Source organism: Chironomus tepperi, unplaced genomic scaffold (assembly GCF_022539635.2).
Source record: "Chironomus tepperi strain 1889 unplaced genomic scaffold, CSIRO-AGI_Ctep_v1 contig_349, whole genome shotgun sequence".
In the NCBI taxonomy this organism is placed as follows: Eukaryota; Metazoa; Arthropoda; class Insecta; order Diptera; family Chironomidae; genus Chironomus; species Chironomus tepperi.
In genome coordinates, this window is record NW_027226471.1 from 1,091,772 (window position 1) to 1,158,332 (window position 66,561).

General features: G+C 31.9%; 16 protein-coding genes and 2 long non-coding RNA genes across 22 annotated transcripts; 8 read left to right on the forward strand and 10 right to left on the reverse strand.

Annotated features, from left to right (window-relative positions):
* Nucleotides 1–772: 772 nt before the first annotated feature.
* LOC139094128 (tRNA modification GTPase MnmE) lies at nt 773–2,493 on the reverse strand. Its single transcript, XM_070645059.1, has 2 exons — nt 2,317–2,493; nt 773–2,243 (listed from the first exon to the last, which is right to left on the reverse strand). The coding sequence occupies exons 1-2, from the start codon at nt 2,378–2,380 to the stop codon at nt 862–864; spliced, it is 1,446 nt and encodes a 481-aa protein (XP_070501160.1). The 5' UTR covers nt 2,381–2,493; the 3' UTR covers nt 773–861.
* A 362-nt stretch (nt 2,494–2,855) lies between these two features.
* On the reverse strand, nt 2,856–4,162 carry NiPp1 (nuclear inhibitor of protein phosphatase 1). Its single transcript, XM_070645060.1, has 3 exons — nt 3,982–4,162; nt 3,471–3,926; nt 2,856–3,416 (listed from the first exon to the last, which is right to left on the reverse strand). The coding sequence occupies exons 1-3, from the start codon at nt 4,093–4,095 to the stop codon at nt 2,976–2,978; spliced, it is 1,011 nt and encodes a 336-aa protein (XP_070501161.1). The 5' UTR covers nt 4,096–4,162; the 3' UTR covers nt 2,856–2,975.
* Nucleotides 4,163–4,306: 144 nt separating this feature from the next.
* LOC139094076 (dihydrolipoyl dehydrogenase, mitochondrial) lies at nt 4,307–6,494 on the reverse strand. Its single transcript, XM_070644989.1, has 5 exons — nt 6,335–6,494; nt 6,105–6,201; nt 4,803–6,019; nt 4,643–4,732; nt 4,307–4,532 (listed from the first exon to the last, which is right to left on the reverse strand). The coding sequence occupies exons 1-5, from the start codon at nt 6,374–6,376 to the stop codon at nt 4,467–4,469; spliced, it is 1,512 nt and encodes a 503-aa protein (XP_070501090.1). The 5' UTR covers nt 6,377–6,494; the 3' UTR covers nt 4,307–4,466.
* Nucleotides 6,495–6,912: 418 nt separating this feature from the next.
* LOC139094061 (probable peptidoglycan muropeptide transporter SLC46) lies at nt 6,913–9,132 on the forward strand. Its single transcript, XM_070644964.1, has one exon. The coding sequence runs from the start codon at nt 7,418–7,420 to the stop codon at nt 8,876–8,878; it is 1,461 nt and encodes a 486-aa protein (XP_070501065.1). The 5' UTR covers nt 6,913–7,417; the 3' UTR covers nt 8,879–9,132.
* A 26-nt stretch (nt 9,133–9,158) lies between these two features.
* Nucleotides 9,159–10,292, reverse strand: mRpL15 (mitochondrial ribosomal protein L15). Its single transcript, XM_070644965.1, has 3 exons — nt 10,237–10,292; nt 9,995–10,172; nt 9,159–9,931 (listed from the first exon to the last, which is right to left on the reverse strand). Exons 2-3 carry the CDS (start codon nt 10,122–10,124, stop codon nt 9,213–9,215), a joined length of 849 nt encoding a protein of 282 aa, XP_070501066.1. The 5' UTR covers nt 10,125–10,172; nt 10,237–10,292; the 3' UTR covers nt 9,159–9,212.
* mRpL17 (mitochondrial ribosomal protein L17) lies at nt 10,259–11,110 on the forward strand. The gene is made up of 2 exons (XM_070644966.1): nt 10,259–10,590; nt 10,657–11,110. The coding sequence occupies exons 1-2, from the start codon at nt 10,393–10,395 to the stop codon at nt 11,047–11,049; spliced, it is 591 nt and encodes a 196-aa protein (XP_070501067.1). The 5' UTR covers nt 10,259–10,392; the 3' UTR covers nt 11,050–11,110.
* A 373-nt stretch (nt 11,111–11,483) lies between these two features.
* Nucleotides 11,484–12,283, forward strand: LOC139094116 (mitochondrial import inner membrane translocase subunit Tim22). The gene is made up of 2 exons (XM_070645044.1): nt 11,484–11,675; nt 11,732–12,283. The coding sequence occupies exons 1-2, from the start codon at nt 11,539–11,541 to the stop codon at nt 12,216–12,218; spliced, it is 624 nt and encodes a 207-aa protein (XP_070501145.1). The 5' UTR covers nt 11,484–11,538; the 3' UTR covers nt 12,219–12,283.
* Nucleotides 12,284–13,858: 1,575 nt separating this feature from the next.
* Nucleotides 13,859–16,205, reverse strand: SrpRalpha (signal recognition particle receptor alpha). The gene is made up of 3 exons (XM_070645037.1): nt 15,990–16,205; nt 14,274–15,902; nt 13,859–14,115 (listed from the first exon to the last, which is right to left on the reverse strand). The coding sequence occupies exons 1-3, from the start codon at nt 16,104–16,106 to the stop codon at nt 13,990–13,992; spliced, it is 1,872 nt and encodes a 623-aa protein (XP_070501138.1). The 5' UTR covers nt 16,107–16,205; the 3' UTR covers nt 13,859–13,989.
* Nucleotides 16,206–16,595: 390 nt separating this feature from the next.
* On the forward strand, nt 16,596–17,836 carry LOC139094083 (zinc finger protein 429-like). Its single transcript, XM_070644998.1, has 3 exons — nt 16,596–17,016; nt 17,075–17,338; nt 17,404–17,836. Exons 1-3 carry the CDS (start codon nt 16,660–16,662, stop codon nt 17,542–17,544), a joined length of 762 nt encoding a protein of 253 aa, XP_070501099.1. The 5' UTR covers nt 16,596–16,659; the 3' UTR covers nt 17,545–17,836.
* A 374-nt stretch (nt 17,837–18,210) lies between these two features.
* Nucleotides 18,211–18,629, reverse strand: LOC139094085 (uncharacterized). The gene is made up of 2 exons (XR_011544749.1): nt 18,489–18,629; nt 18,211–18,393 (listed from the first exon to the last, which is right to left on the reverse strand). It is a non-coding gene; the product is annotated as an uncharacterized lncRNA (long non-coding RNA).
* Nucleotides 18,630–18,882: 253 nt separating this feature from the next.
* On the reverse strand, nt 18,883–19,494 carry LOC139094142 (uncharacterized). Its single transcript, XR_011544753.1, has 2 exons — nt 19,135–19,494; nt 18,883–19,063 (listed from the first exon to the last, which is right to left on the reverse strand). It is a non-coding gene; the product is annotated as an uncharacterized lncRNA (long non-coding RNA).
* Nucleotides 19,495–19,750: 256 nt separating this feature from the next.
* On the forward strand, nt 19,751–21,142 carry CycC (cyclin C). The gene is made up of 3 exons (XM_070645020.1): nt 19,751–19,852; nt 19,949–20,590; nt 20,847–21,142. Exons 2-3 carry the CDS (start codon nt 20,003–20,005, stop codon nt 21,069–21,071), a joined length of 813 nt encoding a protein of 270 aa, XP_070501121.1. The 5' UTR covers nt 19,751–19,852; nt 19,949–20,002; the 3' UTR covers nt 21,072–21,142.
* Nucleotides 21,143–21,353: 211 nt separating this feature from the next.
* LOC139094059 (trypsin-2-like) lies at nt 21,354–23,115 on the forward strand. The gene is made up of 5 exons (XM_070644962.1): nt 21,354–21,581; nt 21,807–22,275; nt 22,332–22,744; nt 22,914–22,939; nt 23,000–23,115. The coding sequence occupies exons 1-3, from the start codon at nt 21,363–21,365 to the stop codon at nt 22,523–22,525; spliced, it is 882 nt and encodes a 293-aa protein (XP_070501063.1). The 5' UTR covers nt 21,354–21,362; the 3' UTR covers nt 22,526–22,744; nt 22,914–22,939; nt 23,000–23,115.
* A 1,303-nt stretch (nt 23,116–24,418) lies between these two features.
* LOC139094139 (NADPH oxidase 4-like) lies at nt 24,419–33,418 on the reverse strand. 5 transcript variants are annotated; one of them, XM_070645077.1, is made up of 11 exons: nt 33,310–33,418; nt 29,668–29,761; nt 28,737–28,844; nt 28,350–28,548; nt 28,122–28,219; nt 27,847–28,028; nt 26,717–26,861; nt 25,835–26,361; nt 25,345–25,456; nt 24,762–24,985; nt 24,419–24,631 (listed from the first exon to the last, which is right to left on the reverse strand). In XM_070645077.1, the coding sequence occupies exons 2-11, from the start codon at nt 29,752–29,754 to the stop codon at nt 24,511–24,513; spliced, it is 1,803 nt and encodes a 600-aa protein (XP_070501178.1). In that variant the 5' UTR covers nt 29,755–29,761; nt 33,310–33,418; the 3' UTR covers nt 24,419–24,510. The 5 variants fall into 5 exon arrangements, with proteins under 5 accessions (XP_070501178.1, XP_070501176.1, XP_070501175.1 ...); XM_070645075.1 differs by having other exon boundaries at nt 33,277–33,408; XM_070645074.1 differs by lacking the exon at nt 33,310–33,418 and adding an exon at nt 29,834–30,434.
* Nucleotides 33,419–33,606: 188 nt separating this feature from the next.
* Nucleotides 33,607–35,345, reverse strand: LOC139094140 (apyrase-like). Its single transcript, XM_070645080.1, has one exon. It carries the CDS (start codon nt 35,297–35,299, stop codon nt 33,617–33,619), a length of 1,683 nt encoding a protein of 560 aa, XP_070501181.1. The 5' UTR covers nt 35,300–35,345; the 3' UTR covers nt 33,607–33,616.
* Nucleotides 35,346–37,054: 1,709 nt separating this feature from the next.
* On the reverse strand, nt 37,055–38,511 carry LOC139094144 (dynein light chain Tctex-type 5-like). Its single transcript, XM_070645085.1, has 3 exons — nt 38,342–38,511; nt 37,341–37,391; nt 37,055–37,244 (listed from the first exon to the last, which is right to left on the reverse strand). The coding sequence occupies exons 1-3, from the start codon at nt 38,494–38,496 to the stop codon at nt 37,079–37,081; spliced, it is 372 nt and encodes a 123-aa protein (XP_070501186.1). The 5' UTR covers nt 38,497–38,511; the 3' UTR covers nt 37,055–37,078.
* A 3,485-nt stretch (nt 38,512–41,996) lies between these two features.
* LOC139094031 (uncharacterized) lies at nt 41,997–44,002 on the forward strand. The gene is made up of 7 exons (XM_070644904.1): nt 41,997–42,020; nt 42,746–42,900; nt 43,018–43,132; nt 43,230–43,515; nt 43,587–43,640; nt 43,722–43,922; nt 43,995–44,002. Exons 1-7 carry the CDS (start codon nt 41,997–41,999, stop codon nt 44,000–44,002), a joined length of 843 nt encoding a protein of 280 aa, XP_070501005.1.
* Nucleotides 44,003–58,835: 14,833 nt separating this feature from the next.
* LOC139094032 (odorant receptor 56a-like) lies at nt 58,836–62,356 on the forward strand. The gene is made up of 5 exons (XM_070644905.1): nt 58,836–59,018; nt 59,318–59,653; nt 60,786–61,160; nt 61,989–62,090; nt 62,150–62,356. Exons 1-5 carry the CDS (start codon nt 58,836–58,838, stop codon nt 62,354–62,356), a joined length of 1,203 nt encoding a protein of 400 aa, XP_070501006.1.
* The last annotated feature ends 4,205 nt before the right edge of the window (nt 62,357–66,561 follow it).

A 66,561-nucleotide genomic window follows, 5' to 3' on the forward strand; every position in this document is an offset into this window, starting at 1 on the left:
TTTTCGATATCGCGCTGGCAGAAAAATTGATATTTTTTTGTTTTTATTAGATAGATAAGTGTGTTAGGTAAAAATATAACTAGGTTCAAAAAACCGCTGGTCATGTTCGGGGGGTCATATTGACCCAAGAAGGCAGAAGAACCACGTGTTTTTAACTTCAAAGCTAATTTTGACTATCTGTACAGAATTTTTTTGTTTTATGATGTATGTAGGTATTGTAGATATAAATAAGATCTTTCATTGGCAGTAACTTGTTAACAGTTATAGCTTCGTATGCAGCCACAGGAAGTGAAAAATACTAAAAAAATGCATTTTTTCGAACTTTTTTTGAAATTTCTACACCCAAATTGACCCAGATTGTAACATATGAATATTTTTCTGAAAGGCCTTACTAATACCTACTAAATAAAAAAAACTTCAAAAAATTCTGCTAAGGCAGTGAAAAGTTAGAACGATTTGAAAGTCCCCTCTACCCAAAAAACGTTTTCCCTCGTATTACGCGCACAGTGCACTCATGGGGAGAAATTTTATTTTTCCTATATAGTACTCACTAGTGTCTATAATATAGGCATATCAGATGAATTATTGCCATCTTTTCCACTTTTGGCCCCAATGTGCAACGTTAGTAAACCGCAGCTTGATAATTGAGCTATCAAAGTAATTTGGTTTCTTAAAAATAAGTTAAAATTTGATTCCTGATGAGTTCATTCATCTCTGTCGAGTCAATAAGATATACAAAACAAATATTTTCTAAATTTTCTTCTTATTTCAAAAATCCCGTCTTTTTGGCTCATTTTAAAAATAAACAGTCAACAATCAACTCAATTTATCTATTTGCTATTTATCTACTTTTAAAAAAAATCATTTTCCTATACAAAAGTCTCTAAAAATGACATCAAGTATATCATCAGTTCTAACTTGTCCAGTAATTTTACCGATGCATCTTACAGCACTACGTAGATCCTGAACTAAAATGGCAATATCTTGTTCAGTTACTGGATTGTAGTTATCCAAAAAATTATTGACATGCTCAAAGCATTCCTGAATACAAAATCGATGTCTTTGTTGACTTAAATGCGGATTCTCAGCTGTTGGATTTCCACATAATTCCTTTAAATGATCTGTGATTTCACCAACAACGTCATTAATTCGAAAAACTTTTGTACATGATATGGCAAGTGTCTTTAAATGTTCCAATTCTTGACTTTTATGCTTCGTCATCAAATCAACTTTATTCACAATAGTCATCAATCGTCGACCATGAAGAATATCGTCATGTAATCCCAATTTATGGAGATAAACTTTCCGATATTGATCCAAGTCAATTGGATTATTTCCAAAATATTCTTCCAATTTCTTTCCATCTATTACCAAAATGATCAAATCAGACAGGATCACACATTGTTTGGCACGTCGTATTCCTTCTGTTTCAACGATGTCTCTCGACTTTCTTAATCCTGCTGTGTCCATTAAAACGATTGGATATCCATTAATTTCAAAATTCGACTGTATGACGTCTCTCGTCGTACCAGCAATTTCTGTGACTATCGAAACATCTTTCTGTACTAAATGATTCATTAAACTACTTTTTCCAACATTCGTATCTCCAACAATCGCCATTCGTACACCGTCCCTCAATCTTTCACCCTTTCGTCCATCAACTAAATGCTGTTGAATTTCATTTTTTAGTTCAAATAGTTCCTTTTGTACCACAAAGAGGATATCACTCTCGATATTTTCATCTTCTGAAAAATCTATAAAAGCTTCAATATGTGCGATGTTTCTTATCAGTTTTGTCCTCCATCCTTGATACAATCTTGATAAGTGTCCTTCTGCTTGAATTAATGCTTGCTTTCTTTGCAATTCAGTCTCAGCATGAATGAGGTCCGCAACTGCTTCTGCTTCTATTAAGTCCATTTTTCCATTTAGAAATGCTCGCTTTGAGAATTCCCCTGGCTCACTTAGTCTTACTGAATGGATGTCATTTAATGCTGATAATAACGCTGACACAACTGATGTTCCACCATGAACTTGAAATTCACAGCAATCCTCACCGGTAAATGATTTTGGTCCTGGGAAATAAAGCACTAAGCCATTGTCGATTAATTGACCCTGCGAGTCCTTCAATGCTTTCAATGTCGCATGTCGAGGTTTGAACTCGTCAGTTCCCGTGATTGTTCGTAAAACATCTTTTGTCTTTTCGCCGCTTACTCTTATGACAGCGACTCCACATTTACCATTTCCTATGTTTAAAAATAGACAATGAAAATAGAAATTATTTTGTTTACTTTCTATAGAATTTTCAATGCTACAGACCTGATGATTTATTGAAAATCGTATAATTACTGTAAAACCGGCTTGTAAAGAATCGTCTCAGCATCCTAACTTACTTTAAGTCTTTAACTTTCATTCAAATTTTCTAGGTAAATAAATTTTATTTATTTTCTGATCTTGTTTACTAAAAAATTCTCGAGTTTGTGCTTATTTTGTACAAAACATCAAAACAGCACAACCCTAGAATTTATATTTTTAAAAATTCGTTAAGATTACAATGTCACATGAACCTTAATGCTAATTTTTCAACATATTTTATGCTTTTGGAAAATTACTGAAAATTCAAAGAACCGTTAAAATTTTAAATTTTGAGCCCTATTTGAAATTTGAATTTTAAAAAACCGTTAGAATTTAAAATTTGAATTTTTTAAATTGATCGAACTTATATCGAAGAGCAGCATAAAATTTAAACCATCAAATTTAGAATAATTAGAGAGTAAATTTTTTAGTCAGCATGTATACATCATTTAAAATCCCAAAATCAAAATTATTTTTAACTTAAAAAAATAAATTGGAATCGGTCTTATTAATTAAGGATATATATTTTAATGGATATACAGGTTTTTTTCCAAAAACAAAAAAAGTACTTTTATAAGGTAATTTGTTAGTAATTATTATTCAGTGCCAATCCACAAAACGAATTAAATATCTCCAAATGCTTTTGGTGCTTTCTTTGGTCCATACCAAGTTTCCTTCGCATACTTTTTCTTCTTTGGCTCATGATCCAAATCCTGCATCTCCTCATCTTGATTTTTAAATTGTACTTGACTCATTGAAGCGGAAGCTGCTTTACTGTCTATCTCAGGTGCAGGATTTGGGAAGCTAGGCATGAATTTTGAAGCATACAATCCATAAGACTCATCCATCTTCTCACCATCATTTGATGTTGATGGTAATCCAGCATATAGATTTGGTGCAGAATGCATTATTGGATGATGTAAAATGTGCTTATGCTCAGCATATTGATTTGGTGGGGATGAGAAGAAAGATCCAGTGTTTTCAATTCGCATCCTTTTATTGCTTACTGGAATAACAGTTGACTGTACAAGATTTCGGAACTTTCCGACCGATGGATCAATGTCCTAAAAATACAACATTAGTATTCATAATCATATTAATTTAATTAATCATCTTACTTCTGGATTAATGACAATTTCTTCTTCATTAAAATGAACTCGCTTCCTTTTTGCACCTTTTTTAACGGTAATTGTTTCACTGATTCCTAACGTAGAAATCTTCCTATTATTAGCTGTATTATATTCAGTCAAATTATCAACATCGTCCTGTGACTCGGGTAAATTGCCGATTTCAGATGGAAGGTCTTCAACAATATTTTGTGTTTTTATTCGTTCCCTTAATGTGTAATATCTAGTACTCGCTCCAAAATGAAAATTGGAATTAATTTGCACAACAGTCGGCTTTTGTGATTCCAATCGTATTGATCCAATGAATGTTCCATGAGTTGAATTAAGATCAACAAGATAAGTTAAATTAAGAAATTTGTGATAAACGAGAGCAGCATGAATTCTTGAACAGCTTGAATGATCAATTCTGAAATCATTCAACTCAGGATTTCGTCCAAAGAGGTAGCACTATGGATAAATTGATTAGATTCTCGGTATTAAAAATTAATTAATGTTTACATACCTTCTTTTCATCAATCATAATTTTTTGTACGAATTTATCCTCTTTATAAATATCCAAATGCAGTCCTGATGGAGGTTTACCTGCCCAACTCGGAACTTCATAGCTACTTGCCATATCTAAGACTAAAATTAAATGTTTTAAAATTTAAAGAAAACTTGCAGAAAAAAATTTGTAAATACAGGGGGTCTTCAATTTGAATTAAACTGTTTTGAACCGGAAAATTTGTAATAAAAATCAAAGTCCCCTGCATTCGAAATTCGAATTTCAAATTCAAAAATAAATTTAACGATCTTTTTCTTTTAATTTTGTTTAAAATTTTTTCAGATTCATTAAATTAAGTTTATTAATTTATTCTCTAAACACAAGAAAATGATTCCATATCAGATATATTATGTACGATATTTAAATGTTTTTTTATGTATCTCATGTGTTGAATTTTAAGTCAACGGATTCGTTTTTGTTTTTGTAAACCTAATTCCTTATGCTTAGAAGTTAATTGGTTTTCCAATATAAGCAGCAACATTTGCTTCTCGGAGAGCCTCAGAGCATGTCTATAAATACACAAAGAAAAGAAGTAATAATCAATGAGTAAACAGACAATCTAATTATCCTTGATAAAATCGTTATCAAAGTGAAATGAAAATAATGAATAACAACTTACTGGATGCGCGTGACAAACTCTAGCGATGTCCTCTGCAGATGCTCCATATTCCATAGCTAATACAGATTCATTGATAATTTCACCGACTCCCTACAAGATGTTAAAAGTAAATAAATCTCAGGATTAAATTATATCCAAGGATTAATCCAAGTCAACTTACAGGTCCGATCATATGAGTTCCCAAAATTCTATCTGTAGCCTTATCTGCAAGTACTTTCACGAAACCGTCTGTCTCGTTGTTTGTCTTTGCACGAGAGTTGGCCATGAATGGGAATTTACCAACTTTATATTCAACTCCTTCCTTCTTGAGGTCTTCTTCTGATTTTCCAACCCATGCAACTTCTGGATGAGTATAGACAACTGAAGGTACACAATTGTAATCGAGATGCACATGACCGCCTTGAATTCCTTCAACACAGATAATTCCCTCATCTTCAGCTTTGTGTGCCAACATTGGTCCGTGGATGACGTCACCAATGGCATGAATGTTAGGTACAATTGTTTGAAGCATAGCATTTACTGGAATTCTGCCACGGTCATCAGTTGCGATTCCAACATTTTCAAGTCCAAGACCTTCGGTATATGGACGACGTCCAATACATACGAGTAAACAATCACATTCAATGTCTTCCTTAGTACCATCCTTAACGGATTCTACAGATACTGTAACAGTGTCGCCATTTCTTGTAGCTCCAGTTACCTTTGTGCCAAGCTTAAATTGTAAGCCTTGTTTAGTGAGAATTTTCTGGAAGGCTTTAGAAACTTCTCCATCAATTCCGACACCACCAATTGATGTGAGGAATTCAACAGCAATAACTTCTGAGCCAAGACGTGACCAAACTGAGCCCAATTCCAATCCAATAACACCGGCACCAATAACAATCATTTTCTTAGGAACTTTATTCAATTTCAATGCACCAGTACTTGAGACAATAACTTCCTCGTCTATTGTGATTCCTGGGAATGGTGTGACTTCAGATCCAGTAGCAAGAATCATGTACTTTGTGTTGACAGTTTCGACAGATCCATCACTCATCTTAGCTTGAATTTGATTTGGTCCTAAGATAGTTCCCCATCCATTCAAGTGAGTCACTTTGTTCTTTTTAAATAACTGCGCAATGCCACCTGTTAAGGCTTTTACTGCATTTGTCTTCTGTCCCATGAGTTTTTCAAGGTCCAATTTAACATTCTCGACAATTATACCACGATTACTGAGATCTCCTGAATGGGCCATATGATAATAATGAGAGTTATTAAGAAGAGCCTTTGATGGAATGCATCCAACATTTAAGCAAGTGCCACCGAGTGTATCATTCTTTTCAATGCATACTGTCTTAAGGCCCATTTGTGCTGCTTTGATTGATGCAACGTAGCCACCTAGGAAATTGATTTTTTTTTTTATAAATTAGTAACATCCAGAATTGAAATCTTATCTATTTAATTAATTCTATTTTTAACAAACCTGGACCGCCTCCTACAACGACAACGTCAGCATCATGTGTTGTTGAGTAATTTCGGCAATACAAGACACCAGCTGATCTAATGGCATTGTAATTTGTCTAAAAATAAGCCAATAGAAAAAATCATTAATACCTAATCACTAATTTTTCATTTTCTTCCTTTCTAAACTTATGAAAAATTGCATAACACGTTGAATGAGAATAATAAGCACGATTTTCACTATATTCTTACCTTTGATAATAAAGTAACAACTTGTCTCAAATTTGCCTGCATTTTTAACAAATTTAATGCACGTATTTTGTTTATTTTATATCAAATTTATTATCAAAAAAGTTCTTGTGCCGAGTTGAACTTTATGGGGACTTGGTACTAGTTTTTTACACCGGGGACTACGCAATAATTTCGAAATAATAAAATACGTTGTTCAATGCTTACTCTTTTTTTTCGCGATCATCCGCAGTATTTGTGTCTAACAAACAATGAAAGTAAAGGAAAAGTGTGAAGTATTGATGGAAGGATGGAGTGCATTTCCGCTTTGCAGTCGTAATTAAATGAACACATTTAAATGGGCTTTAAAGTTCTAACGAATTTCAAAAATTCAAATTTTATGTTGAGATTTAAAACTAAATTTATGAAGATTTATTATCTTGAACTATGTCTTATCAATTCAAATTGACCATAATTGGACATCCTAAATCATTCTGAATATTAAGAGATGTCAAGCAATATTTTGAACATTTTCAAGATTAAAAATCTAACGGTTTTCAAAAAATCAAATTTTCAATTGATCATATTTTTTGAGGACAAAGTGATCAAATGTCAACAAACACTTTTGACGAAAAGTTTGCACAATATTAAATAGCTATTTTGATAAGAAATAGCGAGTTTAATGACTAAGTAATTATGCAGTACGCTTTGATAAGACGTATAGAATAGCCATAAAATATCGGTAAACATTGTAAGACTGTGTAAAAGTTTAATTCAAGTGTTTTTTTGAATTTCAAGGTCTGTGACCTTCAAAAATCGTCATAAAAACAATCCCTGTGATCAGCTTAGAATAAAGAAAATGTAAATAATTTAAGTAATTTCTCAAATTGCATACAATTGAGAATTTTGTGAATGAGTAATTTTCATTCATTGACCAGTTGTTAGTGCTGATAAGTCGTTATTAATATTAAAATAAAGAGTGATTCAGAGTGAAGATAATTATTAATTTATTAGCATATACACAAAAATTAATTAAGACTGCAAATGCAAACAAAGGAAATTGAATAATTGTGAAAAAAAGTTAATTAAACAGCATTTAAAAAAGTTATGGATCGTCAACAACCATTGAACAATGATGAGGAGCATGAAGAAGATCAAGAAGAAATTCAAACTCAAGGGTCAGCAAACGAGTCGGGAACCTATTTTTTGGAATTAGGTCTATTGTTCTTGTTTATTGGAAATAATCTTGTTCAGACACTACTTCAAAATCAAATAATCAAGCAGACGTGCACTTATTTGGGATACAATCAATCAATTTGTGATGTTATTAATTTGAATCAGAACGATACGAAAGACATAGAAGAGAAAATTCAGCCATATGTAGCTAATATTGATATGGTAACAACATTATTTCATACAATAACTCCTGCAATTTTATCGCTGTTTTTGGGAAATTGGTCTGATCTTTATGGACGTAAAAAGGTGCTATGCTCAACATTCTTTGGATATACATTAACACTTTCATCATTTGCTGCTGTATGCTTTTATTCTGAAAATATTCGATCATTGTCGCCTTGGACATATGTATTATGCTATATCCCTGCGACCATTTCTGGTGGATGGCCATCATTGTTAACAGCCGCATTGTGCTACATAACAGATACAGTTCATATATCTGCAAGATCCAGAAGATTAACAATTATTGAATTAATTATATTTCTCGGTGTCTTAATTGGAACTTTCTTCTGTTCATCGATTTTAACACTTACGGATGGTCCAACTGTATTCATCATAGCATCAGTTCTTGCTTTGTTTGGATTTCTCGTAATAAGATTCTTTGTTGATGAATCAGTTCCGCCAACTGATGTTTCGACATTAGAAAAAGCCAAAAACTTATTTTCGCCAATAATTATTGTGAATCTACTTAAGACATGCTTCAAACGACGACCATTTAAAGGACGAAGGATTTTGTTACTATTGATCTTGATACTTGCATTGACTGTATTTACTTTCAACGGAAACAGCACAGTTGGATATTTATTTGTGAGAGAGAAATTTTCATGGACTTTGAAACAGAACAATCAATTTGAATCATACAGTATTGTATGTTCCTTACTTGGATCAGTTTTTGGATTTGCAATCCTTAAAAAAGTTATGAAATTCAGTGATATTAGCTTGACGTGCCTTGCCATATTTTGTTACATACTGGATTCCTTTTTAAAGTCTTTTGCCACGGAATCTTGGGAGATGTATGCAATTACATCAATTACACTTTTCAAAATTTTAGGAAGTCCAATGATTCGAACACTTATGTCAACGATTATCCCGCATGACGAGATCGGTAAAATATTCAGTATAACTACGAGTTTTGAAGCATTATCAACATTTGCAGCATCTCCACTTTATACGATAGTCTATAAATCTACATTTACTACTTTTGCTGGTGCTTTCTTCCTTATCACAGCTGGTGTTAACATTATAAACTTGCTGATTGCTTTCTATATTGTCTACTTAAAGAAAATCAGAGAAAGCTTAATTAATCCTTACGAACAAATTGAAAATAACTGACCCCAAAGATTTGAGAAATCTGCAATAAATATTATGTACCTAAAAATTAATAATTTGTTAAGACTTTTTGGACATTTTTGCGGAAACCTTACAAATTCAAAAGTTCAACGGTGCTTATAAGACAGAAACCATTCAAATTATTTGAATGTAGAACCATACAATTCCAAAAAATCTATTTCAGAACCATACAAATGTTTAAAATTCACTTGAATTTGTAAGGTTTTCGAGCACTGAAAAACTACTTTATACAATTCAATTTATGCACAGTAATAAAATGATATTTTACATAATCCAACTTACTATAATTTTATTAATTCTTTCTACAGGCATTTTCTCATTCTTTAGGTTTGATGATGCATTTATCTCTTAAGCTAATTACAAGACCTGGATCAAGTCCATAGAAAATTTGACGTGGGTCTTTTGTTTCATTAAGCATCTCATAATTTGGATCGCTTTCAATTTTCGGTAATTCATATCCATACTTTTGAGCAAGAACTAATCTTTCTTTAGAAATTGCTTCTGGATCAGCTAGATATCCTCTATTTTTTGGATTTGTGTAATATTCAATTGCATCTTGTGGAGGAATCATTCGACGAGGAATTGGAACTCCTTTCTCAAAGAATTTCTTTGGATCTTTTAAGGCATGAAGAGAATGTTGATCATAATATGCTGTTCTTATCACACCTCCATTCTTCTCAATTGCTGCAATAACTAATTCACTTGCGTGCTGTACTTCAATATTGACTTTAGATTTAAAGCAATCAGCACCTTCGTCAGTTAATTGAAATCCAAAATGCTTTTGATCAGGACATAAATTGATTAATCCTGTAGTACAGAGGCTTGCAACATCAATTGGACGAGAAGTATCAATTCTATTAGTGTCAATTAATAATTGCAACATTTTTAAAGTAACTGGTGGATATTGTCTCTTCAAATGATGACCTTGATAGTATGGCTCATACTTGAATCGTAAATAGAATGGAGAATTGGAACATTCATAGCCTAATCGAAGAACTGTCCATCTTTTTTGGCCATTTCCGTGCCAGTCACCGCCTAAAATGATTTTACAAACAATAATTACTAACTGGATTTTGATATATCTTGAGTAATACTTACGATGTTGTCCTCTGCCTCTTCTGGTAGGCTTTTTAGCGTTTGGATTATCCTTAATATTAGCTAAACAAACTCTCGGTAAAGAACGGAGCATTTGAAGAGCTTTTTCAGTTGTATGCTTAACTGATGCCATTGTGCTGCTATTTCTATATAATCCTCAGCACTATCCGATATAATTTAACTGTAATTAACAATGAATTAGTCTGTATTTATCGTGAAAATCTGAAATATTTTAAATTTCTCACATTTTTCACTGAATGTTGTTGGTGACGCACAGCTTTGAAGCTCAGCCGACGCGTAGTTGCACATGAAAAACAATCAAATTTTCGGTTCTTAAAAAAATTAAATTATTATCTAAAATAATAGCTTATTGTAGTTAAAACAAATCATAGTGAGTAGCCATGAATCAGGCGGAAGTAACCAAGTTAATGTCACAGCTGAAAATAGCTATTAAGCCTCGTCATAGAAATTTAAAAACTCCTTTAGGTCCCGAAGGCAGAATAGACAAATTAAGACAAACTGTAACTGCTTTAATTAAGTATGAACGCATTGAATTATTCTACAATAGAGCAGATGAAGCTCGCGGTTATACTGAAAGAGTAAGTTCAACTTCCCACCTGTTAATTTTAATTAAAATTGTTTACAAAATTTTTCGTTAATTACAGCTTATTTCTGATGCATTACGGTATGGAGATTCTCACAAACCAATGATGGAAATGGCAGATTATTGGCTACTGGAAAAGCAACTTGTTCATAAACTATTTAAAGTCTTGGTTCCTCGATTTGAAAGTACTAATGGTGCAGTGACAAAAATGTTTAATGCTCCAAGAGTGTATCCAGCAGATCCAAAAAGAGCCTACTTCAAACGTGTTGTACTTGAATTAAAGGGAAATCCATATCCAACGATTTCACCTGATTCATCATACAGAAATAAAAATTTAATTCATAATGTTCTTCTGGATGCAGCAATGAAGGATTATTATGCTGAGAAGGAAAGGCAGCAGCAGTTGTTAGAAAAGGACCCAACTGTAAATAGTGTAGAGGAATCAAAACAATAGATTATATTATAATTAGGAACTTAATAGAATTGATTAATAAAAACAATTGTCAGAAATGTAATTTATCTTTTAACTAACTCAGCTTGATACAGCTTGGTATCTGATGAGTTTCTGGATAATAGGATGAAATTGAGTATTAGAATTTCAAAATTCAACGTCTTTTCAAAATTCAAATTTAATAACTGGATCCTTTGTCGATGATGTTTATATTTTCTCATGGATTACGCTGTTTATTTTGTAATTTCAACCACATTTAAAGCTAATCATATAATTAAATTCATAAAATGGATATCTACAGTTCAAAATAACAACCTAAGTAAATGTCAGATCACTAAACGGCATAATTAATAAGTTATGACTAAAATTCTTAAAGCAGTTGCAGGAAATTTCAAACAATTCAAAATAACCGTTTCAGAAAATTTGAATCGGTTTTGTTTACAAATTTCACGTTGAATTTTGATGAAAATTTGTTAAAAAAATTATTTAAAAATGGTGCTACTTCCAGATCCTGACAAGTTTAAAAAATTCAAGCAAGATTCTGAAAATGTTGATCCAAAGAAGACCATTTTCTTTGAACACACAGAACTAGATAAAATAGCGAGATATTTTATTGGAAATAATCAGAGGTAAATTTCTTATCAAAACAATTGATTAATTAATTAAAATAACTAATATCTTTTAGGTTTCGAGAGAATATAGTAATTCCACGTACTCAAGGACCCGTAAATATAAGAACAAATGAGGAAAAAACGCTAGATAAAATTATGGAATCCTGCGCCTTTAAATCAATCATGTCTTTAGTTATTGGATATGGTTTAGGAGCTGCCATAGGTCTTTTTAGTGCTTCAGTAAATCCTTCAATTGCTGCAGATCCAAGTGCACCACATTTAGAAAGAACACAAACAGTTCGAGAGATTCTAACTGATATGAGGAAGACGACACATTCGTATGGTAAAAATTTTGCAGCTATTGGATTCGTTTTTGCCGGTGTAGAATGTTTGATTGAGAGTGAACGAGGAGTTACTGATTGGAAAAATGGAACTTATGCTGGTGGTGTGACTGGTGGATTACTTGGCTTGAGAGCAGGCATCAAAGCTGGAATATTCGGTGCTGCTGGATTTGCTGCATTCTCAACAGTGATTGACTATTATATGAGACATCGTCATTAAGAATATTTATAAACATTTTAGTAGTAAGTAGCTGATATGAAATAAAATGATGCTGAAAGATTTAAGTCTCTTAATTTTTATTTAGTATATAACGTTTTTCAAAAATTTAAATTTCAACGAGAAATTCAAAAAAATTTTTACAGCCATAAAATTAATTATCTTTATTTTGTTTTAATTGTATATAATACATATAAATGGTTTATAAGCGTAATAGTATAAGTATAAAAAATAGTTAGTTGAATAGGTTGGTATATTTAAATGCAAATTCTTTAATAGTTGATCCCTTATTGTCTAATGAAAGAGATACCCATATATTGTGAATTGTCAACTTTAAATTTCACTGTTTCCATTCCGTAAAATAATTTAAATCGATTGGCTTTGATTTTTTTGTAACTCAACAGATCAATTTGAAGGCTTAACTTGTACTTATTACGTCTTGTAGGAGTGCACCTAAGATCAGTCCAAAGAGATGTGCTCAAATCAATATCCCTGTTCTGGCTTGCAAAACGTTCCAAAATTATCTCCTCAGTAACAATTTGTCCTTTAATAACGACTTCTGATCTCAATCTTGGAATATTATTTATCGGAACAGCAATAAGACCCGTTTCAATGTTATCGACGATAATTGTTTGTTCTGATATTTTTTCTGCAAACCATCTCATAGACAGTTCATTAAAACATTTAAGTATCCAGTATCCTCCCTGCCAATAGCTATAAAGAAGCCTTGGTCTCCATTCAGAATCTGGAAAAGCATCAGTCATTTTCATAATTTTGTCATTTATCACATTAACATCATTCGGTGTCAAAAAGGAATGCAGGAGATATACAGCTAAAGTAAAACTAATTTCATAGTGTTCAACAATTGGTTTGGTTATCAATGAGTCTTGTAAATTGTTGTTCATTATCTGTTTTCCTGTATGATCCTCGTTTTGCAAGGATGACAATAGGGAATTGACATCCTCATTGATAACCTGTTCAGGTCGGTTTAAAGCATGATATGGATCGTTAAGACTTGGAAATGAATTCATGCTTCCTAATTGAATTAGATTATCTAATAATGAGTTTGGAAGTGTGGCAAGAACTGTAATAAAGAAGTAAAAATTAGTAAGAAGAAAATGAAATTTTAAGAAGTCATGATGAAATTACATTCTTGTAAAATTTGATCATTTTGTCCAAAACACATGTCGTATTCACTTCTATTCATGCTTAATGTGATGTATGATTCTTAATTAGAGTTAAAAATTGTTTGTTTCCTTAATTTGCGTAATTAAATTAAATTTTTAGTAGGTTAAAATACTTTTCACTGAATCACGATTCTTGAGAAAAGCCTCAATTGTTATCTGTATGTTATACAAAACGTTACCCTGAATTTACGTCATAAGCCAGCCACTGGCTTATAATCGGAAGAAAAAAAAGTTTTCAAAATTGCAAAAAAAAGGCTTGATAACGAGTAGGCTTAGTAAAGAAATGTAAACAAATGAAGAAAAATCGAAAATTTTCATAAAAATCTTAAAAATTATTAAGTTTTCCTAGACCTAACTGATTGCCAAGCTTAGTAACGGGTAGTGGCTTATAACGTAAATTCAGAGTGCAGTAAAATGTTGGCAATTCCTGTTAACAAAGTTGATAAAAACAGCAAATTTTAACTTTTAAAAAACGAAAACAAAAAATAAAACTCTTTTTTATTCAATATTTGATTAATTAATGGAAATTCGGAAATTGGAATATGGTTAAAATGCAATCCACCACTAATAAATATAATTGATCTAAATTATTTCATTAGAGCATGAACGACTGCTCGTGCATTTAAAGCTTTCAAATCGGTGTACGTTTGTCCTGTTCCAACAAAAACAATCGGTTGACCTGTGATGTAAGTCATTGATATAGCTGCACCAACCTATGAAGAAAAATAATTAATATTAAATTTTTAAGAAATAACGGATTTTAAAAATTTGAAAAAATAGTTTAAATTTTTTAAAATCCTAGAAGAATTCAAAATTTTGAAAACCGTTAAATCGATTCAAATTTTTTGAAACCGTTAATTTATCAACTTACTTTATCATCAATAGTGTCAAATTTAGTTAAAACGATTCCATCAATAACATGAGGATTATCCATCGAAGAGTAATCAGCAAGTGCTTGATTAAACTTGACAAGCTGATCAACAGCTTCATTTCCAACAAGAGCTTCACCAACAAATAAAACTAAATCAGGTTCATTAATTTTAATTAATTTGGCAAGGGCACGCATTAATGGCTCATTGTCCTGCATACGACCAGCTGTATCTACCAAGACAACATCTATTCCAGAATCCTTTGCAAAACGAATTGCTTCCATTGCAATTCCAGCTGCATCCTTTCCATATCCTTTTTCATACAATTGAACCATTTCACGTCCATTGTGCTTCTCTTTTGGATGAAGAGAATTCAAGTGACGACAATGTGTACGAAGTTGTTCAACAGCTCCAGCTCGGAAAGTATCGCAAGCAGCAATCAAGACATTTAAATTATTTTCAATCAGCCAGAAGCAGATCTTTGCCAAATTTGTAGACTTTCCAACACCATTAACACCACAGAAAGTCATGACATATGGACGACGATTTCTCTTTGCCTCGAGGCAATCACGTAGAATGTCAATACGACGTTTTGGTGATAAAATTTGAACAAGTGAATCGTTAAGTGTCGTTTTGACAGTTGCAGCAATTGTATCAAATGTGCCAAGTACTTTGCCTTCCAATTTCGAAGCAACTGATTCACAAAGCTTTTGAGCAATGTCAGTTGCAACGTTTTTAGCAATCAAATGATCACGTAACTTGTCTAAAGCTGGTTGCATATCATCATTAGAAATTGATTTCGATCCAACTAATCCCTTAAACATTGACAACATTCCACTTGTTTTTTTAGCTGCTACTTTAGGCTTTGCATAGTTCTTATTGGAATCTTCCTCATAGTCATCAGATTCCTCTTCAGAAGATTCATCCTCAACTTCAATGTCCTTAATATTTCCAATTAATTGACCAACCATACGATCGGAATCAGTAAAGTCACTTTTAATATCTTCTGGACGATCTTTAGAACGATCAAGAGTTACGGCATCCTTAGAATTTCCATTCAATTCCCAAACACGCTTAGCTTTTGTATTTTTCTTTTCGACTGGTGATTTTGGCGATTTTTTCTTATCAGCTGGTGTCTTCTTCGTAAACTTATCAGCAAGCTTTTTACGCGCGTTTAATATTTCATTTTCCGTATTTCCATTAATTTCGTCGTCGTCTTCCTTTACATTGACTTTTTCAGCTTCAACAATTTTAACAGTTTTCTTTGGAACAGAATCGCCACCTTTACGTTCAATCATTGACGCAACTGTCTTCTTTGATTTATTCGATTCCTCAAAACTTCTCATTTGTCGTGGCATTGCTGATTGCATTTTTCCCCAATTTTCCGCATCTTTTAAAAGTCGTTGGAACTCCTCGCCAAAATCAAAATTATTAAATTCACGACCTTGTGCTGTCAAGACATTCTTATATTTGTCACGGAACTCAAGATGGATATCTGATAGAAATTTATCAATGTATGCAAGCTGTAATATCTTCTGAAATGCCACAACAAAGATCAACTCAAACTCATTATCAAGTTTATATTGAAGTGTCAATTTGTCATGACTGTATGAACTATTTCCACCACGTTCCTGCAAAGCAAAAATCACGTCAAGGTAATTAGATTATGAATTTTGCATGAACAAATAAAAGAAAAACATGAAAAGTGAAAGTCTTACTTGCATCAAAACATTGCGTATTAAAGCATTTACTGATGGTGCGAAGAATTCAGACGTATTACGAAAGCACCATAAAACGATGCCTCCTTTCGTGAAGATTGTAAACAGATCAAGCATTCTTAAAATTAAGTGAATCTACGGAAGAAATTAATTTTTATTTGTCACTAGCTATTTCGCCAACTCAGCTCGTACAATGAATTTTGAAACGGTTCTCAATCGGTTTTAGTGCAAAACAATGAATACCGATTGAATTTGATATAAAATGACTCACAGTGCTTATGTCTTGAGAGCATTTATTATAATTAAGTTATTATTAAAATTTAACATTCAAAAACTTTGCATAATTTTTTAACGAATTTCAAAAATTTAAATTTTTATTTTGATCATAATTTTTTGAAAATTTAGTAATAAAAATCTAACGACTTTTTGAAATTTAAATTTTTGACAGAAATTATTTACATTTTGAAAATATTAAAAAAAGTTTAATTCATGAATTCAGTGAATTCGAGCACTATAAACACAACTATCTTATCTCAGCATTCAGGACAAAGTGAATATGTAGGCACAGCAGCTAAAATAATGCTAAAAATATACTTATACAAAAAATCGGTTCAAGCAAACAAAACAAAAAATTTTTTGAAAAAAATTAAAAAGAAAAAATTTAAAAAAGATGAATATACATTATTTAATTCCTTCTGCAATTTCGCAGACATATACAACGCCAATAAACATTGAAGTTAAGCAGGAAGCTTTGGTTACACACTCACTTTTTAATTGCGCATACTGCAATTCAACGTTTAGCAGTAGAAAAGAATTAAAAGAACATAAAGATCGAAAGCATCCTCAAATAAAAGCTGAAAATCAGAGATCACGAAAGACTAAAGTCAGTCAAACACTAATTGGTAATTCTTATGTACCACAACAGGCAAAATTTACCTGCGAATATTGCTATAAAGGATTCGATCAATCACATCGCTTAAAACAACATCAAATATCCCATCGAGAGCCAGTATATGCGTGCGATCAGGTGAGCCTTTTGTTCACTCAAAATCTACAATATCTAACAGCATTAATGTCATTTACAGTGTGACAAAAAATTTAAATGCCAATATCGACTCAAATATCATAAACAGGAACATATGCCTGGCGCGAGTCAAACATGCGGTGTATGCCATAAAATCTTCCCCACAATGATACGTCTTCAACAGCATCAAATAATGCACAATGACAAAATTTATCAATGCAAGGAATGTGACAAGGGTTTCAAGTGCAAATATCGTCTAAAGTATCACGAATTAAATCATTATCATAAAGCGTACGAATGTCCTATATGCTCAAAGCGTTTTGCAGTAAGTCATTCTGCATTTATTGCTAGACTAGCCATTAGTTAATTCCCTTGTCTTTCCTCTTTTAGTTACCGTCACGTTTAGCACAACATTTGAGTATTCATGACGATAATACGCCAATTTATCAGTGCGACGTTTGTTTAAAAACGTTTAAGAATAAGTATCGCTTGAAATATCATCGCAATGAACATGACAAGTCTCCCAAATAAGGAACAGGTTCCTTTAACGATCAAAAAAAGAATTAATTATCTTAAGGATATTAAAAAAAATCTTCTACATTTAATTAATAATTAAGTGTTTATGAGTGCCATTATTAATACATTATACTAATAAGTAGCTGGACATGGCACATGATAAATAAGGATCTAAGAAATTTACTTTATTATTTTTATCGGACAAAAAATTAAGAATTTTTTTTTTCACTCTTAGTTTTTTAATGAATCAATCTCAAATCAAACATATTGTCAATAAAATTGCGGTATAACTAGGTATTAATCAGAATTGATGAGTTTTTCTATTGTCATATCCTTGCATGCGATAGTGTTTGAATTTATTCTACTTATGAATAGAAATTGAAAATTTAACGGATTTCAAAAATTTAAAATATCAACTTTTGAAAATTTCAAATTTTTGAAAAGCGGTAAATTTTGAATTTTTTGAAACTTGTTTCCTTTTTAGAAACTATTGAATTGTGCATCTATGTTGTCTATTTCTGTCACCTATGAAGCGCAAATTCTATTAAAAATCCATCCACCTGCGAAAAATCTAAACACTTGTACCTGAAAAAATCACAACTTTCTGAAAATATTTGATGAGGATCATAAGTAGCACATAGTATGAACGATTTACTATCCGCAAATGATAAAAATGCCAAGTTTATGTTGATTCCATTAATATTTTTATTTGATTCCTTCGTCTACTTCGCACAAAATTAAATTTACTCTTCGGTCTTGAACTTTCCGTTGTAGAAAGGCATGAACTGGAGGAAAAGTTTCCAGTCTGTGATGTATAAGAGTGTTAAGCCTCCAGCAGTGCCGAATGTTGCCAAGCTGCCAACCCTAGAAAAATAAAGAATTATTTTAATGATTATCTAACAATATTGACACTAAATTTCAATTTTTATATTTTTCGTGGTTGCACGTTTAAAATTTACCATTTAGTGGCGATTTCTGCATGTTTTTTGCCGAATGGAAGTCTCAACATCTTGAATTATATCCAAATACTTTTATTAATCTACTTAAAACGAGGAATTATGATTTTTGGCAAAAAATTTTGTGCCTTTCTGATACCCGGTAAGTAATGTACCACAAAAGTTTCGGTATTTGCTGTATTTTATCCGAATTTTATATAAAATGTTACTGAATCATCTAATAGGAAGCTAATTGTTTTATTAATTATGCCTATTAATGTACAATAATTTACTTTTATGGTAGAATTTCAACTAAATCTGATGAATATGAATTTTTTGAATAAAAATTCCGTGCGAAAATAAATTTTTAAAATTCAAATAACCGTTATACTATCTTTCAAATAAAAGCCTACTTAGGTAAGTAAATTAAGACTCTTCTAATTTATTTCATTTACATTACAGCTTTAATAATGAGCTAACTGGTTTAATAATGGGTACTGGTTTGTTGATTCCGTACAAAAACAAATAATTTGCGCTAGTAGTAGAAATTTCTTTAATACCTGGATCATTGAGCTCACCAATCATACAATTATTTTGACCTGAAAGAATTGTACTAATATGTTACAAAGGACAATATAGTCACTAAGTTATTTCATAATTTATTACTTACAGTTTTTGGCTATATTTTTGATGTATTTTATGTCTTGTCTCCACTTGATTAATTTTCTATGGATTTCATTGCAATCGGTATCGATTGGAACTGTATCGATCATTTTTTCTAATTTCAGTTTCATTTTTCCGTGCTTACTCATCACATGCTTAGGGTGGAATGTTCTTATTCCTGCCAAATATCCACTTACAGCAGCCAATTTTGGTGCTGTTGCGTCTAAAAATTCCTTTTTCGTCTTCATCTTAATGAACTTTAGTTTTCTTCAACTTCCAACAGTTGTTCCTTACTAAGCTATCAAATAATTAAGCTTATATCTAGGCATTAAACTAATTTTCCAAAATTTATTGTAAAATGTGTGAACAACGGTTGCTTCGTACAAATTGTTATAATTTTTTTACGCGGGAAAAATTTAAAATAAAAATTTCCGTTAGATATCTTTTCTTTAAAATGCTAATTTATCTCTGAATTTCTATTTTATTAATTAAAATATTGAACATTCTTATGTTTTTATTCATATTTTGCTTGTTTTAACATAATTTTTGAGAAATAAGAATTTTCCGTTTGTTTCGTAATAATTTAAATTTAAGCTTAGCTAATACGAAGTGAAGTTGAATCCCGCGAATTTTCATAACCGATTCAAGAATTGTCAACAAACCATAATAAAAAAAGTTCATTTCTGCATTTTTCTGACTTATCTAAAGCTATAAAGTATTTACAGGTAAATAGACTATTTACTTTTAATCCTAGTGTCTTGATTAATGACATTACAAGTAATTAAAGTGATCACATATTTGATTTATTCATATTTTCTCAGATTTTCAATTACGAGTCAGATCACTTAATATTTATTTTATTTAATTGGACGACAATGGCCGGAAATTTCTGGAAAAGCTCACACTTTCAACAATGGATTTTAGACAAACAAGACTTGGTCCGCGAACGACAAGAAGATCTCAAACATTTAACAGAAGAAGAATACATGAAAGTACAAATTTTCTTTTCAAATTTTATTCAAGTGCTCGGTGAACAGCATAAACTTAGACAGCAAGTCATTGCAACAGCTACTGTGTATTTTAAAAGATTCTATGCACGAAACTCATTAAAAAGTATTGATCCATTTTTATTAGCACCAACCTGCATATTTTTATCATCAAAAGTCGAAGAATTTGGTGTAATATCAGCTAACAGACTTGCAGCATCTTGCACAAATGTGATTAAAAATAAATTTAGTTATGCATACTCTCAGGACTATCCGTATCATTCAAAACATATTCTTGAATGTGAATTTTACTTGCTTGAAAATCTCGATTGCTGTCTAATTGTATTCCAACCATATCGTCCACTATTGCTCCTTATTCAGGATATTGGTCAGGAAGAGCAATTACAGGCATTATCATGGAGAATAATAAATGACTCACTAAGAACTGATTTGAGTCTTTTGTATGCACCGCATCAGGTAAATTAAATAGTGATTAATTTGTTTGTTTCATTACCTATGACTTGAAGGTCGTTGATGTTTATATTATGACTAGATAACTGATAAGCATGTTGTTGAGTCAAGTGTAATGGACTTAAGTTATATTTGCTTTTTGACAACTTTGATTTAAATCTAGGATTTATTTCATACATTCGAATTTAATTGTACAATGGAACTAGGCTATTTGTTATACAATTTAATTATATTTACACTTATTTACATTCTCATTAAACAGATTGCAATTGGTGCACTACAAATAGCATGTGTAATTCTACAAAAGGAACTAAAGACCTGGTTTGCAGAGCTTAATGTTGACATGGACAAAATACAAGAAATTGCTAGGGCAATCGTTAATCTATTTGAGCTATGGAAAGGATTTGATGAAAAGAAGGAAATCGCTGGACTTTTAGAGAAAATTCCAAAAGCTAAACCAAATGTGGCATCGGTTACGACAAGATGAAAAGTTATTAGAATTTAAGTTAATTTACTTTTGGAATCAATAAACACTCTTTTTTTTACATTCTAATGAAATGAGTAAGCCTTTCACTATCGATTTATATTTAACTTGTATTTAACAATATATCATCATTGTTATGCTGCTTGCCAATCAAGGTGAGATACAAATTGATAGGTGTGAGCGTCATGAGGTTCTTTTACTCTGAGTTTTTTTTCCTTATCAAATGTCTGATAAGAGAAGCAACAATTTCCACACAAACGTCAACCCTCAGTCAGTAAAAGTAGCTCGAACAATATGAATCTTTACAAACGGAACTGTTTAATTATTTTGATTATAATTTATTGTGGATACTCAATTTCTGCACAAATTTTGACCCCAAGAATTATTGGAGGTTTTAACGTGTCAGCAATTGATGGCTTTAAACATCAAGTTTCTCTTAGGGACGCTTCACATGACAGATCAATGTTTGGATCTGGACATATTTGTGGCGGAAGTTTAATCGATTTTGATACCGTATGTTAATGAACTTTTAGTTTTGTTTGGACTTTTTTGAAAATTTTAAAACTTTTTGAAACTTTTCAAAAAAATTTGAGTTTTCAAAAAAGCTTTTAGAAAATTTAGAATTTTCAAAAAAGCTTTCAAAATTTTTTTTAAAAATTTGAAAACCGCTAAAAATTTAAATCTTGGAAAACCAGTAATTTTTAAAGAAGCAATCCTTTGAAATTCAATCACTTTCAGGTTCTAACTGCTGCCCATTGTGTCCACGATGGTGATAAATATTTAAGTCCAGCTTATTATATGGCTGTGATGGGAAATTTAGATTTATTTGCACGGGATGAGAATACAGTAGTTCGACAAGTCGTAAAAATTATTGGTCATAGAAGATACGATCCTGAGACATTTGTCAACGATATTGCCATATTAAAATTAAACGCTCCGGTTCGAATGGATCATCCGTCTGCTCAGCCAATTCGTCTTTCCAAGACTGAAGCTAGACCAGGAGTACAATGTCAATCTTCTGGATGGGGATCAATTCAATATGAGGAAAATGCTAGGGCTGTGAGATGGTTAATGGCTGTTAACATCAGTATTAATTCAAGAAAAGAATGCAACAGACGGGAAAGTCATGCTGGAAGTGTCATAAGAGGACAATTTTGTGCTGGTCCATTTAGTGGTGGGAAAGATACATGTCAGGGTGATTCAGGAGGTTTGTCAACAAAATTTATTTATATAAATTAAAAATAACATTATTATGCAATTTAGGACCATTTGCGTGCAATGGAGTTCTAGTCGGAATCACGTCTCATGGATATGAATGTGGACTACCGAATTATCCTGGAGTTTACATGGATATTGGTTATTATAGAGACTGGATTGCTGCAGCAAGTAGTGCTATGTCAAATTTATCGAATTTAGTAGTCATAAGTGTGATTGCTCTTATTTTGTCAGTATTTTAGGTACCTATAATTAAAAATTATGCAACGGTTAAAATAGATTCAAAATTTTACCGGTTACGAGAATTTCAAAAAAATAACCGATTCGAATACAAACAAAATTTTTATATAAAAAAGAAAACAATTTTTAACTTATTTTAATTTTAATAAAATGTCACAGGAAGAACTTAAATTACAAAGTGATAAACTTTGGGTTGGAAATTTAGACCTAAGAATTACCGAGTAAGTACTTAAGAAGCTGTTTATTTTGAATATTTGTATCTAATTTTTCAAAAATTTACTTTTCCCATTTATTGGTTTCAATTATTGCAAATACTGCAAAAATATGGGGAAATTGAACATTTTAATTTCGTTTATCACACGAACGGTCCTAACATTGGACAACCTAAAGGCTTTGCATTCATAAAGTACAAAGAGGTAAGATCAGATACGAAAAAATTAGAAAGTTTTGAAAGTAAATAATTTCTATATCCACAGGCTGAAGATACAATAAATGTCTTGACTAAACTGAACAATAAGAAGATTGGAAGTAAGAACGTAGCAGTACGTTATGCAAAACACGTCGAATACGACGATGACAAATCATCAAAAAAGTTGATTCCGGCCCTTGCTGCTGGATCCTCAAAAGGGAATTTGGCAGACAAGAAAAGTAAAATACAGCTCATAGAGGAACAATTAAGGCGCTACCAAAATGCATCAGATGATTTTGAACTGAACAGAGGAAATTCTCAAAAAGCAACAACATCCGAGCCACTCATAAAAAAGTATCAATTTAATAAGGATGCAGCTTCCACCACCTCAAATCGTTATCAGAACTATCATAAAAAGAAAAGAAAACCGTATTAAATAATTTTTTATATTTATATACTGTATTAAATGAGAGATTAATAAAATGTAAGATATTTGACAAACTTGAAGAATGATGAAATTTAAATCAATCAAATCGCTTATATATGTGCATAAAATTTGAATCAAATTGACTGCTATGGAAAATAATACCCACTTACTCACTTTAAATTCCACGATCGTTTCTACTCTTTTTTTTTTTTCTTTTTCCTCAATAAGTGGAAAGGGTTGCGTCATTGAATTTTCAATGATATCAAGGATGGAAAAAAGTGAAATTGATTGAAAGGCAAAAAAGTAAATAATTTGAAATACAAACTTTGCCAAAATTGAATTGTTATTCATGACGTAATGGTTTTTTGGAAAATTGGCTCCGTAAATGAAATAAATTATTTAAATTCTTGCAACTTTTGTTTGAACAGGCAAATTTCCTTCCATCTGTGTGTATTTCTGGACTCAATATATTCTATGTTATACTTACCCATGAGATTCAAGTTTCAAGGCTTGCTAAAATTAAAATAAACAACCTTGAGTTAAATTTAACGCATTTTAAAATACCAAATTTCTAACGTTCTTGTAAGATTTGAATTTTTAAAGCGTTGCTTTTTTGATTCAAATTTTTTACAATTTGACATTTAACGGACAAATTTTACAACGAAGTAAACAATTGCGAAAAAAAGTGTGAAAAAACTTATTAGTTTAGATAATTAAAGAAATAAGTGTACACTTAACTTCATTGAGTTGAAATTGTGAAAATAAAAATGTTAAAAGTGTGATAGACAGTTGTGAAATTGATTTATTTCATATATTTGTGAATGAATATAGTCTAAGAAATCCATTCGTAACAACAACACATGGTATGCTAGACAAAACATACATATTTCAAGTAAGTGAACATTTTTAAATTTAAAGTATTAAGCATAAAAAATCCCAAAGCGATCCCTTTAAAACCATAAATTAGTCAGTCATATAGAAGAACTTTACGCACAAAAATAGTTCAGAATAAAATGACATTTTTATTCAAAACAAAATGATAGAAAAAAATCAATCCGTTTCAAGTTTGATTAAAAACTCGATTTTTCAATTTCACAAAAGATTTACGCTATGATTTTGTACAAAAAAATATAGGGAGAAAAAAAATTTAATCAACTAAATGCTTCATGGATAAAGCGGAAGTTGAATCGATGCTTATTGTATTTGCAGCAAGCTTTGCGAACATCCTTGTTTAATGATTTCGAACCACATGAATATACGTAAATCGGTTTACTGAAAATGAATATGTAAAAGTACAAAACATAATCCCAATTATATTATCTGAGGCTACAACTACAAACTTGATAAAATACATACTTGCCATACAACGAGGTATAGTAATTGAACTTGATAAAATACATACTTGCCATACAACGAGGTATAGTAATTGAACAAAAAATTCCAATTTGGTGAGTCAACATAAATTCGTGACATTATAAATTCGGCATCATTTCCAAAAAGCTCTTCCGGTGAACAAAAGCTTCCATCGTCATCACAGAAATAGTTATCCATAAACATGCTTTGCCTCTTTGAGCTTATTAGATAGAATCTAACTTCAAATTTATCAGGTTTATTTTCATCCCAGAACTGCAAATGAAAAAAACTTATCATTTATCACGTTAATACTTTTAATCAAATCTTAAATTTTAATGAGATGGAAAATCAGAAAAGCTCGAAGACTAATGAGCATTGGATTTACTCAATAAGAATAATATTCCCAAGATATATTAAATAAGGTTAATTTTCATCTTCTTCGTCGTCTGTCGAAGGAAATGGGAAACTTTAAATATTAAATTTTCATTTGAATTTAAAGCTCTGCATTGTTGTTCCTCAGGGAGAATTATATATAGTTTAAAACTACCAAAATTATCTTCCCATTCCCCCTCAGTCTGTCATCATAAGAAGATATGTCTATTTTGTTAAAATATAATCCAATTCTTACAGACCATTTGAGTTAACTCGCATAAAGTGCTCAAGAATAAAGTGAATTGCTTAATGTCGCGAGCTATCCAAACTAAATGAATTCGCTTCAGGGCTATCGTTGGCTGTGTTGATTTCCTTTACATACAATTCAGCCACAATGTGATGTTTTATGAATGGCATGTGAAAAGGGATGAAAAAAAATAAGAAAAGGGAATTTTTTGATTAAAAAATGGCATGTCTGTATTGTTGATATTGTGGATTATTGGGGTTAAGCTAGCTGCTCTTAATAGGACTCCTGCACGTTAAAAAGCTCTGTTTAGAGTCAACCTTCATGTCTAAAAGCTACTTTGTTTCAATTTTAAAAAAAATACCAAAATAGTCCAAAAAAGAAAGCATTCCAAACGTACAAAAGCTCTATCCATAGCTACAGGTATCAAAAGTTCAGTATTATTTACAAACAATAAGCAACAAAGCTGAACAAAGCATGTTTTTAATTATGAGCAGTATACCTACATAACATAGTTGAATATTGATATAAATGGTGTAATCCCAATTCCTTGGCCAATTAATACAACATGCTCCCTCGATAATATCGATTCCATATGATTCGAGTATGGTCCATCAAAAATAAAATTTAACTTTCTAGCTGTCGCTCTATATTTACGACGACTTCTGTTTGACTTTCTCTTATTTGACTTTTCCGAATACATTTTTAATTCGAAAAGTTTCTCATATAACTCGCACGTCCAATCACCACGAACAGTTATTGCTAATGTAAATATAGTTTTTCTCGGCTCGATTACAAAGTCTGTTATAAAAAATGGATGCCATTCAATTGTTGATATGTTTTCACACTGTAGTAATATATATTGTCCGGGTCTTAGTGCTATATTGTCATTGATTTTAAATGTAAGAAAAATAGAATTTCTCGTGGGTAGTGTAACCTCGACGAGTTTCATGGGAGAAAAGAATCTCTTAAAATATCGAATTAAATGATCCAAGAAAAAGACAACGAGTGTAATTGTTGGCCAAATCCAAAACTGTATCCATGCATATAAAATTGGAAGAAATGAAATGAGAAAATAACAAAAGTATGAACTCATTGAATATCTTAACGGAATACCCGAGCTACATGCATCAAGTAGGCTTTGCTACGGAGGCTACGCTAAAGCTCTTTTATTAAGCCGCCTCTGTGTTGCATCCATATGACTGTTCAACTTAGCTGCACGAGATCTTCCCGTGAATTTTGCTTAATCTTGGCAACCATGTGGATATCATGCGGATGCAGCCTTCCCTGTGATGTCAATAAATGAGCTTTACCAGATCATTAAAAGCTCCTTGCCAAAGCCTTCTCGATTTGTGTCGCTCGGTATCCAAGTGAATAATAAAATTTACATTTTTCCTTCCTGCAGTGAACTTTGGCTCGCTCTTGCAGTACTTTTCCATATATTCTTTTGCATGAGTTTCATTGTCTCTCCTTTTGTAAATATCACATATGGGTGGTGAATCTTTAACATTATCTTGATACTTTATAACGTCACTGTAAAGAAGTAAAATAGATGAAAATTCCTTTGGTTTTATTCAAAGAAAGCGCAAATATTGATCCTCATTTATCTTATAACCCAAAAATTTAAGTAATAAAATGAGGTTAGCAAAGAAATTTAATTATGTTGTGAATAAATTTGCGGAGTTCATGGTTTAATATTTACTAGTTAGAAATTACTTTTTGATTTTATTTGAATATTTACTATGAGAAAGAGCTTTGATGGTTTGCGAAATTTATTTACTTTAGAATTGATTAGAGCCACACCAATTAATCTTCGTGTTGAACACAGGCCTAGAACTTTTTGCTTCCTAAAGAGTTCAGAGTTGTCAGACAAGACAAGTCGATCTCATCTACAATAATTCTTAAACTTTGACTACTAACATGCAATTTATGATTAAGAGAGAAGAATCCTTAGAGTCATCTTCGGGCCCAAAAGGGAAGGAAATCAGTGCAAGCGCAAGAGTCACGCTGAATTGCATCAGATTTATAGAGAAGCTGATAAAATAAGAGTTATCAAAAAGAATAGATTTTGATGGGTTAGGAATGTTATTAGAAGACCTGCAGAAGCTCTATTAAATAAGGTCTTTAAATCAGACTTGGTAAAAAATCACGTGGATAACCAAGGAACTCTTGGAAGGAGGCTGTTAATAAAGACATTGTACTAAGTGCTAGAAATAGGCAAGCGGAAGCCAGAGATAAGGTTAGCTTTAAGCGTCATTTGAAGGATACCATGAATCACAATTGATCTACACAGTCAGTGAAGTAAGTAACCAAGTTGACTCATACAATTTTATAAAGCAAGAATCAACTAGTCAGACAAAACGTTTTACATTAGATTAAGAATCGTGTAAAAAATATTTTTATAGCTAAAGAATGTGAATTATCGCTGATAAAAGAAAATGGTAATAACCCCTTTGAAATAATGTAGCCTCTCAACCCCTACAGCTTTTACTACTTAAACGTATATGTATATACGTACCTTAAAGGATGATAATACAGCATGATGAAGAACAAAAAGAATATATAGTGTATACCCATGAAGCTGTTGTAAAAATAGTTGCGCATTTGTCGTGATGAAAAAATCCACATAATAATAAGACATCCGACCATCGTCCATCCAGAAAATCCGACTGGTGTTAGAAACATAAGTCGGAAAACATTCTTGCCACATGTGTAATAGAAAATGATTAATGTGAATATATTTGTTCGCTTCTTGTATACTTGAATTTTACTTTCTTTGGACATTCAACTTACATCGTCATGTCCACGACTCCAATTTATATCTTTGTGATGTGCATCGTAATTCTTTATAAAATTGATGGCATTCGTAAAGTGTAATGCTATGTGAATGACTTTATAGAATGAAATAATATTACATTATTATTATTGTTTGCGGTTAAAAATATTTTTTTTTTCCAAGACATCAGCGAGCATTGTCTGACTCTCATGGAATGTCAAATGAGAAATGGATATGCAACTTACAGGATATGTATATTAATGATAGAGCGAAGACCTGATGAACAACCTTTAGTTTTTCCATATATATAGCAGAAAAATAGGGGAAAATTCTATTGAATGTCTTGTGAATAAATGTGTTGAATGTTCTGCACACCGGAAATATAATGGCAATGATGAGGAAATTTATGACGAAGACTGTAGCATTAGATAAGTATAATCCCTTCTGAAAGCACAAAAATAGAAGCATTTTGAGTAGGTGTGTATTAAATAAATGAAAAAAATATAAAAAATTCTCATTTCATGCTCGCTTGTTACGTTTTTCATCAAATCAGTATATGTGAATATCTCGTGCTTTATAAATGAACAACATTTTCGAGCCAACTTGAGACATCATCAGCATACATTACCTACCCCAATGATTTTCTTCAGGTAATAAAACTTTTCATTTTCGTCATTATACGATGTATACGCGTAATATGAGAACGACAGAACAAGAAGAATCCCAATTATGAATATCATCTAGAAATATACATGAAAATGTAAACAAAAGTCACTCAATCTTATTTTAGACTTGTATCTTTAATAATCTTTAAACGACGTTGTTGTACAATTTTCGTGACTTCCTTTTTTTGTAATTTGGAAGTTTTGAGTTTCTAATCAAAAGCCACAAAAGTTTGCTTTAATTATTTGTCAGTTTTAGTTGATTGAAGCAGGGTTGGATGATGCTCATGAGAGTCATATCTAAAGAAGTAATTATGAATTCTAGAGCTCGAAGTTAACTTGGATTTTGTATGGAAAAGTCGACTCGATTTCATTTAAAATTCATGTCGACTTTGAGCTCTTATAAATCCATAAAAATCAGTAATTGTCATCTTTGAGTCAGTATATAAAACTTATTTGATTCATGACAAACCAGACTCTAATACAAATTTCATGCAAATGAAGGAAATCAAGTTTCTATGTATGTAGTTATGAAACCCGATTGGCGCATATTGAAATACTGCCACTACGACAAGGAGACAGCAGTAAACTTAGAACTAAATTAGAATAAAATGCCAAATTTGAATGTTTTCGCCAATGACTGTCACTTCGTTCTAAGTATACTGCCGCCTCGTTGTCGTGGGAACAAAATTTTCAAAGTTGCCGATCGGGAAGATGTCAAGAGTTAAAACAATGTAAGAATAAGTTAAACAATCTACAAACTAAAGCTTGATTTCCATTCAAATGTAGTAATTCTGTCAGAAACAGCATATTTTGCTTACTCCTACTATTATCTCAGCCAGCATCTTCCAACCCTGTGCATAAATCCGCATTGATTCTTATTTCGCGTATGAATACTCACAAGAAGAATATAACGATGAAAAAACTTTTTCGCTGAACTGCGAATATTCTCCAATGTTTCTTTATCATCGTCTAATGTCGCATTCATTTCTATTCTAAAAAATGTGATATAAAAGAAAAAACTGTGTAATAAAATTGCAAATTCTTCTTCCTACTTTTTCTTTCACATTAAAGAACTTGTGTTAGACTTTGTGTACATAGAGCTGATCTCAATCTTTAATCTTCTTTTTCCTTTACTGTCTTATTTTCTCTTTTATAGAATGTTTACATTATAATCATCAACGTGAAAATCACACTCATTCATGAACAACTGTCATTGCCATTGTTTACTTTTTACACAAATCTTTGATTTTGCTTCAATTTCTCTTTTTTTATGTTCAATGAAAGAAAAACTAAGCCCGCATATGTGTGTTTAGAAACTCTTACATCTATGCTTAGTGGATTCATATCTGTTGTTATTTCAACACATTTCAGTTTTGATATGAATGGGGTAATGTAAATGGCTTGTCATATTTTTGATGTATACTCCTCAAAAAAGAGAGATTGTTATGAGATGTGAAATTTAAGGTTAATAACTTTTTGAAAATAGAATGATGTGTGGGTGTGGGAAGGATCATTAGTAGAAACTCATAAACTTCAAGGATGAACAAATTTTTATGATTGATTGTATCTAAAAGTTTTAGAAAATTAATGAAAATTTTATATTGACAAGTCTAAGACTCTGTTTGGTTAAATCAGAGTTCGTGAAGATCGAAAAAATCTTTGATTTTCCAAAATCATTTTTTTTTGTGATCTCAAAAAATCATGATTTTTTCGATCTTACGTAAATCATTACGTATGATTTTTTTACGTAACGAAGATCATTTTCAAAATGATCTTTTCTACGTAAAATCATTTTGTTTACAAATTATGTTAATGAACAACTATGCTCATTAGTACATTAATACTTCACATGATTTGTTTCTACAGCATTTTTAGATGATTATTAAGTCGTTTTGAATCTATTTACACTGCTTTAAGTACTAAAATTTGCTGAATTTGCATTCAAAGTGATATGCTCTGGATCATATTTTTAGTTAAATTAATCCCTTAAAAAGGTTTGATTCAATTTAAAATGACTTGATAATCATCTGAAATCTCTATCAAGAACTTATTTACACGGTTTTATGTGCTTAATGTAACTAAATATATGATCCAGAACATATCACTTTGAATGAAAATTCAGCTAATTTTAGTACTTAAAGCAGTGTAAATAGATTCAAAACGACTTGATAATCATCTAAAAATGCTGTAGAAATAAATCATGCTAAGTATTTAAGTACTAATGAGCATAGTTGTTCATTAACATAATTTGTAAACAAAATGATTTTACGTAGAAAAGATCATTTTGAAAATGATCTTCGTTACGTAAAAAAATCATACGTAATGATTTACGTAAGATCGAAAAAATCATGATTTTTTGAGATCACAAAAAAAATGATTTTGGAAAATCAAAGATTTTTTCGATCTTCACGAACTCTGGGTTAAATCAACATTCTATATATTTTACCAATGAATATTATCTCAAGCTATGAACAATATACGATCTTTTATTTCATTCATACTCAAAGTTTATCTTGCTTATGGGTAAATTATGATTACATTTTTGTAAAGAAAACAAAAATTCATTTTAATTTAAAATGCGTATATTTAGAATTTCATCGTAATTCTCATCATATACAATGAATAAATATGCACCAAATGTCTCATTTCATTTCAAGCTTAGGAGTTCTTTTAAAAATTTATTTTCGTGACCTAGTTAATTACTTGAGTTAATTTAAAATAAATAAATTTTTGAAATTTATGGAGGATTAGGATTTTTTTTTGCGGAAGAGTAGGTGAACATCTGATATTCTCGAATCGACATGACAATTTTCGAAAAACATCCGGAAATTTCTAAGTTTGAGACTAAAGAGTTGATTTTATAAAAATTTGAAAATAATTTAAATTAGGATAGGAATTTGCAAAAAGTGTTCAAAAAATTGCATTAAATTGACTGGTATTTGATTGTTTAACCAAGTGATATTCAAACGTTTTTGTGTCACAGCACACCTTAGGCCTGTGGAAGGTAATCTTTATTGCTCGCAGCACACAATGGTGGTCTCTACCTAAATTGCACACGGTAAACGGTTCAATAATATGACTCATAGGTTAACCACCACTGCCTTAGACCGATACAGCATACGACATACCGTTCATGACATTTCCGAAAAATTTCGGTTTCACACAGAACAACACTGATTTAAGCTATATAGAATACAAATTTAGTGTTAACCATTCACAACTTGTTCATATTTGATCCAAAAGATTTGTACTGGAATTTAGATTTCTCACTCTATCAGGACACAACAGCATAGAAGAATAGGATAGTAGCTTCCTAATCCAAATAGAGCATATTGCCCCCCTAATTTAAGAGAAATGTTGTGTAGGATTTCTTTTAAAAACAATGTTTAAGGACAGAAAATTATTTAATGAAATTAACATCCCTCAATTAGGATTTAAGACTTTTTTTTACAGAATTTCTTTTAAGAAATCTAATATTAAAGAACTAAATAGACCTTCCAGATAGGATAAAGGTCGAGTTTTTTCCAATAAAAAACTTTGTATCGAAATATTTCGGTCTTTACATTTTGTTAAAAGGTTAACCGGAAATACTTTACATCCGATCCTTTGGTTGCTGTTTAAAGGAATGTCTAAGAAGGATGTTCTACAAATTCATGTTAAGGATAAGGAAGCCATTACAATTTCAACATATTGAATGAATATCCATACCACATTGACGGCTAATAAAAAAAAATTTTGATGCTTCTTATATGCTTCTCATGTCTTTGTTAACTCCAATTGAGCAATGTATTTTGTAGATAAATATATAAAAAGAAAATGTATATTGTAAATAAAAGAACGCAAGAAAAAAATCTATTTTCATCTCATCAATATATCATTACATATTTCCATCAGATGTTACTGAGGATTTGTCTAAAATATTATTTTCAAATTGTCTAGATGTACATCCGATATGAAATTTAAAGTTTTTGAGAAAAAGTTTAAACTTTTCTTTAAATTTCTTTGTTAAGATAATAAATTTGAAGTTTTGAGAAGAGTTTTTAATTTCTTATAAAAAGCCTGAAAAGACTCTAATAACAGAAGTCGGTCAAGCGATCTATAATCTGGTCTAAAGCCGGCGTGACTCTGACTTGGTACTGGATTCAGTTTAAACCTGTCTCAGGCTGACGTGACTCTGACTTGATACTGGGTTCGGTTTAAATCTATCCCAGGGTAGCTTGACTCTTGACTTGTTTTTGCATCATAAAAACATGCTTTTTGCCTGTTAGGGATCGGATTAAGAATGTCAAAGACTGTCACCATGTCAAAGCAATGTCAGCCTGGTGCTGGATTTTTTATATCAATTTATCGACTTCTGCTATTCGGAAGAGCTTTTCAACCTTAGAATTTTAAAAGGAAATTGCATATGACTGTTCAGGAAGATATCTTAATTTAATTCAGACAGTAAATAGTTTATTTAACTATTGCATGCACTACGCTTAATATGAACAGACACACTTCACTTTACCAACACTTGATCAATTGTTGCACATTAAATTACCAATTTAAATAAAGTTTTTATTTCCCTCTTTTTTTATAATTCGCTTATAAACTTTAGCAATATAAAACAAATAAAACAAGTACAAAATAATCGATAAATACAATCTAAATCACGGTCAAATGTACACTGAATTGCACACTAAAAAAATCATCACATGAATGTAAAAACCGATGAAAAATTGAATCCATTCACGATCATCTTTTTCTCAATTTTTCGCAGAACATCTTTTCGTCATGAGTTACTAGATATCTTTAAATATAATCGAACATGTGCGCTCGCAAAATCAATGAAGTTTTTTTTTTTTGCTTTATGTCAACATTACAATACGTCCATCAATTTTATGAGTGACAGTCGATTTTCTCGAAATATATAATTCCATTATATCTATATCAAGTAAGCCAATACGATGATTCTTCTTCTTTTGTTTTATCATTGTGAATCCATCTCCACCATTTGCTATAAATGATGGTACGATGAGTGTATAATATTTGGAGGATATAACACTTTCATATTCTGCATCACTGATTTTAATTCGTAAGGATTGTACGCGATTACCAACAGTCATTGTTGTATTGAATGTAACATAAAATCCTGATATTTGTAGCATGTGAATGCCAATGAATTCAGTCGTAACAAATGACCTTGACACGCTGTGTTCAAAAACTTCATAAATTGTATCACCACTTAAATCGAGCATATCTAAAGTATTTTCGAATGGCATAAATGCAACAATATCAGCATATTTAATGTTTCCAATTGGAAAACTATTTCGCATTCCAGCTGCTTGAATAATGGCTGCATATGTTTTATAATCTGGATATTCGATTTGTGTTTCATGGACGAATGCATCTGCTGCAAAACTACCCAATGCACATTCACCATGTCGACATACTCTATGCATTAAACTTACATTTGTAGATCCAACTATGCGTTGACCTCTTCGATTAACTTCATCACGCCATCGTATCAATTCATGTTCAATATCAGGATCTTTTTCTATTTGATTACTAAGGAAAATTGGATTACCGTCATAATATTTCATATGTCCAGCTGAATTGAAATAAACTTTTAAATCACCAACATATTTAGTAAATGCAGCTGCATGAACGATAAGAACTTTTCTATCGTGACTAGATTTTGGTGTAACGATAATTGGATATGGTCCGGTAGGAATGTCAGATGCAGGATATAAGTTGTTCTTTGCCGTATATAGAAATGTATGTGAATGTCCACCAACAATTATATCAACGTAATCACCATTTGCTTGTGCAATTTCTATATCCCTATCTAGTCCACAGTGAGATAATACGATGATTATATTGACGCCCTGCTGTCTCAATTTTGCACACTCATTATCAATTGCATTGATTTCATTCGTAAATATTAACTTATCAGTATTTGCAATATCTGCAGTTTCTTGCATTATGACACCAATGATACCAATTTTTCTTCCGCTTCTTTCAATGACAATTGACTTTTTATATAAATTTTGAAAATCTTTCTCGAGATGATCATCGATATTTGCGACAACGACTGGGGATGTAATATCTCTTAAGAATGGAATGAGACCAGCAAGACGATGTGCAAACTCATGATTACCTAACGTGATTGCATCAGCCGGTAATAGATTTAGAAAATAGCTTGTAACATTATGTCGTAGCAGATTGTACCAAAATGTTCCTTGAAAATTATCACCAGCATTTAGGAAAATTGAATTTTTTCTATTAGCTTTTAAATAATCAACAACTTTCTTCATACGTGCGTAACCACCAATACAAACATCATTTTGTGAACATGGTAAAGACTTCTCATTTGTTTCGTCAAATCGTGCATGGAAATCGCTTATGTGAATGATTGAAAGTTCAAATAATTCGTGATTTTCAGACGATTTACTTCCGTTTATGTTAGTAAAAATCATAATAAGCACAAATAATGTCGTTATGAATGATAAAAAGCCAACAAAAGATATTGACAATAGATTAAATCTCATTGTTCAGCAATTTGTAAGATTAAGAACTTTCTATTAAGAACTGTGGACGTTCTAATCCGTAAAAAGTAACTAAAATTTATTTATATTTTGATTCCAAGAGAGTAAAAACTGCTGATGAGAAATGATAACAAAAATATATATTCTGAGCGGTATGTTCCGTGCGATAAGTAAACCTTCTCATTTTGCTCTCACTCTCTTTTTCGCCTGCCTTAAACTCATTTGACTTTTAGATTATATACGTCATTAATTTAAATTTATAATATCAAAATAAGAACATAAATTCACGTAAAAGTTGAAACGTCATTGCTTTTTTTGATTTTTTTTTGTAGGAAGAAGTCTGTTACTTTTCGTCAGACTTTATAGCTGTGTAGGATCATTCATGGAATCCTTTAAGGGCTTTAAGATTTGAATTAACTCCTACATAGCTTAAATGTGCTGATGGCATTGTTGTAGGTATTTAAATGTATTATTTAATGCAATGCATCTTAACTTTTACTGACATTTCGAATTAAGCTTAACTTTGTTCTTGATTAGAGAGCATTTAATCAATGGAAGGTTCTTGAACTGACTAGATACATTCAGTAGTATGACTCGATACGATTATAATTAATCGAAAATGTCACATTTTTATTGTTCTATAAAAGGAAACTCGAGTGCTATTCTGATATTGTCCACTGAAAATAGATATATCATTTAGCTATTCAACTGAAAAAAATATATTTTCATCCTTTAATGCTTTGACATTTATATATTTTTACAGAAAGCTTGCAACTGTTTCCATTTTCACATATCATCGATTTTCGTTACACTATTGAATTTTCAAGTACCAAAAAAGCCCTCGAAAAACAAAATCGCGGATTTTTATATTCCACGAATGTCATTATTATAAAACCTCCATATCGATTTATGATTTATTGTTTTGAAAAATATTTCAATGATAAAAATAAACATCAGGAGGAATTGTTTACGAATTAATTGTAAGAGGTCGTTCACATATGAGAGAGGGGGTAAAAAGGATTGTGTAACAGCATACACAGAAGGAACTTTTTGTGTTGAATAATTGTAACAAAAGAGGTAGAGGGTCTTAAATTATTAAATCCAACTAAGGCCTTTAAGGGGTCGAAAAGTTGATATTTTGCGTTACGTAATAAATGAATGAACCCTAAATAAGTTTGATGATTTATATATTTTTGAAAAATTTTAATATGATGGATGAGACCTGATAACAATATTTTTAACTGAATAAATCAAGGCATTGATATGGATTGTATCCGGATGAATGATTTGTATAAGTTGGATGAATGATCATTACGAGCCGGATAGTGTCAACATATTGACTCAAATAACTAAATCTTTTTCCTTACTTACTTCGCTGGCTGTACAGATTAATTGTTATCCATGACCTCAATTAGATGACACTTAAAGTTGACTCAATCGCTGGCTTCTGGCTGTCAATTATCAATACCAAATGCAATATTGTCTCTATGGAAAGCTTCCTTCCTGGAGTTGGATTCTTAGATTTATTTAAAATTCGATAAGCATAAACATCACTGTGCTGTTGCATGTTGTATAACAAATTTTATTCTACAATAATAAATACAGCTCTGAAGTAAAATAGCTGTAAAGTATTAAAAATTAATGTAAACATAAAGAAACCGTTAGATCAATAATCTAACGATTCCGTGAAAACTGTTTCCTTTATTTTTTAATTCTAAAAGTTATAATAATATACAAACTTTAATTAACAAAATTGACACTAAAAAAACATTCTTAATTATTCTATTCAAAATAAATTCCATAGCAAGTTCCGATGGCAAAAAAACTTGGATGATCATAAACATATGACGCCAACGCGTCTCTCGGTGCATCCCATAAGTTTTTATTACTATAACAAATTCCTTGCATAAACTTTTCGCAAGCAGTAACGACAACAATTATTTTATACCTGTAATAAAAAAGGGAGAGAATTTTCCTCATATTAAATTGAGCTTGAACCTTTTTTCAGATGAACAGGTGTGAATTTTTTAGACAAAGTACTCACCTATCAAAATTTTTTGCTTTTATCAGGGCCATTGCATCATCACTCACGTTTCTAAGTTGCAAAAAAGGGGAATAAAAAATGAGTAAAATATTTTATTATCAATGATTTAAATACTTTTTGGAACACATGGGGATATTTTTAGATATGATCAATTTATAAGCTTATTTGAAGAGGGGTGTCACTCTTAATTTTGGCACAAACTATATGTGAACTTTATAACAAAAGGATTTGTAAAATCCTCTTAAAAAGTATTTTTTTGCCGAAAGTGTAGCACAGCTTTTGATTTGAAAAGTTTTCACTTCAATAATTAATGATTCGAACCAAATTTTTAAATTGACGACAATGTTGCAGAGTTTAGTGAGAGTAGATCAAAGCAAGGGTTCAGAATGAGAGGCTCACCTAGGGTAGGAAGAGTTATAGCTCATAATCCCTCATTTTTGGAGCAAATTCTTCAATTTGATTCCAAAAATCTTTAAAATTTTTATAATTTATACAAAATAAATTCAAGCTCCGTCTCCTTCTCTCTCAGAATTGTTTTGACTACATTATAACCTTGGATCAAAAATTGTGTCACAAAAATTAATCTCCAATTTTTCCATCCTCTTGATTTCAAGCCTTTTCGAGTCTATTTTAAAAATAACTCCCGAGCAGTACAATGCAACAAACTTCATTTTTGGCACAAAAAAATGTCGAAACCTTCCGTCACGGAGCCGTTAGGGTAACTTTTGTGTCAGGGACATTGTGGTGCCCTAGCGAATACTTAAGCTGCCCGGATATATTTCCATTAATAATATGCAACTTTAATTTTCCTCCACATTCTGGGAAATCTATTCATGCGAAAGCATTCAGTGAGCACCCACACATAATAATCAATTTATCCACATTCACTTAATCGAAATTTTCCAAAAAAAAAGTCACAATTTTTTTTTCCTAAAATGCTTCTTTAATTCTTCAATCGTAAATAATACTTTTTTAAGCATGGAAAAAATTTCGTCACAAACCTGCACATAGCCACAGATGTTCCATCAAATTTCTCAATACTTGAAAAATGATTTTCCATAACGTTTCCTAATATCCTCTCGACTTCATCACGGTTGAATGGATTACGAGCTTCTAAACGATAAGAATTCTGAAATCTTAACACTCGTTGTGTCATAATGTGTTGACTATTTGAATTTTCCTCATCAACTGAGCGAAGCACAAGCTTATTTTATTCCTTGATATTATTTTAGAAGTTTTTTTTTATGTTTTCCTTTTCGGCATTGATTTTCACTTGCTCCACTTTCACTATTGTTTGAATATATTTTTTCCTGCTATAATGCTTTATATTTAATACGTACTTGAATGTAAATTTGGTAATAAATGACGTCGATTCATGAGCCGCTCTACGTCAATCAATAATTGAAACTATAAAGCAATGTTGCATTTATGCGAGAAAAAAAGGAAAAGCTAGATGAGAGTGCGAAGTTTACGAATGTTTGATCAATAAAAAATTTGTACGATGTACAACAAAGTAGTAGGGTACGAAGTCAAAAACGAAGGTTGACATGACAAGGATCCATTAAAAGCTTCGAAATTGGTTGTAAAATATGTAAAATAAACTAAAAGTTCTATTTTTAAATTATATTTAAACGAACCATCTGTTGCACTTGAGTTTATTATTAGTCGGGACGTCATGAAATGTTTATGAAGCATAACTAGGTATTTATCAAATAATATTACAATATTTAAACAGCATTTAAATTTTATTTATTTAATTCTGTGCGGTCTCATTGTGCTATATATAAAATTAAATTTAACATGACATTTATTGACTCAACATCCATGTGACTTCATGATTATAGTAATAACAATAATAATTACAAAATGAAATCCATACACACTCGTGAATACAGAATCATTCCAAAATATAATGAATATTTATGTCTCATTTATGTCTCATATCATATTATATGCCATCATACAAAATTGCATTGCATGCTCATCCTTAATTTTAAAATAAATTTCATTCATTGCATCGTGTTTGTGCAAAAGCTTTTGCAATAAAATATATAAATTTCATTGGAAATATCCAGGCTCACTGTGTGTCAAAGACATGTCAACAAATTGTATATTTATCCCACTGCAGGAGTAAAGTGATACGGTAAGTTATTGTTAGTATAGTTCATACTGTTTTTATGTGAATGTTTTATGAAATAATGAACAGTTGTGAATTCACATTGGGCAGATTGATGGCTTAAGAGAGTCGTGAAAAAGAAAATAAATTTTGAAGAGACTGTAAATTTTTTGCTAAATTGCAAATGAGCAAATTTTTGTGTATAACCTTGAAAAAGGCATTAAATAGCTTACAACTTGATACTTTATGGATCGTTAAGTTGGAAGTTCAGCAGGTCATAACAAGATATTTATCCTGTTCAACCAAACCATCCAATTAACCTGAGCCGCATAATGCGATGAATTGCATTTTTCGTGTAATAATGGTACTTAATTAGCCGTCATGGTCCAATTTTTATCATATTATTAATCCTATGACGTAGCGTTACCCAGCGGCATTCCAAGAATTTTTTGAGGGATTGAGGGATGTGGAGGCTTGTGTTTGGTTTTTGTGTGGATGACAAATTTTTGTGTAGGTTTTGTTGTATTTTGGATTTTCCAAAGACAATTTTTTTCAATAGCGGGTCGGAGACGTGGGGTGGATGAATACACTCCTGTTGTGCTGATCAGGATGAAAGTTATATTCCTTACTATTTAAGATACTTAAACTTCCAAACTATAAAGAAGACTTTTGAAATACTTTATTGCACACTTTTCACACACTTTACTTTCGTGACACAAAATAACATTCTTAACCTAAATATTTATTGTTCTGCATTGTTTTTGCAGCTTTTAAAACCACCTTTTAAAGAACAAAATTAAGGCAATAATTTTGAAGTATTTACCCCCATGTACACATAACTTGTTCTTTAATATTTGAAGTTACTGCAACGGAGGTAATGTTTATGATTTTTATGCCATAACGTTTTATTTTCTTTTTTCTACCCGATTATGCATTTATGATAAATCATGGGGTCGTTCACTTATTATATAACGCTTTTAGGAGCGTTCCACGGAGATTTTGTTACGGAAGGGGAGAGGGGAGGAGGTGCGTTACGTAATAAGTAATGAGCCTCAATATAAATATAAAATGGATAATGTTCTTGATCAATAGGAGATAATAGATTTAATGTTCATAGAACTCTGTTTGAAGAGTTTTTTATATTAAATTTCAAATGAAAAAGCAAGAAAATAAATTCAATAATTTAATGTCCATTTCTTTTATGTTTCATATAATAACATTACAGTCGCTTGTGATTATATAAACGAGATATGATTGTGTGGTTTGTCAAAGACAAAACGAGCCATAAATACAATAAAGCAATAAAGTATCAATCTTGCTTTTGAAAAAAAAAAATGCTATAAAAAGCCGAAGATAAAAGGAAAAAAATTCGAAATAAAAAGCAACATTCAATTCAATTACAATACAAGGATAATGATTAATTTCAATTGATTGTGCAGATATTGAAAATCGATTGAATTTTGTGGTATATATTTCTTTAAATCCATACTGTACAACATCAGTTTGAAGTTGGAAATTAAAACGAACAGAAATCCAATTTTGAGACGAGAAGGAAGCATAAAAAGAGAAAAAAAATAGAAAAAGATGAAAAAAGTTTCCAAATGGCACAAGTTTCGTATCTTTCTCATCAATTATTGCGAACACTCAAGCTTTCATGGCGTTTGGCATTTGACAAGATTTCAGCGTAATCATTCTATCGAAATGTAATCAGTAACAAAACACGTTTTTTTGTGCTATAAAATTGAAATTTATAGATCAATGGAGGAAAAATGAAATTGAAATTTGCTGCAACATCCTTACTGCAGCCTTTAAATTCAAATTGTTCAGCAAATTCATTTTCCATCCTTTATGATTTTCAATTTGACTGCGAAAATTGATTTTTTGATTTAAAAACTTCTTATTTCATCCAATCTGTCATCTCTAGAGCCTTTTGGGTTGTGACGATTACGACAATTTTACTTCTTTCAAATTATAATATAATATTAATATGGAATCGATATTTATACAATTCAACCATGATTACAATTGATCGTGATTATTTAAAACGCAACACCACTTTTCCGCCTGTTACATTTTGCTTTAAGCATCGTCTCAATGAATCAGCAACAGAGGAATTTTTGATGTAAGGAAGGCAAAAAAATATATTCTTTTATTCATGCATGAAGCTGATAAAATACGCATTTGAGCATAATCAGTTTACATATAATTTTATTACAGCTCTAAAGGCTTCAACTCATCGCAACGCAGTGATGTGAAATTGAGAAGCTTCTTAAATAACTTATCTCACTTTAACATCAATAACTTAAGTGAACTGATAAGCATAAAACAAAATTATTTCAACGTTGATGATTATCTTGATGTATGTATTGCATGTAGGTGTTGTATTATCCTTTTTTTCTCATGCTGCCTCATTTAACATAAAGTAAAGTAGAGGGATTTCTTTATTATTATTTTACCTTGAGGTAGTTAAAAGCGCATTTGTTGAATTTGATTGTTTTTAAGCTTAAACTGTATTTAATGGGTTTAAGTAGCAATTTTAAATGGATCATCAAGTTGTAGCAAAGGTAATTAAATTAAATGATTATTGTAGGTAGAAGCATTAGTAGCGAAATTTGAGATTATAAGTAGTCTAATAGTCTTTTTGCTACAAATTGATGTGTCAACCTAGTTTTAATGATTTTCAAACCGAAAATTACTGACGTCGCAGACCGTTCAGCTCTGAAAATGTCGTTATCGCTCTCCAATTTCCAATACAAAATACAATACAGTCTCTGTCAACAGTTTTCTTTTTTAAACTGTTATAACGTTCATTTGAGATTTGAATAATATACATTGTTCTACATAGTTGAAAGACCCTTTTCATACAAAAGCTCAGTTTGTTTTTAAACTCCGAAGAATAAACATCTCAATATTGTGAATAATTAAATCTGCTAGATGTTCTTAATTACATCTAATCACAAATCAAACTTTATTTGCGCTACACTTATAATTAGAGTTTGAAGTCGTCTCGGATTTTGTATTGACTTGAGTCAACTCGACTCTATACAAATTTCAAGTAGACTTCGAGCTTTAAATATCATAATTTCAATAAACTGTAAAGGCTTAGCATGAGAAAAAAGTTAAGTTTGTCCAAAACTGCAGCCATAGACTAACTAAAAGGACAGCTACATGCCTGCTATTCTAGGCTTATCCCAAGACAAAACCAAACTCACTGCTGCAAGTCGTAGTATTGTTCGGGATAGAAAATTATATTAATTAAATTGCTCTTAATCTTTACTTATTTATTTAGATACTCTTACGAATATCAAACAATTTCCCTCATCATATAAGCCTCTCGTTTGCATCCTCGCCTAATGAGAAATTTTATTTAGAGCAAGTCTTAATAGACGAGTTGGGTTTATGCTACACGTTTAACTCACAAATTTCATCCTTTCTTTCGCCCAGGTATTTATATATCCGCATATAGTTGTAGAAGGAAATAAGATTTTCTCTCTTTATTAGGGTACATAAAGAATAAGAATCTTTGAGAATATTAACAATGATAATATTTTTTTTATGTAGTTATCTTGTATCAGGAAATTTAGAAAATAATTCAACGATGAAAACGTTAGAGGAAATTAATTATTTCGATGGAGATGCCAATGCGGTAACTTCAGACTTATCTAACAATGTGGATGTAAGAAAAGAAGAAGAAAAACGAGGAAAATGAAAAGAAAAGGAAAATTATTTCCTTTTGTACTAAAGCTTTTCCCGTTCTTTTATTTCATACTTAGATTTATTATCATGGACCGTACACTTTACCCTCTAACTTGAAGAAAATTTACAAAGACGATAAAGATCAGAAGAGTTATGTCACATTTGATGTTGTTCCATTTATAATCATGTCACAGGAAAATATTAAAAGTTTATTTGAATTTCAACGAAAATGTAAATTTCCCGACGAATCAACATTAGAATATTTTCCACAGGTCTATTCACGAGATTTGTGCCTTTATGAGTGTCGAATGAAAAAATTTTTAGATCTATGCAAATGCATTCCATTCTTCTATGGACGTAAAAGTATGGAAATAGTTCTCTTTTTTTATTTTGATATACTCGATGACATTCCTGACAACATGACTTTTTTTCAGATGGGATAAAACAATGTACTCAAAATGGTTTGAAGTGCATTGTACACAATAAAGGTGTGAACAAATATTTTTCATTTTATGTCCTTTTCATCGTCAGCAATACAATATTTTTTTTTTTTATATATTATTTTGTAGCCATCATCGATTCTTTACGAGCGGATATCGATTGTGGATGCTTAGAAGATTGCAATGTCATAAAATATTCTTTACAAAGGGCTGATACAATGTTATGGTTTCACAACTCGTCTGTATCATGGACAGTCGTGCAGATGAAGGTCATTTACAAAAGAGAATTAATTCACGGATTTGTGGAAGCTTTAATACTTACTGGAGCAAGTTTGTCATTATATGTTGGCATGAGTTGCTTGACTCTTGTTGAAATCCTATTTTATCTATATTTATATATAGTTAAATAAATCATGGTTGGATTATGCAGATTAATTTAAGTAGATTTTGATTAGTTGGATAAATTAATTAAGTGGTCTTTGTTTTATTTTGAGATTTTCATTCTTTATTGCCTTTGGCTTGTATTTTTTCAGTCTGTTGAATGATTTTGATAGTTAGCTTTTTAATGGACGCTTAATTTTTAACAATGTGATTTAAGGATTTTAATTGAAACTTAAAAAAATTTGTCATTTCGAGGATGCAGTTTGGGAACGTTCGGAAATTGCGTATCGTTAAAAGCAGCATTTTAAGAATCTCTACCCCTACCGCAATGCTTTTAACAAAATCATGTACCAAAATTTCTACTCCGTACCAAAATTGTAACTTCCTCTTCCTCACTCCACCCTAAACGTTATGTAATTTTAACCAATTCTTTGCAGAGGAACCTATTAAAGGGTTGGGGTCGAATTCCTCATTTTTAAAAGCATCCTTATGCTGCCTTCTTTATAAGAGTAGATTTCGGAGATGGTCGGATGTTAACCCTATCATCTCTAGTCCGACTGTGTGGTTGCCACTGCTCAGATCAATTCGTTTAGATTGGTCTATAATTAGGGTTCGGCCATGAACTGCAGGCTTGCATCTTGCATTCTAAATGTGTAAGATTGAAGTGTTTGACTGTAGCTGATAGTTTGTCCAAGGGTTCAGCTCGAGCGACTCAAATGAAGAAGGCTCCACTACGGAGTTTAAAGGTTCCGATAAACTTCTTTTACTAATGAGAAATGGACTCAGTTTGGTGGCTTTATGACTTCCAAAAATAGGCTACTTCCATTTGGTATTAGTAAAATAGATTTAACATAGCCTTAAAAGCTCCGTTCCTTTGAAGTACGTACACTGTCACACAGTTCAGAAGCTAGCGATATAACCTATGACATATTAGCAGTCAATTAAAATTGATGATGTTTAAAAATATCTACACGGCAAATTATGCTATTGAAATGTCACCGTTTAAAAGAAAAGTCATGAATTAGATCGGAACATTTGCGATAATGTCATGGATTTCAAATGACCACCCACGCTGTCTCATAAATTCAATGCAAATTTTCTGCCAAAAGAAAGCCGCTTCGTTCATATTTTTACCTATGTAGGAACCAAGAAACGTTTTGTATAATGTTCGTGTATATCTTAGCATACTTAATAAATCTATTTCATTCACAATTTTTTCCATCGCGACCTATGTCGACGATGAAGGAAATGGAAGAAGAAAAGGAAAATTATGGAATGAGAATAATACAGCTTGTCAAGATTTTTTTTTGAATGAATATCACTTTCACACTATGGTAATGAACTTCGGAAACTTTTATTTCTATGCTTTTATTGTTTCATTCTTTATAAAGTCAGAATATTTTCATAAATTTACCATCTGTCTTTAAATAATTTTCATCCAATCAGATGTTTCTTAATCAAATTGGCAAGATAATGTTGGCAATGAAAAAAAGTTTTTTGGCTTTAAATTCTTTTCTTTTTTCTCAAGAGCATTTAAAGAAATTAATTTGTTAATTTGAATAAATAATTGAAAAGGACTCGACCTTAACAAGGGACGTTAGCGCATTTTTGCCGCAGCCAACAGAATTTGATTAACAAATAGCTACAAACTAACTTCAAGTTCAGTACAATGAATGCATGAGTGGATAAAAATACGTTAGAACTAGTCAATGGCAACTTTATGTCCAGTTGAGGTCTAGTTCTAACGTCTTCTTGTTCACTCGGCATGTTATTAAATAACAATAAAGAACTTTATAATTTAACGGTTTTTTGGAATTAAAATTTCTTATCGGTTCTTAAAAATTTTGATTTTTTAGAAGCAACGCCTTAAAAATGCCTTTTTGTTAATTAAATGAAAAATCTTTAATTAACATCCATAGCGATGGTTTTCCGTTTCCAAACCAATTGATGTCGGAATAACTCGCGAATGCTTCAAACTAGAGCTCTTTTCGATGTCTAGTTATCGAGATCTCACCCCTTTTCCAGCCAGTCAACTGGCTATTTAACCAGCTAGCCAAACAATGTGCATTATTAAGCTTTCTCCCTCAAAAAATAGACAAAAAAAGTTTTCAATTAATAAAATCCTTAATTTGTTATGTAAAGTGTTTTCCTTTATGACTGGCATTTTAATTTAAGAAAATGCTTCAATTAAATCTTAATGAAACATTTAATCGTGTAATTTAAACCTTCCGCTTCTTTTTTTTCTTTGTTTTATCTTAATAACAATAGATTGAAAAAATAAATATGCAAATGGGCATCTTATCCTTTTCAAGTCCATCCATTTGAATTTATGAGCTCTTCTTCATTCCTTGGGCGAAATGTATATCTCAAAATTTACATTATGTAAAGTTGTATCTCGTTGCTAAGAATATGAAATGTTTAAATATTATTTTTATAATGATCTGCCTACATATGTACACAATTTATTATAAAAATCTCCTACGATACTGCTGATTGTCATTCATAAAGAAATGATATGTATGATGATGATTTATACTTCTAATATTATTTGCTGCCGTGGAGGTGGGGAGTTTCTAGAAGGATTTTGGCGCATTTTATGTACATAAATTTTTATTAATTGTTTGATCTTTAAATAATATTAAACATTGATAAAATTAAAATAAAGTATGGCATTTTTGTATCTAATAAGGAAATGATCGGAAATTGTGTTACCGTAAAAATAGCATTTTTGAAGCCACTCCTAACCTATCCGCCACCTTCCTCCCTATTTCTCGCGCATAATTTAATGCTCCAGTATTACGTCCAAAGGCTTAATCAAAGGGGGTGGGGGAGAGGCTCAAGGTATGTCTCTGGCTTCGTAATTTACGAGTATCTCCTGTGGGGTCTTTCACTTATTAAGTAATGTCGCTCTAAAGGACTCTTGATGGGGAGTCATGAAGGCTCATGAAGGGGAGTCATTCATGGGGGTCCTTGGGGATTTTGATATGGAGAGAGAGGTAGGTGGGGAAAGGGGGATGGTCCCAAAAAGTTCCGTAATTTCCAAACAACCGGCAAATTTCATGTAACTCGTGCTTCTTTCAAAAAATTCACTGACTTCTAAAAATACTTCCCATTCATCTTTATAAAAGGCTTTCAAATTTATTCAATGTCATAACTACATCAATTGCTTTTCTCAGAATATGATATAAGAACGAAAACGAAAAAAAAAAAATCAGACAGTAAAACCTATTTATTTTTAGATGATATCAAAACCATTCAACAAATTGAACAATTTTATAGCAATACACGTGTGCTAAAGAACCTCTTAACTATGTCTCCTTTTATGAATAACTTTCATAGTTGGGGACAAAAAAATGTAAATCAGTATGTAAAGGATAGAAAAAAGGATTCACTTAGAAAAAGTTTTCTATCTAAAACATACAGAGATTTTAAATTTTCTATTATGTAGACCAAAGCATGTTATACACTTAAGTGCTTTAAAGCTTACGATGGCAAAAGCTTCTCATATTGAACATAAGTGTGTGAACAAAAGTAAGAGTCGTTTACAAATCCCATTTGTTTAAGGCACCATTAGAAAGACAAAAGTAAAATGGAAATTTTAAAGTAGATGGAAAACCTGGTTTTCTACAGATTGAGTATCCATTATAAAATACATATCTAATGCTATTACAGTTGTTAAAACAATTGAACTTTGCAGTGCATTAAGTTACGTCAACAGTTTTTTTTTTCTCGTTGATTGCTGAAAATGAATTGAGAAAAAAATGTCGATAGTCGTCGTGTTATTGAAGAATTTGAGCGCAGTTTTGCCTAGCAATTGATTGAAATGAACAAAACCAAAGATAAAAAAACGAGGTAATAACGGTCAAAATTATTTTGAAAAATAACGGTCAAAAATAATTTAAACCTTTGTAGAGGAAACATTTTAGAAGAATTTTGTTAATAAATTGAAGAATTCGTAGAAAAAATCATTAATTAAAGCATTTAGAGATAGTTTTAAGCTACTGGATCAAGCGACGAGCCAATAAATCGATATTATGGAGTTAATGCTTCAAATCCGAGCTCTCAACGATTTCTGGTTCCGAAGATCTCACGCCTTACCCAACCACCCAGGCAACCGATCAAATAGAAAACATAAACGTCATTTTTCTCAAAAATGCGCAACTTAGAGTGCTGAATTGATCACAATTTTTATGTTTCTCGTGTAATTTCATGACCACGATGGGATGATGAACTTTTTTGAAATCTCATCAACATTAAATCCGATTTATTTGTTGAAATTTTATTGATGAACGTTTTATGTTCCTTACATTTTTTATTACATTTTGATCATGAAACGGCAGAGGTAGAAACAAAAAGAAGCGAGCTTTTTCCCACGAATTCATACATTAAAAATTAAGGGGGTAAAATTTGTTAAGGTCAGATTGCCATTTCCTACTTATCTCAATCTTGAAAATTCAGTCCCTTATAATTACTTTATTTTCGGTCAGTAATCATTGAATTCGTTATGGCTTATCACTTTTTTAACCCAAAATTATACACTTTTTCCTGAGCATTATCAAGATTGCTTTAGAAAAGTGTTGTCCAACCTTTATTGCGCCACGCGACACCTTTGTGGTAAGCATGCAGTTCATGTCATGTGTCTCGTAACACAGGTTGCCCATCACTGCCCTAGAAACTTTTCGATTCGATTAAGCTGCTCAATATAACGGTAAATTCTAAGTAGTCTAAAATACACAATTTTAATTAGTGAGTAATATTAAAATCCTATTCTTACAGCCTCTAGACTTGTTCATAACAACAATTAAATTTATCTCACAGCAATAGAATTTCTTTTTTCGGCTGTCTGATAATTCCAACAATGTTAAGCATCTCGAAAGAATTTTCAAATTATTTGAAAGCGATAACCGAGAAATTTTGGCATATTCTCTGATGAGCACTCAAAGCGAAAATGCCAGAGGAATAGACTTAATTATTTTAAATTGCTTTATTAATTGTTTTTTAATGATTGTTTGAGAATCTTAAAGCAGGTAAAGTGCTGATCAGAATAGCACTTCTACTTATTTGCTTCGCTGGTCGTACGATTGTGATTCAAGGTCTCTCTCGGATATCAACTGAAACAGGTTATATCGGTTGCCATAGCTTGCTAATTTCCAATACCAAATGTATCACTGTCTTTGTCAATAGCTTCCTTCCATGAATTCTTTGGCTGTCTTCGTGATATTTTGTCATATACAAAATCAGACTTGAACACCTTAATAGAATAGCACAAATGGATCAAAAATTTCAATTCGATTTGAATCCGACACCTAATGGCACATCCGCTGGTCTGATGCCGGATTTTGGATCGATTAACCGACTTGTGCTATTCAAATAAATTTTAATGTATTTTTAATCTAGTTTTAATGTCAATTGCTGCAGTCTGATACATCAACTCTGACTAAAGATATCTCTGATTAATGTCGATGATGCTGTTGAAAAATAATTCAATAAATTTTAAGTAGATTTCAGAAATTATATAGCAAATCAATTAATAGTCTAGGAATCAACTTGAGGTAGAAACATTGTCATCTTAAAATAATATTATGCAGCGTGAAATCAACGAATGCTTAAGATGCAATTCTTTATTAAATAAAAATGTCAATTCAATTACAAGAAAGTCTCATCTCTTCAAGGTTGGAATTAAATTAAATTTTCCAACCAAGGAATGTGCAGACTTAACGGGAAAGAAAATTATAATTGAGGATAGAATCTGTGGAGATTTAAACGATAAGCATTGGATATTCTGAGCAATACAATGTTATTATAAGAATTTAGAAGCCTTTTGGAGTTTGAAGTCCATTTGAAGTTTAGAGTCCACTTGGACTCCATACGGACTCCTTCTCCTGTTTTGTGTTACTCGGTTCATACTCGAGCATTGAAAATTCTAATTTTTGACTCACAACTGCAGTCCTGCTGCAAAGCAAACCTCTTGGAAGGAAGCTATCGATAGAGATAGTATTGCGCTTGGTATCGGAAATTAGTAAGTGGAAGCCATCAATAGAGCCTGCTTCAGGCGACTCCTATGGGAAGTCATGAATCAAAATTGATCTGTACGACAAGAGAAAAACAACCAACCAATCTTGACTGCAAAAATTGTACAAGCGAATATTTGGAAATTACCTAATTCTTAGGGGAAAGGGGGTAGGGTTGGGCTTACGATTTCAATGCAGAGTTCGAATTTTGGTTCATGATTTTGCTACAAAGCGTTTTGTCAATTCCGAATTCCCTTATTATTTATTCATCCAAACCCGAGCGACTCAAACGAAGAAAGCTTCCACTAAGCCTTTTTTACAAACAAAACATGAAAGCGCTTCCATTTGCTGTACCCTTCTTCATTTGTATTGCTCAGAAAATAGGTTAATTCAGTCTGTCCTTTCTACTTTTTCTCTTTATTCATAATTATTTACGCTCAGATTGTGATTATTTTATTTAATTAACAAATCCAAATTCATGCATTAATAATTCACAACGTAAGGTAAACTTTAGTGCTATTATACATATTGTGAACTATTGTTTAACAATTTAAATAAACTCTTGTACATGTTCAATTTTAATTTCTGCTATAAAGTTGAACAAAAAATTCTTTCTCCATTGTTTTTCCAGCTGCTTGTGTTATTTACACAATTTTGCATGTATTCAGCATGACTACATGGATGAAACACACTTGAAAAGGATTGTTTTACTATCTGAGTGCAGCAACTCTCTTCTCGACACCTTCTCGGATGTTAACAAAATTTTATCAATGAGAATTGTTCATTTAATATGTTGGTCAGGAGAGTGTCCAGGGGAATGGGGATTTTGGGGGTCAAAATACCCTTTTTTGGGCAAAAATCCTCAATTTGCTACGATTTTTCATTAAAAAATCCCAAATTCTCCTCGAAAGTCATTTCAAGCTACACTCCTGATGTGGATCACATGCTAAAGCATTTATGATAACGTAAAGGAAGTGAAATGGTTAGTCAGTCCACCATTAAGGACCATTATGAAGTTCTCAATGAAAATAGCAATGATAGCATAGCTTAATGTCATTTACTGTACACTGCATCTTATCTAAAACCATTGTGACAAAAAGGATTCATTTTAGTGGATTATAGTCGGCGGTTCCTGCATTCCATTTTGCACGTGCTAGTAGCTATCATTAAAAGCTTATGATCAAGTTGTTCCACTAAAACTAAATTGTCTTATTTTCTGTTAAATGAGAAAATTAGGGCATGTCATTGAATTTTTGCTGTATCTATTTATGCAGAGGCATGAAAAATTTTTGCTACCTTAATTGACAAGATCTAATAATTTAATACTAGATGGTCCATTACCATTAAAACATTATACACAATCAAATTATATTTAAGTGATTTACCTATAATGTAAGCTTTAGGCTAACAGTGCTTCTTATTCAAAATGTTACAATAATTAATGATAATTGATATTATTCTAGCATATGAATAGGGATTAATGTCGCTCATCGATCAATTGATAAGCTAACAGAATTAGGAGCTTTTTGTTGATGAAATGATTTGATCGAGGAAATGAAATTGATAGAGCTTTTTTGGCTTCTTTCAATTTTTTGACTTTTAGAGGTCCATTTCTCCAATGGTGATACGATATAAATACACCACTGGTATAGTGTGTAGGTGACCATTGTGTAGGTATCCCTGCCCCGTACCAGTGATAAAGCGATGGTACGGTGTAGTAGTGCGATGATATTGTATTGGCGCACCACTGGTATGATACAGGTACACCTGTGGTACGGAAAAATAGTGCAATATTCATTTACAAATACATAATAGTAAGGTCGGAAAATGATCTTAATGCATCAATATCCCGAACACGCTGTGCTGTTCGAGTTAGTAAAGTGCTCATTATACAATATATCCTTAAATTACTTTAATAATCAACATTTTCTTACAAAAAATATAGTTTCAGACTTAAACATGATTGCAAAACAGATTAGTTAAGGCAGTGGTGGACAACCTTTTATTTTTCGAGGCACACCTTTGTAGTAAGCGTTGACCGAAGCCGCACATAACATCTGGATCATGGCATTTTCAATTGAAATTGACGGCACACAAGTTGACAACCACTGAGTTAAGGTACAAAAGTACTACTTTAGAATCTTCATGAATAAATGATTAATTACATCTTAATTATAACAGACGCATTTGTGTCTACGTTTCTTACATTTACAATTCACTCATTGAGAATGACAAGTCCATATGTAAGAAAAATTACATTTTATTCTTATATTCAAATAAGATAAATGACTAAATCATGTCATTTGTATAGAATTAATATGACATTACTGATAATGTCTAGCTAACATAACTACACGAGTGATAATCAAATTATCATAAACATTTTATGTTAATCTTCAATCAATTTTCTTTTAATGCCATCAGATGTTTCCTCTCCTATAATTGAGATAAATCAATTCAAGTCATCAACTTTTTGCATGAGCATCAACAAAAAACAGTAAATTGAGTAATAATTGGTCTTTATTGATTTATGCACAAAAAACAGAATAAACTATTCTGGTTGCAAAAAAAAAAAGTATTTTAGTCACAAACACAAAATGATAATATGTTAAAGCTGTGAAGCATGCCGCTGGAAATAGTTGAAAAAAGAGTCAAACTAGCACATGCGTGCTATGAATGGAATTCCAACATTCTTGAACTTGTGAATTTTAAACAAACAAACTTTTTATGTTTTGCACTTGAATAAGGAAGAATGAGAAGGAATCAAAAGGTGATTGTGTGGGAACAATGAATATCAGAGATCTAGGTCGAGTCTAGTTGATCAGAAAATGCTGACTTGACTCGAAGACGACTTTATTTCCGAACGGACATTCTAACAAACATTGAGCATACTCACCTTAATGGGTGTGCTTATGAGCATACTCAATCAATATATTTGAGCAGGTTTGACTTTGTAAGGACATTCATGAGGATGATCCTTTTCTGTTTGGGACGAAAGAAGAAAGCTCTACCAGGGAACTTTTGAGGCTCAGCTAAAGCTCTTTTTTGATAAAACTAGGTCAAAAAACTCTTGGAAAGGAGCTGTCGATAGAGTTGGTAGCACAATTGGATTTGGTAATTGGCAGGCGGTAGCCAGCGATAGAACCAGCTTCAGGCGTCAACTGAGGGAGGCTATGGATCACACTTGATCTCTACGGCCATTGAAGTAAGTAAGAAAGTAAGTTCTTCATTTGTGCCGCTCAGAATTTGAGTCGAGTCAAGCACCCTCGAGTCAACTTAACCCTTGTCAACTTCAATTCCTGCATTTAATATGTCCAATAAAATCATTATTTTTAACTCGTGCATAAAATATACAATATGGTATATACGTAGGGGTGACATGAAAAATTATGCAATCAATTTTTTAAAAATGTATGTTGATTTTTACATTGAAGGTATAAAAAAGATGGGTTATTTATGTTAAAGGTAAATCATGCGTGTATTATGACTCCTCTGCACATACAAAAACAACATGCAAAAAAATCACAAATTTTTTTTATATTTTTCTTTTGTTGACATGGTGAACGGTAAAATGACATAATTAAGGTTGTTGTTGGCATGAGCTATTTTCAATAAAAACTTCTTGCTCATCCTTTTCGTAATGTTTTCTTTCAATTTTTGCATGTTTTTAAGATGAAAAATAGATTGCAAAATCTGAGAGATGAATTTTTTTATGATTTATATGGAAAGGATCAGGCATGATTCGATATAATCAGATATGTCCTGCACACTTTCTATCTAAATGAAACCATTAAATTTTAAGCTAAGGTGGCAGGTGGCTGGCTAAGACACGAGTTTTCTGCTTCCAGATATCTTAGTGAGCACGATTAGGCAGGTTTCGCTCAACGAGTTAATGACTTATCAATGGGTCTGATTGTTTAAAACTATATTTAAATTCTAATTGCTTCGCGGTAGCCAGCGATAGAGTCAGCTTCAGGTGCCGACTGAGTTCACGATTCATGGTTCACACCTGATCTGTACGGCTAGCGAAGTAATTAAGTAAGCTTAATGCTTCCAAAAGCATTGGAAATCCAAATTTGAAAATCCAAATTTTATTTAATCGTTAATTTTGTAATCTGGAAGAGTAGCTGGTAAATTGCATTATTAGCGAGCAAGCGAGTTTACTGTCTTGGAAAGTGAACAGGGTAGTAATGGCCTAAAACAAGGACCCAGGTAGAGTAGACCTTGACGTCATGACCCTTCTGGGTGCACTGATTAGATAATTATTGTTTTTTAATCAAATACTGAACACTGATCCAAAATGCGCTTAAGTTTCTCGATCAATTACACGAGATTTTTCATCATTTTTTGAAGTACTGCCCACCTTTGTCAGAACTCAATAAACATAAACAAATTAAAAATAAAAATGCTTCCCACTATGGAAAAATAAAGACAATTTGAACTCGTTTAACATCCAGTAATGCTTCAGTGTAAACGAAATTAATCGTTACGAGATCAAATGTTAATTTTCACGGAAATTAAATTTGACGCTTATTTTCTTTTAACATTTAAGCATAGAATATTGAATCATCGTTTTCCATTTAATAAAATTCTTTACGAAAAAGAGCAAGGATAATACGAGAAGTAGGGTTGGGCAGAATCGTATTCGAATATATTCGAATACAAATATTCGAATATTTTATGCGAATATATTCGAATGCATATTCGAATATGCAATATCAAAAAAATTCCGTTGCATTTGGTTTCTTCAAAGAGTAATTTCTAATCACATTTGTGAAGTATGTAATTTCATACAAAAGTTGATCAAAAATCCTTTTTTTGCATATTTCAGGCAAAAAATTAGAAATTCTCAATAAAATTGCATTAATGCATCATCATTCTTTCATAAGAACATTATTCCGAGTCATAGATACATGTTTTAACACAAATTAACTAAGATTTTATCATTTTTTGCCAAAAAAAGGATTATTGATCAACTTTTGTATGAAATTACATACTTCACAAATGCGATTAGAAATTACTCTTTTAATAAATCAAATACAACGGTTTTTTTGAATAATGCATATTCGAATATGTATACGAATATATTCGAATATTTTTTTGTTCGTATGCGAATATATTCGAATATATTCGAATATTTGCCCAACCCTAACGAGAAGTGAACGTGCAAAAGATAAAATACTTTTTTTTTAATTTTAAATATATTCATGTCTAGCGCGTGCTACTTTTTCATAATTTTGCTCATTTTTGCGCTTTTTAATTTCAGTTTATTTTATATTTAGCTGATTAAAGCTCTTTTTTAGCTCATTTTAATTTACAATTTTAAAAAAGCAGGACTTTATGCTTTATACATTTAATTGCAGTGAAATGGAAGGGAAAATGACTTGTTGAAAGTTTCTCATGATACAACGTAACATTATACTGCTTATAAAGCTAATTTAAGTGAATTTTCTGCATTAAAAAATACAATTATGAATTTTTACAGCAGCATATCCAATGAAAGATTTTTTCTGCATGCTGCAGTGCTTACTGAAACTATCTATTAAGGCAAACATCTGCTTGACTGCTTATAATAATCTCTCAGTTTATTGATCCATATCATGATTCTTCTTGGCATAAAAGAACTTAAAATGTTGGAAAACTTTTTAGCTGCTCACATCACTTTTTGGATATGCTGGATGCAAATATGTAATTTTCAACAGCTGGAAGAAGTCTTTAAATTTTATGGATATTATAAAAGTGGTTTTTAAAGCAAATAAATTGAGATAGATTTATGGTTGTTTGGAAATTATGTGAGGCTATTTAAATAGTGCTGTAAATTCTAAGGAATTGCTTCAAAAAGTTTGTTATAAAGAGAAGAGTTGAATCATTTCATTGTTCCTAACAGCTTGTTTCAAGTGGAATCTGCTATTCAAATAGAAATATCGATTCAGAGTCAATCCTATCCTGATGAACACAAATTCAAATTTTGTTATTACGGCACTAAGATGGCATTATACTTATAGCAGAGATCGAAGTCATCTTGAAATGTGTATGGAAAAGTCAACTTAAGTCGACTCGACGCTACAAAAAATATGAGTCGACTTTGAGCTCTGACTTACGCTATCAGGCAAACAGGCCGCCTTTAGGTAGCATAGTGGTTTTTCTGTACCATGAATGTTCTTCGCCGATAAATGCTAGACTAAAGTGACGATCAATTGACAAAAACATTCAATGCAACCATGTTCCTATGTGGAGCTTAGGTTACAACAGAAGGCTTTCCATCTGACTCTGTTGCTGGCTCTGTCAATTCAAATTCATACTCAAAGTATACTGTCACCTTGGTGATAGGATGACAATATATGAATGCGTGCCGATGAATTAGTTTAACCAATTGAACTATTCCATTTAAGCAGAAATATTTATGTGGATTTGTAGTTGCAGAGTCTTATTGTGTGAACGTGAATTCGATTATATGGGACACAATTTCATTTATATTCGAAGGAACTGCCTTTAAAAAATGGTTAAATGGAATTGGTTAAAGAATTTCGTAGTTAGATGAACCAACTCCCTCAACATCCCTGCAGTTTATCAACACTAAAATCCATAATACACTTCGCACAACAACAAAAATTTAAAAACTTCCTTAAAAACCTCATTAGTAGCAGTAAATAATCATCAAAATGTAATTTAAAAAAAGGAAGGAAATAACAATCAACAATTTCCAAGAAATTCATCTAATAATAAAAATCTGAATACGTTGCTACAAGCAAATGAAACGGAAAAAGCTTATCTTTGTAACAATGGCTGTTTACTTCTCTTCATCTTCACATTTTTATTGTTATTACCGTCTTGAATGAAACTTTTATTGCATTTTTTACACATAAATAGATAAATAAGCTGTAATGTTTAATGTTGAATGATCCAAATAAACATTTATAGAAAATTTAAGGTGAATTTTTTTGATTATTTGACCTTTTTGGATGATTTTTGTTGCTATTTGTTTGTGTATTAAAGACATTGTTGTGGAAATTGAGAAGCAATTTTTAGTGAATTTAGAAACAACTGGTAACAATTTTTTTGAATGAATTCCGTCGAGATGAAAACCCTTAAGGATATGAAACAAAGTTTGGCCTTTTCATGAGATTTTCTAGTGTACGGTGAATATATCCGTTTTTACACAACTTAATGAGTGTAGGCATGGCTGAAAGTTAGGGGAGAGGCCTAAATTTCAAATTCCCCTCTTCAAAAAATTTCTGGCTATCCAATACTCCAATATTCTTCTTATATCGCTCGTCGTACAGATCGATCAATCGCTACCCTTGATCTCCAAGCGACGCAAACGAAGAAGGATCCGATACCGGGTCTTTACTTATATAGTTCGGGATCGCCCTTACAAGTCTCAAAAAGCTAGCATTTTCGTTGACTTCCGTCTGCCAATTACCGACACCAAATGCAATACTATCTCTATGGACAGCTTCTTTCCATAATTTTATGACCCTTTCTCATGCTCTCTTGCCTTCATGGTAACAACATACAGGCAACAATAAACAACAATAACATGCATAATTGCTATCTATAGCAAATAAGCTATTGCTAAGGCTTATTTTTAAAATAATTGAAGGTGTAATTGACAATTGAAGCATTTATAATCCTTCAAATCATCCAACTTATGGATATAAAATAAATCATATTAATAGAACAGCGTGAAACATCTAAATATGTCTATAGATATCACAACTTCCACTTTTAAGTATGTAGGTTCATTTTTACCTTGTTATTCCTAACTTGATTTCTCATTTCAAATGTAGGCGTAAAGACATGTAGAAACATGTCATGAGATTTGTAACATTGATTCCTGATGGAGTTGTTTTTAATGATATTTTTATGACTTTGTTGATGCATCTATTTCCAGAACATATAAATCTATTTTAATTATTTACTTACTGTAGACATGCTCCTATGTGGAACTTGCATACTTACTTACTTCGCTGTCCGAACAGATCAATTGTGATCCATGACATTCCTCAGATGACGCAAATTGCTGGCTTCTGTTTACCACTGTTCCTGTCAACAGCTTTCTTTCATTAATTACTTTGACGTCCTCGTGATATTTTACCATCTACAAAATCAGATTTGAAGACCCAATTTAGAGGAGCTTCTGCAGGCTTTCCTACAGCACGTCCAGCCCATTGAACCCAGTTCACTTTAATTCGTTCGTCAGGTCCAAAGATAACTTAGATTTCAACAAATTGTTTCCCATTTGAGTCTGTCACCTACATTGTACAAGTTGGCTGTTAAACTGATATTCTTTCATTACGATTCTACGCCAAGAAGCTTTTTGAGCTCCTGTTCGTCATTTCCCTTGAGGATTCCATCCAAGGACAGTGTAGCAAACGTGTTCTTCTGCCCCAGCATTGACATTCCTCTCAGACATTATAAATCTTCTTTAATTACTATAAAATATTGACTGGAATTCTCCAGAAACTTATACAAACTTGCAATATCAATTTCATCAACCTGACAACCTTAAAGAAATGAAGCTCCTTTGTATCAATCCCTTTTAATTAACTTTTAAACTCAATTGAAATTTATAAGCTTATTGTTTTCTGTCAACAATATGGTAATTGAAAAGCACCACAAACAGTATAAATGAAGAGCATGTGAATAACAGACAACATTAAAAATTACAAGGTACTTATTGGATATGACAAAAGGATTCATGCTGTCATTTAAAAATCATTTTTAAAAAATTCATGATTTCGCATTTTTCCCATCAGCAGTTCTGATTTTTCTATAAAAGACAGTCAATAATATTAAGTCACAATCAGTTACAGTTCTGGATTGCTCAATTAAAGTCAAATAAGAAGCTATGATTGATATTGAAAAGTTTGTTTTTAAAAGTAATGTTGAGAATAATCCACTCATTGGTGTTCAACTCACGGCTATGAAGTATTTTGGATACATGATTTTTGAACATCAACGATTGAAGCGTCTCCATTGCTTCCGGGGTGTCGTTTTTACAACTACATTTATATTATTCAACTTAGCACAGGTATCAATCACAAATGTCACAAAATATTCCTTTTATTCATTATTTAAATCATTTTTGAGGCCATTTGTTTTATTCAGCTCAATCATTCATTCATCCTTATGCTGAAGCAGTGGTGGGCAACCTTTTTTGTTTCATGGCACACTTTGGTGGCAAGCATCAACCGACGTACGATTTATGGCATTTTTTTAACATTTTTGCCGTCACATAAGTGTGCCGCGACACACAGGTTGCCCACCACTGCGATAAAGTAACTGATTTCAAATTTATTATGTTGAAAAATCTCTGACTTCCTTTCACAGTACGTTGATTTATTTACAAAAATAAATGATGTCAATGAGCTCGCGAAAAATGCCTCAACAACATTGCTATTCACCACAACCTCATTCCGGATGATTAATTTCTATTGGAATCGAACACGTTATGTGAATCTTATTAAGGAAGTTGATAAAAATCTCGTAAATGCTATAAAGTTTGGTGATTACAAAATTCAGGATATTATTGCAAAATATATTAAGTATTTGAAACGTTTGACTGCAATTTTTTGGATTATTGCATTAATTACGGCAAATGGAATGTGTGTAAAATCAATAATTGAGGGGATTTATTTGGAATATCAAGTTGCTTATAATAATTTTGTGAGTTTTTTAAATTAAAATGTTATTTAAACCAATATTCACATTTTAAATATTATCACAGATATCTGAAATAATATTGCTGCACATTCTTCACTGTAGACACGCAATTAAGGGAATGTTCGGAAGTTATGTAACGTTAAAAATTGTAATTGAAGAACCTTCATTGCTACACCTTAACGCTTTGCATTCAGGGAGGGGGTAGGAGGAGGTTTAGGAGTCAAAAATCCCATCTCATTTTCGGAAAAAAATTCTAAAATTTGTAAGGATTTCTCTTGAAGGATTATGCACTATCTCCTCTTTCTCCCTACATTTTTGCAATCCAAGCAGTCCCTCCTCTCCCCTTCAAGAATATGTGGCTACACCCCAGACGCTTTGTAACAAAATCTTGAACCGAGATTTGGTTCCGTAGTAAAATTGCCTCCTTCCTCTCTTAAACTTACTTCCTTCTTTCTTGACTATAGGAGACGAGGGCACATTGCCATGCGTAGGGAATATCTAAAGACAGCTCTATTTTTCGAAACCTTCTACCAGTTTGGAATATTAAAGATTCTTGCGTCGTGTTCACACATCCAATCCAGGAATTATTTGGTCTTCCTCACGAAAGCGGTACGTAATTTCTGAACGTTTGCTTACGAGGCGTTCATTTATTACGTAACGTTACCCCTTTATGGAGTGGGGATAGGGGTATGATTTTGTTATGCTTCAAACAATCGAGGACGTAAAAGAGCAGGACAGAGGGATCGAAGGATTCCCGTTGTCGAGACGAGACGGAGATTATCCAGGAAAGTGTTCAAATAACACCACGTTTTTGCTTCCACGTTACGCAACTCCTGAACGTTCCCTACGCACATAAACTGCCACAATAATATTGCAATTTGACTGAATATACACCAAAAAAAACCAACAGTTTGGTGTATAAAATAAGCGAAAAATATTCCTCAATTCCACACAACAAAAAAGGCAGCACATACGCCATAACAATAAAATTCACTCGCATATGTTTGCACAAAAATCAAGCCATTCAACCAATTCTAATGAATTATATGTAGTCGATTTGAATTGAGATATTTTCAATTAACCTTCATTTATTTTCTATATAATTTCATGAATAATTGGAAATAAAACAAATCAGAACTCAACTGACATCGAAGCTCCATTAATATTACCATGCTGGTTTCCATTTGATGATTATTGGAATAAATTCTGGATTATATTTGGAATTGAATATTATATAATGAATGTCGGTATGCTAATTGTTCCATGCTGGCATTCATTCATTGTATCCATGATGGGATATGTTATAATTAATTTAAAAATACTCAACTTTAAGCTATCCGAGATGAATTTAAAAAATTTACCTAATATTGAGCTTATTAAATGTGTTGAACATCGTGAGAGATTAGTATGCTTCATAAGAGAGCTTTCGTCCTTGATAAGCTCATCGTTGTTTCTGGATTTTATCATATTTTCACTTCTGCTGTGTATGTTATTGTTTCAAGCATCCCAGGTATGTGTTTGTATGTGGAAAATTTATATCATATCATATCCTTGATTATAATAAGCATGCTATGGCAATTAGAACACATCTTGAATTGCCATTGGTTGATGTTTATTTATTTCATTATTTAGGGAACATTTAGAAATTAGGATAATGTGTTGGGGGGAGGGGAGTTTATAATATAGTTACTGAGTACACAATTCGGTTCCTGATATTGCTCCTTAGCTTAACGGTGGGTAATAAGGGGGTTAATCCAAACACGCTATTTTAAGCATTCAGGATCGTCCACTTTTTATGTAATGAAACCTAAATTTTTCAAGCTCCATGATACACAAACTCCTACACTCTCCTATGCACAACCTCCTACATACCTCCATACTCAATCTCCTAAGTCCCGCATATCCTCATTGGTCCCCATTTCTCTCCCCCATACTCTACTCTATACTAACCCCGTCCCTCTAATTATCCCATACCGGCCCTCCTTCCTACTTACCCCCATACCCTTCCCTCTAATTATCCCCCAGATTTTGTACGAGGAGGAGAGAGAGGTTCAAAAAGTTGATTTCCCGCCTTACTTAATAAGCTAACGGCTCATTACGTAATTTCCCAACGTTCCCTCATGTATCTAATTCCAAGAAAGACAAATCACATTGAGATGTCACGAGTCGTCCTCAGAACTAGACACACATACAACTATAACGTCCTTGCATAAGACTCGAGTAAAAGATTGTTGCAGAAATGTCTACAACATGACTTTATTACCATTATTATTTTTCCTCATTCATTGAAAAATAAACTTATGAATTAATTACACATCTCATATCCGTTGCTGATAAGGTCGGCGATGGAATTCAACTTGGCATAATTGCATGCTATATCATCACTATGACAACGATACTATGGATGTATTATTATCATTCAAATGAAATAACATATTATGTAAGAGATAACACTTGAATCTACTAAGTATCGATTTATATTAAAGCTATTAATTGCAGACTGATCAACTATCATCATCGTCATATAGCTCGTCATGGTACAAGCACTCTCAATCATTCAAAAAGCAAATGTTGATTTTTATGATGTCGGCAAAGCCAATAATGCTACGTGCGGGTTTCATTGACATGAAATTGGATACATTTTTGAATATATTGAGAGCATCTTACAGCTACTTTACCCTTTTAACACAAATGGCTGCAAAATAATTTTTATTGAACTGAAATATGGAAGTTATTGGTTGAAGCTGTTTACACCTTTTCAACATTTAAAATAGCCTTGAGTCTAGAAGCTAGAAGCTTCTTTTATTATCCACTTAGAGCTTTTACAGCACATAACAATAAAGCAAAACAAAGAAAATTTCTTCATTTTTCCTTACGATGGGATTAGAAATGATATCAATCTTGTCTTTAGTGTACAATATGTAAGAGAAAACAGGCACTATAAATCCTTAAAGATATAAGATAGTGAATAATGCAAAGCTTTTCTTTGCGTTATAGCGGAATTACGCTTCAAATTTCAGACGAACATTTAAACAAGCTATTCGCATAATTTTTCAACATCAACTATTTACGCTTTAATCCTCGCAAAAAATAGAAGAGAATATTCTGGAAATTCTTGCAACATTTTGAAAATTTTGCCATGGTTTTTATAATAAGTAGGGGATTGGGGAAGCCGAAGTTTGACTCGAAGCTGATCAAATGCCCTTCTTATGCTATTCTCTGATACTGCTAAATATATCGCTTGCGTCTGTGCTATGTGCCGGGATGAGTTTGTTAAATGATAAAAATTCCGATCATTAAAATCCAGTGCTGCGCTAGGGCGATTTGCGGCTTCGAATCCATGATTGCTGGATCTAGTACTAAACCATTCCGTCACCGAGCTATTTCGACTCATCGTGTTAAATGATAAGCAGAGTATAATATTAATCAAACTACCTCTTCTGAATGGTATCAGCAACACTATCAGACTAAGAATCATAAGGCTTACAATCGACCATTTTTGAAATCATCTTGTACAAAAAAAGCAACGTAAAGCTCATACAGCTGGGATTTCGACGAACCACGCAGGGCTACAGCCTCTGACAAATTATGAGCTATAGTCGAAACTGGTTCTTAAATGAAGGAAATTCAGCCTTGCGGTTCTGAGCTGAACCACAAAAATAACACTTCACCAAGACTAATAACAGAGGAGAGCAATAGATTGGATAAAGTGTTCAATGATTAAATTATGTCATTATCATAAAATTATTTTCATTGTACGTAGGCGTGTCGACAGCATATTAAGCAAGAAGAAAATAATTTCGATTTGTTTGCTACAATCAAGACGTGGGAACTTCTGAAATTCCCAACTTTGGCAAAAGCAAACGAGGGCCCATTGACGCATTTAGAGTTCGTCGGAAGCTAGATGTGTCTTAAAATTCCCAAAATATCCAAAAATAAATATGCCAACACTTCCCGGAAGGCACACGGTGTAGAAATGGCTGAAAATCGAGCTTCAGATCAGTGTGACTATGGCGTTTGGCCAGATTTGATGAAATTCGATCTCAGTCTTGAGTCAAGTTGATCTGTGGTCGGATTTTTGGCTATTTCTGCGACGTGTGCTACCCGGGTTCCTGACAGGATTTTTAAAATTTCTAAGGAAATCTTCGACTGTAAAAAGGATATACAACGAAATTCTAAAAATCATGCCAGGAGATGTGATTTTTTGGGATTTTTTCGGATTTTCTTTAGATTTCATCCCTTTGCTCCAATGTCTAGACACTAGTCTCAAAATTGTACAATACTTTTTTGCAATTTTCGTAAATATGTAGGTTGATAACAAAGCTCGAAGTTGACTCGAATTTTGTATGGAAATGTCGACTCAAGTCGATTCGACTCTATATGAAATTTGAGTCGACATCCAGCTCTGGTTTGCTCTGGTTAACAATATTTAATAAGAGAGGAATAATCGAGCCTTTAAATTTCCGTACCGAAGCTTTCTTCATTTGTGTCATAGCCTTGGTTACTCCTGTTCATGCAAATTTACTTTTGATTACTTAAGAAATTCCCTTAAATATATAATTCAAGGTTTTTCACTGGAAATGAATTAAAGATGATGACAAAAATGCTCACAAATAATCTTCGTCATCGTTAAATTATTGAAGTCGTTTCTGAGAATGTTTAAAAGAAAATCAAAAGAAAAAGAAAAAGAGACTTTGATTTATATTTAGACCTGAATTATATATATTTCCATTTCTTGAGCTATAATTATTCCAGCATAATGATTAGTAATACATCAAATATTCCAAAAAAAAAAGTTATTATTTGCCTTTTAACTTCTTCATTTACTTTAATCTTCAGTTTGTAATCTAATTTAATTTGTTTCATTTCATTTTCTTGGTCGAATAATTGCCGAAAAACTTTTTAGTTTGAAAAATTGCCTTTTCATTAATGATTTTTGTTTCCTTTTCCTTAAATTTCTCTAACAGTTTACCAATTTATCTTCTTTAATCGTCATTAGTAAAGATATTTGTGTTTTAAAATGACTTGGCATTATTTTATTGGAATGATTTTAAACTTGTGCTTCTTGTGGTTCTTTTAAATTGCCTTTAAATTCGAATTCAAGTGCTAGATCAAAAATAGGATTCTTTAAAGATTTATGTAACCTTTTTGAGTGCCATACAATGCAAACGGACACAGGAGTGTAATCAGGAATTTCAAACAGAGGGACATAGGTTTTGCTGACGAAAAACCTTAACAAACTGAAGAAATATTCCAAAAATAGGTGAAAAGGGGTTTAACCCTGTTTAGTTTGACCCTCCTAATTAGTTTGACTCCTCGATTAGATCCTTTTATTAGATATGACCCGCCTATTCGGTTTGACCCTCCTATTCGGTTTGTCCCTCCTATTTGGGTTGACCCTCCTATTTAGTTTGACCCCTTATTTGGTTTGACACCACCCCTTCCCTATTTTGTTTGGTTCCACTATTTGGTTTGACCCTCCTATTTGGTTTGACCCTCCTATTTGGTTTGACTCTCCTATTTGGTTTGACCCTCCTATTTGGTTTGACCCTCCTATTTGGTTTGACCCTCCTATTTAGTTTGACTCCCCTATTTGGTTTGACCACTGAGCCCCTGAATACACACCTAATTAGATAACAAGATTAGTCTTACGAAACATCCACAAATGTGTTGTTTCCAGGTTGCTTCCTTTTCTATACAACTTTTAAAATAATTTTATCATAAAAAATTACACAATTCAGATCAGCTTACACGTGTCAATATGTATAGAATCGCTCAAAAAAATTAAATAATCTTAAAGTGACCCATTTTATCGCAATGACAACGACCCTTCAAATGTTTCCTTTTTGTTTCAATAGGCACTCGAAAATTTGTTATGTCAAAATCAACGTCATTGAACTACCCATCCAAAAATTTCCCAACATATTTTTTTGCTCTCTCTCTGTTAACTAAACACTTGAGAAAGTTTAAGGAGGTCCTTTAAACTAAATAACAAAGTTAAAGTACATTAAAAAGGGCAAAAAAATAAAAAATTTGACTTGAGAGGAACAACCTAAAAAGTAATGTTATTTGTCGGATTCAATAATTTGAGAAAGAATAGGAATGACGTAGACACATGTGGATGTGCTTGACTTGAATGAATAATAAAAAATTGAAGAGAAAAATTATGTCATTCAATCGGAATTAAATTTTCTATCCTTTTATTCAATTTCACTTGAAGTTTTTATGTAGACTTGTTAAACACAATTCCAATAGTCTTTAGAGATTAAGTGTCAAATAACAAAGATTGAATGGATCTTAAACAACTCTATGGGCTTCGTTTGTCGTTTACAAATGGATGTTCATGATGCTGCTCATCAATCTGAATAGGACAAGTTGGTTAATCAATTCAAAATCTAGCATCATGTCGTGTTGAAGGCTTAATTTAGGTACTTAATAACTTGAGTCTTGACTATGGACTATATCAGGAAAAGAGCATGCTTTCATGGTGCAAAAATACGAATAGCTAGATATCTTACAATCTCTATACCTGCTAGAGATAGCAGACATAAGAACAGCTACATAACTTGTTCCGATTAGGAATCGAACTCGCATCCTCGGAATTCAGTCCTTATGCTCTTACCACTGAGCTAACGGGGCTATTTTAATACTTGACTGAATGCCAATTTAAACTATTAGCTTGCTCTTAAGGTTTCTAGTCAGTGTTCTAAACAGGTTTATAGACAAGCATAGAACATGATTTCAATAGCTTGATTTACTTTTGTGGACTCGTTGGGCATGTTCATAAGCGTTGCTCTCAGAGTACTCTGCTTTTAAGAGCATGTTCAGTTCCGGATAGGATGCATAGATCTTAATCGTTTATGCGGCTTTAATTGGAGATTCTCACAGACCGACGTGAATCTGGAAAGATG

Excerpts from the sequence above, each read along its gene's own strand:
- LOC139094128 (XM_070645059.1), bottom strand. The coding sequence starts at position 2,380 with ATGCTGAGACGATTCTTTACAAGCCGGTTTTACAGTAATTATACGATT. Across the intron at positions 2,244-2,316 it reads GATTTTCAATAAATCATCAG|GAAATGGTAAATGTGGAGTC; the intron begins GTCTGTAGCATT and ends TTTTAAACATAG.
- NiPp1 (XM_070645060.1), bottom strand. The coding sequence starts at position 4,095 with ATGGCAAGTAGCTATGAAGTTCCGAGTTGGGCAGGTAAACCTCCATCA. Across the intron at positions 3,927-3,981 it reads TTATGATTGATGAAAAGAAG|TGCTACCTCTTTGGACGAAA; the intron begins GTATGTAAACAT and ends ATTTATCCATAG. Across the intron at positions 3,417-3,470 it reads AAATTGTCATTAATCCAGAA|GACATTGATCCATCGGTCGG; the intron begins GTAAGATGATTA and ends TTGTATTTTTAG.
- LOC139094076 (XM_070644989.1), bottom strand. The coding sequence starts at position 6,376 with ATGCAGGCAAATTTGAGACAAGTTGTTACTTTATTATCAAAG. Across the intron at positions 6,020-6,104 it reads CGTTGTAGGAGGCGGTCCAG|GTGGCTACGTTGCATCAATC; the intron begins GTTTGTTAAAAA and ends TCAATTTCCTAG. Across the intron at positions 4,533-4,642 it reads GAGTTTGTCACGCGCATCCA|ACATGCTCTGAGGCTCTCCG; the intron begins GTAAGTTGTTAT and ends GTGTATTTATAG.
- LOC139094061 (XM_070644964.1), top strand. The coding sequence starts at position 7,418 with ATGGATCGTCAACAACCATTGAACAATGATGAGGAGCATGAAGAAGAT.
- mRpL15 (XM_070644965.1), bottom strand. The coding sequence starts at position 10,124 with ATGGCATCAGTTAAGCATACAACTGAAAAAGCTCTTCAAATGCTCCGT. Across the intron at positions 9,932-9,994 it reads AAGAGGCAGAGGACAACATC|GCGGTGACTGGCACGGAAAT; the intron begins GTAAGTATTACT and ends AAATCATTTTAG.
- mRpL17 (XM_070644966.1), top strand. The coding sequence starts at position 10,393 with ATGAATCAGGCGGAAGTAACCAAGTTAATGTCACAGCTGAAAATAGCT. Across the intron at positions 10,591-10,656 it reads CTCGCGGTTATACTGAAAGA|CTTATTTCTGATGCATTACG; the intron begins GTAAGTTCAACT and ends CGTTAATTACAG.
- LOC139094116 (XM_070645044.1), top strand. The coding sequence starts at position 11,539 with ATGGTGCTACTTCCAGATCCTGACAAGTTTAAAAAATTCAAGCAAGAT. Across the intron at positions 11,676-11,731 it reads TTTATTGGAAATAATCAGAG|GTTTCGAGAGAATATAGTAA; the intron begins GTAAATTTCTTA and ends AATATCTTTTAG.
- SrpRalpha (XM_070645037.1), bottom strand. The coding sequence starts at position 16,106 with ATGCTTGATCTGTTTACAATCTTCACGAAAGGAGGCATCGTTTTATGG. Across the intron at positions 15,903-15,989 it reads TACGCAATGTTTTGATGCAA|GAACGTGGTGGAAATAGTTC; the intron begins GTAAGACTTTCA and ends TTTGCTTTGCAG. Across the intron at positions 14,116-14,273 it reads TTGACACTATTGATGATAAA|GTTGGTGCAGCTATATCAAT; the intron begins GTAAGTTGATAA and ends TTTTCTTCATAG.
- LOC139094083 (XM_070644998.1), top strand. The coding sequence starts at position 16,660 with ATGAATATACATTATTTAATTCCTTCTGCAATTTCGCAGACATATACA. Across the intron at positions 17,017-17,074 it reads CAGTATATGCGTGCGATCAG|TGTGACAAAAAATTTAAATG; the intron begins GTGAGCCTTTTG and ends TGTCATTTACAG. Across the intron at positions 17,339-17,403 it reads TATGCTCAAAGCGTTTTGCA|TTACCGTCACGTTTAGCACA; the intron begins GTAAGTCATTCT and ends TTCCTCTTTTAG.
- CycC (XM_070645020.1), top strand. The coding sequence starts at position 20,003 with ATGGCCGGAAATTTCTGGAAAAGCTCACACTTTCAACAATGGATTTTA. Across the intron at positions 20,591-20,846 it reads TTTTGTATGCACCGCATCAG|ATTGCAATTGGTGCACTACA; the intron begins GTAAATTAAATA and ends CTCATTAAACAG.
- LOC139094059 (XM_070644962.1), top strand. The coding sequence starts at position 21,363 with ATGAATCTTTACAAACGGAACTGTTTAATTATTTTGATTATAATTTAT. Across the intron at positions 21,582-21,806 it reads GTTTAATCGATTTTGATACC|GTTCTAACTGCTGCCCATTG; the intron begins GTATGTTAATGA and ends AATCACTTTCAG. Across the intron at positions 22,276-22,331 it reads ATGTCAGGGTGATTCAGGAG|GACCATTTGCGTGCAATGGA; the intron begins GTTTGTCAACAA and ends TATGCAATTTAG.
- LOC139094139 (XM_070645074.1), bottom strand. The coding sequence starts at position 29,865 with ATGTACACAAAGTCTAACACAAGTTCTTTAAT. Across the intron at positions 25,457-25,834 it reads TCAATATTCAACTATGTTAT|GAAATCAACACAGCCAACGA; the intron begins GTAGGTATACTG and ends TTGTATGTAAAG. Across the intron at positions 24,986-25,344 it reads TATGCGAGTTAACTCAAATG|TTCTGGGATGAAAATAAACC; the intron begins GTCTGTAAGAAT and ends TTTCATTTGCAG.
- LOC139094140 (XM_070645080.1), bottom strand. The coding sequence starts at position 35,299 with ATGAGATTTAATCTATTGTCAATATCTTTTGTTGGCTTTTTATCATTC.
- LOC139094144 (XM_070645085.1), bottom strand. The coding sequence starts at position 38,496 with ATGACACAACGAGTGTTAAGATTTCAGAATTCTTATCGTTTAGAAGCT. Across the intron at positions 37,392-38,341 it reads ACATCTGTGGCTATGTGCAG|AAACGTGAGTGATGATGCAA; the intron begins GTTTGTGACGAA and ends TTTGCAACTTAG. Across the intron at positions 37,245-37,340 it reads AAAGCAAAAAATTTTGATAG|GTATAAAATAATTGTTGTCG; the intron begins GTGAGTACTTTG and ends TTTTTATTACAG.
- LOC139094031 (XM_070644904.1), top strand. The coding sequence starts at position 41,997 with ATGGATCATCAAGTTGTAGCAAAG. Across the intron at positions 42,901-43,017 it reads TCATCCTTTCTTTCGCCCAG|TTATCTTGTATCAGGAAATT; the intron begins GTATTTATATAT and ends TTTTTTATGTAG. Across the intron at positions 43,516-43,586 it reads ATTCTTCTATGGACGTAAAA|ATGGGATAAAACAATGTACT; the intron begins GTATGGAAATAG and ends ACTTTTTTTCAG.
- LOC139094032 (XM_070644905.1), top strand. The coding sequence starts at position 58,836 with ATGATTGATATTGAAAAGTTTGTTTTTAAAAGTAATGTTGAGAATAAT. Across the intron at positions 59,654-60,785 it reads AAGTTGCTTATAATAATTTT|AACTCAACTGACATCGAAGC; the intron begins GTGAGTTTTTTA and ends AAAACAAATCAG. Across the intron at positions 62,091-62,149 it reads CAAATGAAATAACATATTAT|ACTGATCAACTATCATCATC; the intron begins GTAAGAGATAAC and ends TATTAATTGCAG.